At 42.9% G+C, this 56,132-nt stretch overlaps 2 protein-coding genes across 3 annotated transcripts; both read left to right on the forward strand.

Annotated features, from left to right (window-relative positions):
- The first annotated feature begins 175 nt into the window (after positions 1-175).
- LOC306795291 (zinc finger protein 281-like) lies at positions 176-8,659 on the forward strand. 2 transcript variants are annotated; one of them, XM_079293759.1, is made up of 7 exons: positions 176-297; positions 1,985-2,522; positions 2,673-2,786; positions 2,926-3,049; positions 4,102-4,185; positions 4,270-4,388; positions 4,592-8,659. In XM_079293759.1, exons 2-7 carry the CDS (start codon positions 2,058-2,060, stop codon positions 6,185-6,187), a joined length of 2,502 nt encoding a protein of 833 aa, XP_079149885.1. In that variant the 5' UTR covers positions 176-297; positions 1,985-2,057; the 3' UTR covers positions 6,188-8,659. The 2 variants fall into 2 exon arrangements, with proteins under 2 accessions (XP_079149885.1, XP_079149884.1); XM_079293758.1 differs by having other exon boundaries at positions 4,102-4,388.
- A 12,417-nt stretch (positions 8,660-21,076) lies between these two features.
- Positions 21,077-55,692, forward strand: lrp2b (low density lipoprotein receptor-related protein 2b; the record flags this gene model as incomplete). Its single annotated transcript, XM_079292832.1, has 80 exons — positions 21,077-21,143; positions 21,984-22,094; positions 22,265-22,387; positions 22,912-23,028; positions 23,228-23,338; positions 24,119-24,235; positions 24,593-24,709; positions 24,891-25,034; positions 25,812-25,928; positions 26,043-26,171; positions 26,357-26,526; positions 26,780-27,003; positions 27,225-27,431; positions 27,576-27,778; positions 27,956-28,096; positions 28,348-28,557; positions 28,723-28,915; positions 29,087-29,212; positions 29,320-29,450; positions 29,700-29,837; positions 30,003-30,281; positions 30,388-30,627; positions 30,711-30,833; positions 31,023-31,139; positions 31,321-31,698; positions 32,048-32,296; positions 32,676-32,884; positions 33,030-33,214; positions 33,381-33,609; positions 33,774-33,951; positions 34,333-34,461; positions 34,567-34,733; positions 34,961-35,104; positions 35,405-35,514; positions 36,057-36,234; positions 36,447-36,660; positions 37,239-37,475; positions 37,580-37,771; positions 38,000-38,472; positions 38,740-39,187; positions 39,371-39,536; positions 39,653-39,811; positions 39,903-40,192; positions 40,646-40,849; positions 41,188-41,430; positions 41,530-41,655; positions 41,818-41,937; positions 42,255-42,386; positions 42,632-42,833; positions 42,943-43,238; positions 43,342-43,858; positions 44,119-44,274; positions 44,405-44,575; positions 44,708-44,931; positions 45,033-45,210; positions 45,580-45,776; positions 45,928-46,173; positions 46,804-46,932; positions 47,358-47,477; positions 47,782-47,898; positions 47,984-48,100; positions 48,246-48,383; positions 48,682-48,804; positions 49,885-50,013; positions 50,639-50,770; positions 50,969-51,094; positions 51,269-51,412; positions 51,515-51,680; positions 51,872-52,000; positions 52,262-52,482; positions 52,685-52,867; positions 53,040-53,159; positions 53,369-53,456; positions 53,642-53,706; positions 53,824-53,968; positions 54,125-54,188; positions 54,645-54,776; positions 55,000-55,089; positions 55,340-55,423; positions 55,621-55,692. 80 exons carry the CDS (start codon positions 21,077-21,079, stop codon positions 55,690-55,692), a joined length of 13,836 nt encoding a protein of 4,611 aa, XP_079148958.1.
- Positions 55,693-56,132: the final 440 nt, after the last annotated feature.

Consider the following 56,132-nt stretch of genomic DNA (forward strand, 5'->3'; position numbering starts at 1 on the left):
CAAAGAGTTGCACGACGCCATGTCTTCTCTTAATCACAGTATCTGTTCCCGTTAACGTGTCGTTACTGCAGCGCACAGGACTACTTGCGGTGTCCCGTGAAGCTCTCTCAAAACCCTCAGCAGCCTTCGCCTGTCTCCTCTCACGACCCGTCCGCTACACCCACAATTCCCCGCGCCAGGACAAGATGGACGAAAGCAGCGAACGCCGGAGAACAATGTTTTGGCAATAAACCCCCAAAAGCTGCGAATAGGGAGAGAATACAGGCACGTTTAAAACCCAACTGCGGTCATGTGTAGGTGAGTGGGAAACTAAATGGACTTTTATTCGTGGCAAAATGCTTTGGCTTTTGTCGAGATCTAGCTACGCGACGGAATTGTCTGGCTCAGATGCACTGAGACCCAGCATCATTGTTTCTGTTGCATGGGCCGTAATGCGGTTTTTGAGACGGAGCAGCTAGCAGCTAACTAGCTAGCTCGTGGCAGCTTGATTGTTATAAACACAGTTGCTTCAAAGCGTACCGTTTTATTTAACCGGGTCACTGGATATGTAGTCCACGTGTACCGCAGTTACAGATTTATGTTTTGCTAGCTAAATGTACCGGTGAGCGTTATCCGGTTGTGATTTCAGCTGAAGTTAGCCAACAATAAATAGAGCGCCAGCGTTGCTCGCAGCCAGACAGATTTGATTTCACGAGCGTCATCAAAGCTTTGGAATTGGAGAATGAGCAATTTATGCCGTTGACCTGACCCTTAAGCTAACTAGCTGTTTCATTTCACTTTATCTATAGTTATACTGATGGATTCTCGCTGTTGGGTTTCAGGGTGCTTCCTCTTATAGATCTGTCTTTGAAATAGCAAATAAATGCGTCAAAAGCATGAAATCATGGATCCTGTTTTAGCGTAAGTTAGCTTTATAGCAACACTAAGGTAACAAGCTAAACGATATGTTGCTTTAGTCATGCCGGTTAAAAATACACATTTATTTACTACATATGCTGCTTATTTGAGACCACATACGTTTGAGTGCTTGTGTTACTTCATTTTAATGACTAATATTGGCTTTCATGGCGTCTTAGCCTATTGTTTTGATTCAGGACGTAAAGGTGCGTTGATTGTGTCTCATTGTGGCTAACCAACCAACTAGCCGGCTATGCTAACTAGCTTGCTAACTACTATGCATCACAAAAGCTCGTCCGTCACGTCGCCAAATGGTCTGCTGGTCTAGACTAAACGATAAATCCTCACTCCTGTCTTAGTAGTTCCAATACACGGACCACTCGGTCACCCGACTACGCCTTCCCAATTTGACTGAAACGTCTGGCTGTGTTTGACCTAAATATCGTTTGTTTTAGCCAAGTGTAATGGACCGATTCATTTGCCAATATTGCAACCAATGCCTCCAGCTTTTTCCTTTCATGTTGGCTTATTGGCTAAAGACGGCAAGCGGTGTCGTCCAGCATGCATCAACGTGCTAAACAATAGGGACGTCTTTCTAAAAGCTATCAAGCTGCTGCACATCTTTTTTTTAGTTTGGCTGAAGTCCAAGACGCATGTGGTGCTAAATGCCATTAGCAGAACAATACAAGATGGGATTGAATATTTCAGAAGGAGTGTTGAACTGGGCTATATGTTTCAATATGCTCTGCTGTATTTCATAAAGTTGTTCAAAGCAAAGTGTTTATTTTAATTGTAAGGTTTCTCATGGCTATTTATTTAAGTATTGATTAAAGTTTCCATTTACTGTAAGCAGTGCTTCCATTATGTAAGCCTAATAAATCCAATTAAGTAATTAATGGGTGCCAGAGAACATTGTACACAGCATGTAGCAGTGACTAAATTTACTTCACTGGTACGACTTATAAGAGAGGTCTTATAATACAAATGTGCAACAAAATGTGACAATTGCTTTGGATTGTGTACTTATTCATGTCTGAAATCATCAATACTTAACATGAGTCTTTATTTCAAATCTGCCCTCTTTCAGGACATTCTTCTCCTGCATTCTTCTTTAGATTTATTGCCCTCCTTCTTCCCCCACACAAAGCAAAACCACCACTATGAGTATTATCCAAGACAAATTAGGCAATGAGTTTTTGCGAAACGGTGGCATGGATCCCAATTTTGCACCAGGTATGCTTATGTTCAGCCACCTGCCGCCTGTCACCAGCTTTACGCGGCTGGCCTCCCAGTCGGTCATGGGCGAGCTTCCTCAGGAGATGATCCTGAAGAAAGAACGCGACTCGCCACCAGAGCACCAGGGCGCCGCTGCTGTGAATACGGGGGGCTTCCTCCACAGCATGGGCATCAAGCAGGAGCGGCTAAGTGAGCTGGATTACCGCATGCCGCTCTATGGTGGGGGCGGAGGAGTCGGGGTGAGCTGTGCTGGAGGGGGCGCGGGGAAGAGCGGTACTGACATGCCGGACATGTCTTTCGGCAACCATCACCACCACCACCACCAAAATCACCAGAACATGCTCCTGCATGACCTCAGCCTCAGCAACGTCCGGTCCCTCGGCGAACAGGTGAGACGGGATTGTGGTTCTCAATATTGTTTCAGGTGACATGTTTTTAATATGTAGTTTAACTGTTATTTGTAGATGCTTGGTTCCTCTTGTAGTAGTGTTTATATGTCCTTATTTGTCATCTATAGACATTAACATGTTTGTTATTAGATGCCTGGAAGAACAGGTAAAGAGCCAAAAGAGTCCTCGGGGAGAAGAGGGCGGAGGAGCAATGGGGATGGGCAGGGAGGCAAAGCACGAAGGAAACGCAACGATGCCACAAAGGTTATATCTGTTTTACTCATTTCCTTCACTGCTGATCTTCGCCTTTTAAATTGGTTTGACTTTTACACATCTGCGCTTACGTGATGTGTAAAAGTCAACAGTATCTTACTTGTACTCATGTATTTTTATCCCCTTGTAGTCCATGATGTTGGATGCAGATGGAGCCTGCATGTCCCCCAACTCAAAACCACATATCTGTGAGCACTGTAATGCGGCCTTCCGCAGCTCCTACCACTTGCGCAGACATGTGCTCATACACACAGGTGAGAGACTTTCGCTGCTTGTCAGTGCTTTACTTTTTCCTTCAGGCTGTCTGTCTGTATTTTCCTAGAATTAATACGTTTAAAGCTACTTCCGCTACTCTTTTCACCAAATGCAGCGTTGCTGACTTTGCTGATTAGATCTCATATGGTGATAAAAGTGATGTAAAATGCACACCGGATATGTTAGGGCAGAACAGATACAGCTACAGAAGGCAGTGTCTGTTCTCTCTGCTACATTGGAACACAAGAAGAGTTTGTCCGACTGCAATGTAGCTGAAAACTCTGTTTTAATCAAGTGTTGAAGCTCCCTGTTGTAACTTTGATTAGATATACAGCCCCAGATCCATTTGCATGGAATCTGGTATAATGCTATGATACCAAAGTTGTACAAAAAACCCCAATTTCCCATCACTGAACATGTCACTTTCAGAAGATTCAGACATTAAATTACACTCTTCTCCGCCCTCCACACTTACAAATTTCCCCGTCACCACGAGTGCCCGGGGCCTTACTTGAAACCAGACGATCGCTAAAGCCACAGATGACTCGGTGATTACTCATGTATTTCTGGGTGTCTTAGTCATTCTCTTTGCCGGGAATTCTTCACGTGGCTCTTTGAGTGTGTGCTCATGAATGATTTAAAGGAAAACTCGACTCTTTTTACAGCATTAGTTTATTTTAAACCATTTCCCTTCTTTGTTTTGCTGTTATTTCTTTCAGTGCAACATCATCTGACGAAAGGTGTCTGCAGACTAGAGTATTGATATAATCACAATGTAGACATTCAAAATATAGTGTTCTCATTTTATTTATTTTTTTATCTGTAAAGGGCTTCTGTTTCATTGTAAACACACATTGTATACGTCTACATTTTAGTGGCGTTGGACTGATTATCGCGCGAGTCTCAAGCATCTTATTTTGATGAGCATTCAGGCTCCAGGTGTTTGATACAATGCCACAGGTTCATGGCGGCCATACGGTAAACATAGTTACGCGACAGGCTGGGAGTTAATTAATGTGGTGAGCGGATTGTTGTACTCTTGATCGCACAGGTGAGAGGCCTTTCCGGTGCAGTCAGTGTAACATGAGCTTCATCCAGAAGTATCTGCTCCAGCGGCACGAGAAGATCCACAGCGGTGAGTTCGGAGGCCGTCGCTCGTCACCGGTATCGGTTTATACAAACGTCTGTTGTGACGCAGGCCTTCACCTGTCTTTTGCAGGAGAGAAGCCTTTCAGCTGTGACCAGTGCAACATGCGATTTATCCAGAAGTACCATATGGAGCGACACAAAAGGACGCACAGTGGCGAGAAGCCATATCGCTGCGATACCTGCCAACAAGTAGGTTATATGCAATGTTTGCTAAGTAGCCCAGCACCGTTTTGTCTTTGAATATGAGTTTTGCTAGTTTGCTTCGTATGGATCCTTTATTGAATACTGTGTGTGAGTAACATGCATTGCAATAAACTGCTTCTGTCCATCCAGTGAAAACTAAGCTCATAGTTCTCCCTTTTCCTTTCCCTCTTCCTTCTGTCCACTTTCAGTTTTTCTCAAGAACAGACCGGTTACTGAAGCACAAACGGACTTGTGGAGAAGCCATAAAGAAGGGCCTGGACCCGAGCATGCTGGAGCTCAGCGACGCGGAGCTAGGCCAGGGCAGCTATTCACTCACTCAGGGAAACTCTACCACCTCCGGACGCAAGAGGGCCAAGTCCAAAAACGGCGAGGGTAAGAGGAAGAAGAATGCCTCGGCATCAGCGGCGGCGTCGTCCTCTGGGGGGATGGGCCTGCAGGACTTCGACATGGAGCACCCCTCAGGCTCTGGCCCCGCCATGCAGGGACGCAGCCCTAAGTTGGTCTTTAAAAAAGCTGGCCGCAAGGCCCTCGACAAGGGCCTGCTCTCTCTGCAAGACGGTGCCGATGGACAAAAACAGCTGTGCCAGAAGCCCGACTCCATGGATCATGTGGAGGTTTCTGGCCTCGATAACATGGGTCTCCTCCAGGGAGGCGGGGGCAACAAGCAGGGGCCCACCACCAGCAGCAACTACGATGATGCAATGCAGTTTGTGAAAAAGCGGCGCTACCTCCACGCAGTTAACAACGACTATGGAGCTGGCTCACTGCACATGGCGTCTCAGGGCAGCAATGTCATCCAGGGCTCCCTGGGGCCCGAGCCCACGCTGGCCATGCTGGACTCCTCGCCTTTGGAGCTCAAGCACGACAAGTCGGGCATTCCAGACGAGGTGCTGCAAAGCCTGCTGGAGCATTATAGCCATAAGCCGGAGGGGGGGCACCACCACGACGTGACTTTCGACCTGTCGGACCACCCGCATCACGTAGACCTCCAGCCCGCCGCCCCCGTTACCCCTGAGCTGGAGGACGACTCTCCCAACGGTGGCGACAAGACGGCCGTGATGAGCGAGTACTCAAAGTTCCTCCTGCAGGCCCTGGAGCGAACCAGCCATAGTGGGCCCTTCCCCAGCCTCGGCCCGACGGGGCCTTTCCCACTCCTGTCCAGCAGCTCCAGTCCCACGGGGCCCCTGTTCTCAGACAAACACGTGTACAGCACGTCCCCGCTGGATTGCGGCTACCCACCCGCCGTCTCCTCCCCGCTGCCCATCGTCGCCCCTTCATCAAACTCCTCCTCCAAGTCCCACTACGGCATGCTCGTCGGCTCCCCCTCCCAGGCGGGCTACCACCTCAGCTTGGAACCCACTAGCCACCAGCAGCTGACTCCATCTCAGGAGCTGACCGAGCAGTTGGAGAAGCAGCACTCCCCCGGCACCTTCAACCTACCTCCCCAGGACCTGACCGCCTCGGCAGAGGGCCCCAAGGGGCAGCAGCCCAAGGCCGGAGGAAGCGGCGCACCCACCAACGGTTCCAGTTACCCAGACCTGTCCACTCTGAACCCCCCTAAAGAAACCACATACCAGATCGAGAACTTCGCCCAGGCCTTCGGCTCCCAGTTCAAGTCTGGCCGGGTGACCCCTCTGAGCTACGGCAGCGATCCTGGGTCAGAGGTCGACCACCGAATAAGGACTCCAGTGTCAGAATTCTCAGGGTATACCAGTTTGTTAGCTGATGTCGGTGAGCCAGTGAGTACAGGATCAAAAACCCAGACAAGCCAAAGTTTCAGATAAGGGTCAAACGAGGTGAATCCAGCAGGGGGCTGTTCTGTTACTGTCCACACAGTCCCATCCTGATTTTGTTCTTGTAGCAAAGTTTGTTTTTAAACACTGCCATTAAATGTTAATACAAAAATGACCAGGGAGGGTCTTTCATGGCCTCAAATGCAATTTTTTTTTTTTTTTATATTCTCATTTTTATTATGTATTTAGTCGCTTCATTTTTGTTTAAGAGTAGTGATTTTGATATGAACGTACCGTAGGTTTAAATGTAATTTAAAACATTTAGAGGGTAGCTGTAAACTTGCTTGGTTTTTTTTTTTTTTTTTTTCTGAACCCTTGTGTTTTATCAATCACCAAACCATTGTAAAGTAATAATGAACAATGTTGATCATTTCAATAATAACATTTGTGGCAGGGAAAAGGCCCAGAATTCAAATTGCAAAAAAAGTATATATTGTCTGTTACAAGAAACATGAACTCAGGAAAATAGGCAAAATTGTGTAATAAGACTTTGTATTATGAGATGCAATTAGCACAGTTTTTACAGGTGTACTTTGAGACTACAAAGCTTTGATTTTTGTTTTTGTGTATTATTATTTTTTTTATATAACTCGTCACAGCAACAAATTACAACACATGATCATGTTTGGTTTCTACTGCATGTACTTTTGTTGAGATTATGGTACTGTTGTGTCAATGTGATTTCTTTTGAGAGCCACATGTACACGAGGTAGTGTAAGTTCAGCACGCAGCGTGTCCTGAAGTGAAGAGGATGTGTCGTTGCTGAAGAAGCCTGTCTAAACCATGCACTCCTCTGGTTGTGCCCAGAAGTAAAGACGCGGCGTAGACAATATTCAACCCATTGCTGTTACGGCTGTCTCAGAAAGCAATGAACGTCCATCTCTGATCTTCTTATCGTGATGTTTGCTGAAGGGATTTCTTTTTCTTTTTTTTAAACAAGTCACCACTTTTCTACTCTACTCCTTCCTGTTCCTTTTCTTTTGTGTCAATGGAATCAAACAAGCACTTTTTGTAAACAAATCATCATTGGAAGCAACAACAACCCATTCAATTTGCATATGTGATACGTGATTATTATGCTGATGCTTATTATTATTTTAAGAGGAGAAAACTGTGAACTGGGCTTGGGAGGGAAGGTGGGAGGGAGGATTATTGTCTGGTGGGGTTTGATAGGGGTTGACTAGGCATGACCACGGGCATCTAAATGTATTTTGTTGCTTTTTAAGGGTAGACGAGAGGGGCGGGGGGATTTTCATTTCTTACGGTTTGTCGGGTGATGTTGTAAAAAAAATGATTTGCCATAATTTTGTTATACAATATTTTGAGAGTACCGCTTTGTATTTAAGTGTTTTGAGAGACGGGCTGACATGCTGGAACCCTTGTACCGTTGAACCCCCGGGTCCGGGTGTGTTGGATGCACACCCAAACCCTTTCTATTTATTCTCTACGAGCCACAACAGAACTCGGGAGCAGATATTTTTGGCAAGTAATCACCGGACCTGCACCCCTACTCTTCTCCCCCCCCCCCCCCCCCCCCTCTTTTTATTTTATGATTTTCTTTAACCTCACTGTTGTAGTAATTGCAAGAAACGGCTTCAATAATACAGTTAAGAAACGGGAAAGTTAAGTTATACCCCACCCCCTCGCCCCAAAATGCAGCCCTGCACTCACAAGAATACACAATGGCCTTCTTTGTCTTCTGTGGCTGAAGCCATTCTTTGAGTTGAGTTCCTCTGACCCCCCCCTTTCCCACTCCTACGTCTGTGAGCTCCACAGCCGAGAGACTTTGAAGCTGCTCAGATCACGGGGAACAAAGACTGACCGACCGGCCACCTCACTCGAAACACACACTATGCTTTTAAAGGAGAGGAAACGAGTGGCTGAGAGACGGAGAGAAGGAAAACAAAAAAGACAATAAGATTGACCTAAATATACCTCATATCACTAAAGCGTAAGAAAGCAGGGACACGCGTTTCATGTATGTATGTAGTGGAAATATTTGTAGTATAGGTTTCGACATATTGTATAATCATGTAACACTGCCTGTGTTTACAGTTAGAGAGAAAATAACTCGTCAAAATGCAAATGTATTTTATTTTTTTCTGTTAAAGCATCCACGCCAAGCAGTGTTGCATTCTAGATGCCTCATAGAACATTCATCTTTCTCAATTATATCCCTTATTTTTGTTACTTGCCATAATGTGTTTTAATATGATCTCTAGAAGGATATTGTTTACAAAAATGTACAAAAAACACTAAAAATGTGTGTTCTCAATTTTTCTTTGAGTTTTTCTCCAGTATGCATGATAAAGACATTTTTGTATGGCTTATTTTTTTTTCTGACTGTCACCTCAATACCAAATTTTGTAGCAGAGGCCTCCCCATCCCTTTGTCTTATTTGTTCTAGACCCGTTGTGATATGATTTCCCAGGCTGTACCTGTTATTGAGATGAACGGATTAGAGAAGCCAATAAAATCTTTTTGTTACAAAAAAAAGTATGCGGCGTGTGTGATTGTTGTCTCTCAACAGCACTGATTCCTCAAGAACCCCAAGACATGGCAAGAAAACAGTTGCCAAAGTTGTGAATATAAATGTGTAAGTGGCTGACACTGAAATTAGAAACAGCTTAAAAGCACAGATTCCTGTTGAACATAACTCTGTCTGGAAAAACATCTTCAAAATTATGTTGTAGGTTATTCTCCATATGCCTGAGTACGCGCCAGAGATGAAGTGGGCAACCCAGAAAGAAGGACCTCTATGTAGTTGTGCTGCATGTGCCTATACCGCCGGTGCCTCGGGTAAGATAAAGAACTACATTTCCCTCAATGTAGTGGAGTAGAAGTATAAAGTACAGCATGAAATGTCTCAAGTTAATAAGTACATCAAAATTGTACGTAAGTGGGCCACAGTACTTGAGTACATTGACAGTTAGATATCAACTTTAAGTACACTTAAAGAGTTTATTGCAATATACTTCCTCCAAAATACATAAATTAAGGGTTTTAAAACTGCATTTGAAGCTTGAGCTTTAACGGACAGAAGCCACCGGATAACACTGACTTGCATTCGTATGCACGCACCTTGCTCCTACTTTGCAGTTCACAGTATGTCATGTGATCCCTGCGGGGATAAAAGGTTTTTAATGCGATGCTGAGTCATCTTATCGTTTTGGACACGAGGGCCTGCAGCCTGAGGATGGAGCTGTTTTCCACCACTTAGGATCTCCAGACATAAAGTAGAGGACGTCGACCTTAGTTTTGCCGTAACCACGATCTCGCCCCAATCTAAACCACAGTGCAAGTATAAAAACATTGACATTCAATGTAAAAAGTAACTAAGTACATTTACACAATTACTGGATCGAAGTAGACTTTTGAGAAACATGTATTTTGATTTTATGCTACTTTATATTTTTACTCCACTGCATTTCAATATTGTAATTTTTACTCCATTTGATAACTTAAGTTACTTTGCATGCTAGGATGAATAATAGAAAATATAATAAATAAATCACAATGTAATATATACACACACCTCTAAAGTGATTTAATATTTATGCATCCATAATTGTAAAGTAATAATATAATATACATTCGTCTGAAATGGGCCATTCTGTACAACAAGTATTTAGACATTTGGTACCAATACCTTTGTATGTTGACGTTTACTTTAAGAGTATTACTGCTTGTACGTCTGTGCAAGATCTGAGTACAAAGGTGAGTATCAACGTCACACTTAATGCTGCTCATCCTTTTATGTGTCACCCTTTTTTTTTTATAAATGAACCCTGACGCTTCAGTGCAATTGGTTTGAAAAGCCATTCGTCTTCTGCCCTTGTTTACTTTGTGTATTCTCTTCTTGCAGAAGTCTGGAGTTCAGAGTCAAGGGTCTCCATGGGGAATGAGTGGCACTGCTACTTTTCGTCCGAGCTGGTATCGGTCTCCCTCCCTCCCTCCGTCCCTCCCTCCCCATCATGAACATTATCTTCAATATTGAATAACAACCGTCATTGCCAGGAACAGCAGGTTGGGTGCGGTTGAGGAGGGCCATAACTGTAAGTGACTTTGGACTTACAGTTCGCAAGAGGACACAGAGGCAGTTATTGCGCTGCGATTGCATCTATGTTGACTCACGACAACATATTCATAAAACCTGCCGGCGAAAGATGTAGCTGAGCATGTATCTGCTCTGAAACAAACTGCTTAAAAATATGTGATAATAAACTGAACCCAAGTTACAAGTTATTTAAAATTCCCCTTTTGAATAAATTGACGATTATTATTGAAGGATTGTGAGGAAAATTGTGATTGCTGTAAAGGAATATAATTGGAAATGACAGAATCTAATATTCCATAATGGCCTTGATGAGGTATTTACATTTAACTGTATGATTTCTATTTACATTATGTAATTAATTACAGACATACAGATTAAAAATAAGTTTTGTGTATTTCCCGGTTAGTTTAGGCCTATTTCTACTGATTTAACTGACGTTAAACGAAGCAAAGAGTGAGAGGAGATTCCAATCCAGACATTTGTCAAAAGATTCTAAAATGATGACAAGTATTGTTATTTTACATTGGTGTGGAAGCCCCAAATTGTGTAAAGAGATATGTTTCTGTTAAACTATAAACCCAATTAGTTGTTTTGGCCTTAATTAATCAACACCCATGGAAGCCAGTGCTTGCATTATTTCCCCTTTAGTTACAACATACCTGTTTTTATCTTTGGTCCACTGACGCATTGGAAGTTGAACTTTAAAATCGTTTTTAAAACATCACTTCACACTTGCAATCTTAAGGTGTTTTATTTTCCAAATGTTCCAACTGTCACGTTGAGGTCTTGTCAACCTTATTTTTTAGCTGTTAAACTTTTTAACACCGATATCTTATCTTATCGCATGTCTTAGACGTCTTTATATCAAAGGTCCTGTTCTCATTTGTCCCTCCCAGTTTTATTGGCCACCTAGTTTCCGAAAAGTGGGTTGAATCACTTTCTGTCATAAAGTCATAAAATGAAGGAATGTAATCTTTGTCCCTCCATTCATTACGCCCTCCATAAGGAACGTATGAAGTCAGAGTCCAAGATGTACCAAAAAAAAAGTACCATATGCTCTAAGAAAGAAGCTTACAATAGATTTTAGTTTTTTAATTACTGTGAGGTAGTATTTTTGTTTATTGTTCTGTTTGTTTTACATGTTTTCAGCTATGGAGACAAGTTCAGCCAGGAGAGATGGACGCAGTGTTGGATAATTTCATGCTCCACTTCCCAAAGATCATTTGTTACACAAACAGCATGGCCAGCACTTCTTTGGATTGGTAATTGTCAGCAGGTTGTGTTTATGATAGCTACAGTCACCTCACCCCCCTGGCTTAGCCCGGCCCGGTCTTTATGTCGCTCTTATATCTGATACACTTCCTGGACATTAACAAACTAACTGAGACAGATCTATGTCATGGAAGATTGATAAATAGATAAATGGCTTGTTAGAAAGTAGGCCCACCGAGTCTTCTTTTCTGGGCGGGGAATGTACTTTAGCAGACAGTGCCGCCCTCGGAGGAGTGGCTAATGATTAAAACACCTGAGCCCTAAAGCCCCCGTCCAGTCATAGCCTTCTCTGGCTTTCTTGCTTGTGGTGAAGTTTTGTCAGTAAGTTATTTTCCAATGGCTCGAGAATTCAAACTGCTCTTTGTCCTTTGGCTAGTTGTGCCCTGTTTTGGTAAGTCGCCTGATTTTTTAAAAAATATTTACTTTATTTGAGGAAAATATTGCTCTCTTTTAGTCCGTTTTTATAAATTTGTATTGAGTTTTAGGTTTAAATAAGTCGCTACCCAAAGCAGAGATGTTTTCATCCCACAGCCTCTGTTTGAATTTGCTTTTATTAGATAGTAATAGATATAAAAAAAGATGTATGGTAGTGTATGGTTTATTAAATCTAAATCCAGTGATACCCGTGCAAGTGAAAAATGGAAAGTGATAATGCAAACTGAGGGCTGAACATTGTTACTAATGCCAATGTATCTATTCTCTCAACAGCCCGTTGTTTTCATATTTAATGTCTTTTATCTCAGTTTTGTTTCAAATTTAAAATCCAGACATCCATCTATTCAGAAATCAATAGTTCAAATGAAGGAACATTTGCATAATTGCTTCAACCTTGGCCTAACGACCATTTATGTTTTGACCTCAGGATTTGTTCTGTGTGCACATCAAATGTTAATATTTAACTTTTGTGCTGATGCAGATAATCTGACCTATCATGACACGGTTGTTACCTTACCATCCTTTAAGAGTCGACTCCAATAAGGAAGTCTCTTTGTTTCCCTTAAACCCTCAAGTCTGGTTCATGCTTTTTATGTTTAAAGCCTAAATGAGCTTTATGATGGTCTGCATCATAACAGGAACAGATCATTTTAGTTTTTGGGACACATAAGAATGGACCTAAATAGTGTGATAAGCCATTTCCTTACATCCTCAGTATAAATGTGACTCATTCGCCCTTAGTTTGGATGTTATTTGGAGTCGACCCACACTAATAAACTGCTTCTAAATGTGTCATTGAACTGACACTTTTGGATCTGAGAGCCCTAATTTCTTCTAAATCCCTGTTCATCACACGGTGCAAATTTAAGGATTTTATTTTTAGACAATATGTCAATTACACGAATTCACTGTCTCAGCGTCAATGTATGCAGCATTGGACTGTGACACCAGTTACTATTGAAGCCACTAACCGAATGATCCAATTCTATTAACTTTAAAAACAATGGAACCACAATGCTCAACCTTTCACATGGTGAACATCTGGACCTTTAAGCTGTAATTCTCTTTGCTGTGATTAGGTAAAGAAAAAAACAGAGCCTGTAAACCTAGTGCCTGAACTGGACCAAAAAGTATGCCTGAGAAAAACATCCCACTTCAAATGTATTTTTGTGTGTATTTTATGACAGATATTAAACCTATGTTCAACACTTCTACAGTTTGTACATAATAAGTAAACTTTTCATGGAGATGTTGATACAAATCAAGTTATACACAAAGATGATATGGCTTTTATAGGCTACAATAAAACCCACTTAAAATATGATTAAAATTGACAATGACTACGAATAACAAAGGCATTTTGAGGGCTGTTTTCTCAGCATTCAGCTTTGTGTTTACACAGAGACGCAGGTACACGGGTGTTTGAGGGTGAGCACCTAGACTTACCAGGTGGCAATATTTATTTTCTCTAGGATGGCGAAGGCATGATCCAATCTACTTTGACTCTGATTGGCTTACCTTGATATTCTTTTTTTTAACTGTAACCAATCCTCATGCCTAAACCTAACCAACACAACAAAGAAAAAAGATTTGGCCAACAGGAGGTGGCAGTAAGGCAAGATAGGCAGTAAATAGTAAAGGCTGGTGAGTACCGGGCCATTGCAGGCACTGTGTTGACCCCTAATTCATGCTGCTGTATTGTTAAGATGTGTGTTTCTTCAAATTACTCATGACGATAGGCTGGCTGGCATTAGCTGTTGCTACTAATTTGATGGAGATAAGCATACACATTTATTATGAAGCAGGGTCGCATTTGACAGTCACTCTCTCTCTCTCTCTCTCTCTCTCTCTCTCTCTCAACTGATAAACAACAGGTAGAACAGGTAGAACTGTAGGTCTTGCAGGTTCTACAGTTGCGCCTACTACAACTGCAGGACCTACAACAACAGGTGCGCCTACTACAACTGCAGGACCTACAACAACAGGTGCGCCTACTACAACTGCAGGACCTACAACAACAGGTGAGCCTACTACAACTGCAGGACCTACAACAACAGGTGCGCCTACTACAACTGCAGGACCTACAACAACAGGTGCGCCTACTACAACTGCAGGACCTACAACAACAGGTGGGCCTACTACAACTGCAGGACCTACAACAACAGGTGGGCCTACTACAACTGCAGGACCTACAACAACAGGTGCGCCTACTACAACTGCAGGACCTACAACAACAGGTGGGCCTACTACAACTGCAGGACCTACAACAACAGGTGCGCCTACTACAACTGCAGGACCTACAACAACAGGTGGGCCTACTACAACTGCAGGACCTACAACAACAGGTGCGCCTCCTACAACTGCAGGACCTACAACAACAGGTGGGCCTACTACAACTGCAGGACCTACAACAACAGGTGGGCCTACTACAACTGCAGGACCTACAACAACAGGTGGGCCTACTACAACTGCAGGACCTACAACAACAGGTGCGCCGACTACAACTGCAGGACCTACAACAACAGGTGCGCCGACTACAACTGCAGGACCTACAACAACAGGTGTGACGACTACAACTGTAACACAGGAAACAACGGTTGGTCCATCCACAGCACCAGCTCCTACGACCACAAAGCTTCCAGGTAATTCCATCTGTTAAAATTGTTATTTCCTCTGTTTCCATGATGTCATTGTTTTTTAGATGCTCACACAATCTTGTAAACGCTTATATTGTTGTGTGCGTTTTTTGTTCTTTTGACTTGAAAGGGCCTTGTGATGGAAACCCATGCTATGATGGGAGCACCTGTAAGGATGGTAGCAATCAAACCTTTCAATGCTTGTGTTTCGCTGGTGATGACTATGATTATGAACGGAAAAGTTGTGTGAGTGGTAAGTATTTTTTGTGTACCACCATGAGATTGTTACTCCACGAGAAAGCGATTTAAGGACTTATCATATAGTGTAGGCCTGTATGTATCTGTGGGATTCAGATTAACCTTGTTACACAAGAGTAGTGTTACTGCTGTCGATTATTTGTAATTATCTTCGATTCATTGAAGTGTAACTGCCAGCTAGTTGGGACTATATCTTGGACCGGAACAGTGACATCCTGAAGTCCTGTCGATACTGTGCAGTTGCCAGGCAAGCAAAGAGGATGTCTTTCGAGCTGTCTTAAGTAGTGTGGCCTTTATTTATTGGACAGATATGAGAGTGGGTTTGTCTTCTGATTTAATTATCAGCAAGAAAGGGAATTTCCCAAATTGTTGAACTATTCTTTTAAATTAAATGTTTTTTTGGAGTGTTTACAATACCCTAAGATGATATTTTCCTATTTAAGCCAAGGTTTTCCCTGGACAACTAGACCTGCCTAACTTACCATTCAATGAAAAAATGACTGTGAAGACATCACCAGAATTTCTAAATGCTTCGACTCAAATTCAAGAAGCGGTAAGCAATAAGTTCTCTCCTCTTTTTATGTGGCTTAAATCAAGACTTTTTCAGATGATGCACAGCCATTGCTTCTATGTTTTTGTATTCTCTTCATCTTCTTTACCAGAAGTGATACATATATTTAATAATACTGTATTTTATTTGTATAGTGCATTAAAAGGTATTCAAAGGCACTTAACATGGTAAAAGAAACAGTTAAAGCAATAACAGCACAAACGCAACAACAACGACAATGCAAAAGGACAAAAAGAGAGGGGGGGGGGGTCACAAAGTGAAAGCAGACTTAAACAGGGTTTGATTGTCCTTTTGAAAGAGGGGAGTGAGGGAGAATGTCTGAGGGGTTTCGGCACATATTTAATTACCAGGTGTATCATGGTGGAATTAACAATTGATTCTTAATTTTTCTCCTTTAAATACATTTGATATTTTTGATGCAAAAATACCCTGAAAAAAACTGCCTGTGGAGTTCACTGACAACAGAAGTTAATTTAACTCGCGTGTGCTACATTAAGATATGCGAAATTGATCCAAAGTGGCTGTGCATTCCCAATCATGTGATGTCCTAAACAAAATTGTATTCCCCCCCCCCCCCCCCCCTAAAACACAGCTGTCTGCTATTTTCACGGACGATAGTTTCTCTCGATCTACAGTGCTGGAACTCAAGTAAGTCACAATGTTTTTTACCATCTGCCTGTCAATATAGAACCTACAGCACACTTACAGCATATTGTACTTAATAACTGCAGAATACAATCATGATTAAGTGTGATTTTTGTCGATAGGTCCGGTACCGGCAGTAAAGTTATGTCAATGCGAGAGACTGGGGTCAATGCAACTGTCGAGATCATCTTCAATGTAAATGCTGTCATCACAACAGCAGAAATTGGAAATACGTTGAAAAATTTCAAATGTACTGAACCCGACACATGTCTACTGAGCGATGCAGTATTTGAAGGTAAGTTTATCTGTCAAGTATATACGTCAGTTCTTTATCTTGTTTGAAGGATGAATTGTATCGATAACACTCAAACAAGAGCTCTGCTTCAAAATGCTGCACGCTATATCTGCAGCGCAGTCTAAAATCAATTCATTGATTATTCTGTCAAATGTAAAATAATTAGTTGTAAAAACGAAATAAAAATAAAAAGTATCCTTATGCAAATGTTTTTTTTTTATCCTATCAAACATTTTGTTCATAAATATCACTGTTAGGGCTTTGAAATGCAGAACATCTACTGCTGTGGTGTTTTAAGAACTACGCCCACTTTGTTGGATGGCATCAAATTGTTCTTTGTGTTTCTATTCGATGTTCACATAGTGGTGTTGAGTGTTTTTATTTGTAATACAATTCTTCTGTAATGTTGAATAAATTGCAGACAATTAGCGTTTTTACAAAACCTGTTTCAGAAATTCCAAATGTATCTTTTGTATAACGGTGTGGATTCATGATTTTTTATTTTGTACCTCTGTACTTGTTTGAGTTGGGTGTGCTGACTCTGTCTTCTTTTTTTACTCAATCTTAAGACACAGACCTGTGTCTTAAGGATCCCTGTGATAAGGCTACTACATCATGCTCATCGGGAAATGGATCTTACAGCTGTTCCTGTTTGCAACACTTCATTGAGATGGACTTGAGTAGCAGAATATGCGTTGGTAAGGGAATTTAGTTTGTGCGAAAGAGATAAAGTGTGTGTGTGTGTGTGTGTGTGTGTGTGTGTGTGTGCGTGTGCGTGTGCGTGTGTGATAACATGTTTATCTAAAGTTTAACTATCTCAACCTTTTCTACTTTTGCAGGTTGTCCTCATGGTCAACAATTTGACGACTCAAAAACATGTGTCGAGTGAGTGTTTCAATTTCATATCATGTTCTGGAAACATAAAAATGAGTGTCTATCTAATTATCTATCTTATTACATTTTGACAACACTTCATGCAGATAACCGCGAGAGGCACTGTAGATATGACCTGTGTCTATAGAAAGCGTGGTTATAAATAAAATCATAAAATGAATCATTCTTCCTGTCTTTCAGGTGTTCCTTTGGTTATTCTGGTTTTGACTGCCAAGAATGTGAGTATACATTATACATGTTTTTGAAAGTAAAGGCAATAAATGCCAAAAGAAAAATATCAAAATGATACATCAAATGAGTATTTGATAAAATGGATACAAAGTTGTTGACATTACAGATAAAACAAGCTTGTTTTACTACTTTATGAGGGATGGTATGTAATGTAACCATTCAATTCATACAAATCTCCTCCAATAGAGTAACATTCCTTCCCTAAATCATGTTCATATGCAGCTCCTGGCCCGTGCAAATATACTGTATGTACTGGGGAAACATAATGGCTGCAATACAATATTTCAACACATTAGACGTAAGAAAATGTACATCGGCATGTCCAGTGGTGTTTGCATATATTCTTCTCTATGACAACTGTATTTGCTGTTACATCATTACTGCTAACAGAAGGCAAGGAATTTGTTTGCAAGCCTAAATTGAAATCACTTCAGGCAATTTATCTGATTTCACACCGCTCCCTCCACGAAAGTCTTTACAGCTTTCACATGAGAAGTTGGTTGGCTTTTATTGTGAAACACTTTATGAATTGAGTTTGAAAAGACGGATTTTTAATAGCGTAGCCTTGTTGTTGATGTCCTTGCCGTTGTGTTTCGTTAGCATGGAAGCTGAATTTGGTCATCGTCAGCTCCGTGCTTGGGACACTGCTGCTCATCGCACTCATTCTTCTGCCTATATTGGCAAGCAAGTGAGTTTCTCATCTATTCACTCACCAATTCATTATTGCCTTTCTCACGCTACACATTCACTTTTTTTTAATTGCAACAAGGTTGCCTGGTGTTTTTAACCTGCCATTTTATTTTAGATACACACACACATTTTAGCAAATAATGTCGTAGACAAGATTAGAATGCAGAAATACAGATGCAGTAACAGTAACAGTCGAGAGTAATGTGTACTGTTGTATTATCTTGTTAGATCCTCAAAGAAGAGCTCCAAGAAGGACACAAATGCAGACATGGGGAAGCCTTACGTCAGCCACACTCCTGCCAAGCAACCATTCGTTAACAGCAACCTAGCTCAAAGCAAGGCTGCCCCGTGGGCAGCCCGTGGGCCAGCCAACGGGCTGTCATCCTTTGCCAATGGGGTGCCTAGGATCCCAAGGGCCACAACCACAAACAGCTGGGACAGCAGAAGCAACCTGGAGATGACTCCGAGCAACAGTCGACACAACCTGATCCCTGTGGGGAAGAACACGGTGAGTAGAAGCAACTGTTGAGATGAAAAACGTACGTTTCTAAAAGGGGACAGAAAGTCGAATGCTGAAAATAAAAAGAAATTTAAATAATCAGCAGGGTAGGAGAAGAGAAAATCTGGTATGCTTGGTATTGCAATTCTTTGCTGACGAAATTCTCTTTTCATTGTAGCGGCTCTACAACGACCAAGATGACATGAACCCTTATGCTCAGGTTCGGCCCAAGAGCAACCTCTATTCTCAGGCTCGCCCTCTGAACAACCCCTATGCCCAGAGTCCACCTCAAACCAACCAGAGCCAAGGCCAAAGCAACCCTTACTACATGCACGACAATGGAAGTCGGTTGAATTAATAGGAAAGCACAACGGTTTATCCTTCAGTGACATTTGCCCAGATGTTGGAAACACTTCAGAATTCTTCTTTTTCATCATGCTCAGATAAATGAAAACCATTAATACAACAAAGTCAGAGTTTTATAAACGGAAGCTGTGCAATGGCTGAAGAAATGTGCTGTAGTGTGAACTATATTCAACCAATTATAAGAGTTAAATTTAAGAACATGTTATACACTGTAAGTCTTTTCCAAGGTTTCGATTCGATATTTTCTTTGTTGATCAATTTAAATATTACTCTCTGAAGAATGTCTAATTGTTAAATGGCATTGAAACCCTGAAATGATGTGTTGTTAGATATCATTCTCTTGCCCAGATTATGTCTCACTCATTTATGAATTTACAGGTAATCATTTTGTATGTAATATGTGTTGTGTTTATGATGAGTCACAGTTTTCTTTTGATGAGTTATTCCTCCAAATTAGGGTGTTAGATCCCTCTATATATTTTAGTATCATCTGTGTAAAATGTTTACAATAAAACTGAGAGTATATTTTGTTTATTTTTAACCACTTTCATGTCCAAATGATACCAAACTGTTATTCGACAGGAATGAAATAAAACTGTAATATTTAGAAATGAGTTATATATACCACTTATTGTATTGTATTAGTTTGTCCTTGTCACTCATATCTATATGATTTTAAGCATAAAACGTTTAAAAACCAGTGATGGATTCTGTCAAATATTTTCTTCTTCTTTTTGGGTGGGTCTGAGAGCGCCATCTAGTGGGCCACAGATGATGAAATGAAATTTAAAATATATATTTTTTACCGCTGACAGTGGCATAACACATATTTACAGCCCACTATATTTTTTCTGTGCTGTGTTTTTTAAAATCACTGAATTGTCCTCAATGTCTACTATTTAAATAAACTGTTTTTGGTGTGTAAAATGTTGTGGGTTACATTTATCTCAAGAACCAAATGAATCTACAGTAATCATCTTGAGTTGAAAGCATATCAAGAGTGCCAGTTTTGAATGCATTGTAACAAATTATTTGTCAGTAACATGCAACAACAGATAAATAGAGACTACATGCACAGTCAGAAAAACACCCGATTTTAAGGCAGCACCAATGTGTTTTGTTGAATTGCTGATATACCCCTCGCCGGAGCAGACAGTCCAAATGTTATTGAGCTTTAACTGTAGCTCATCACAAGGTCACACATCGTAAAATGCAATGAAGAAGCCAGTAGAGGCTGCTAATATTCAGTTTGTTTGATAACTGTATATGATAATGTCTAAATAATGTGGCATTGATTTAAACAGGGTGGAATACATATGGACCATGACTATATGCATCTGCATTAAATGAATGAACTAATTAGAAAGAGATAACATGTGGTTGCTCAAAAAAAGTTTTCTACGTTGCATTTAAAAAAATATAAAAGTACCTACAACTCATGACTGAAGCACTACTACGGTCCACAAACGCCTTCCCATATTATAAATGTTCCATCAATAGTACGATCAATTTGTTGCAGGAATATTGCATTTGGTTTTAATTCTTTAAACATGTGCCCATCATTCCACATTTCTTTTCCACACTACACTATATTTACCTGTGTGTACACCAGGCTTGCAACGTTAATACGTTCATATTTAAATTGTGTTTTTAACGGCCCTTTATTGGATGTACAGACCTGACGAAAGGCTGGTGAAAAACACTCATTATCACTGTTCTCAGGAACTATATTGTCTGTATTAACAGTGGTTGCAGTGTTAACTTCCTGCCGCAGTGTTACGCAAAAATTAGTAGTTCCATTTTCTTGCTGATGTAGACAATATACCAACAGGTAAAAGTTAATCTTAGATGAAGTTTATGTAAAGGAGCCAGCCATAAAAAGCTGTATTCCTCCATGTCACATTATTGGTCTGCTGGTTGCTCCGGGTTATACATCTCCGTCCCAAAGGCAGTATCTTACCCAGTGTCATTTACAGAGCCAGATTTAGCATGAGTGTACACACTTTGTCAAACGAACACCAAAGTTAAATTATGGGCCTGAAAGGTCTTCATCTTCTGTCACTTCTGCTGCTGTCCCAAGGAATTCAACTTGCTCAAGGTATGTGTATACTCTTGATTTTACAACAATATGTTTTCTAGTCACAAATATGTTAAAGCTAAGTACTGAGAGAAGAATACAAATGATTGGCAATGGTCAGTTGTGGGATTTTTGCATCATCAGAGTGTTATTTTCACCAACATATTGCATTTTAAGGGAGTTCATCTTTCACAATTATGGTCATTTATGAGTTGCACCAAAATGCAAAGAGATTTATGCTTTTATGGAATTTGAGTAGTTTGACATCCCAAGAAATCATTACATGAATAAATCATGATACTACTGTTTTCGAATTATTAAAACTTAAACAATTGATACAATAAATATAAATGTTGTGATAATAATAACATGTTTACCTTTAAAGTATATAAATAATCGTATTATTTCCTTTGCAAGGTTTTCAGCAGTTATATATTTACAATACACGTTGCAGATTTTGTATTGTGCTTCATTCAAAATTACACTTTATAAAATACTGAAAAGTTATGAATGCACAAATGATCCAAAGTACACGTCTCTCTGCTGTTTCAGACTTCAATCATATATCTAAAATGATTGTTTGTATACTTCAAGGTCATAAGAATGTTCTGTTCAATCATGGGGAAGAATTAACTGTCCTTTGACAGCCGAATCACATGTTAGAAGGTTCAAATGTTGCAGGCAGAGTGTGTTTACAGCTGTCATAAACATGGTAACTCATTTGTAAGAATACAGTAAAAATCACTTTTTCATTTAACATGGACATCTGACATTGCATCTTAAAATAATAAACGTGTGTCAACATGAAACAATGTATGATGACAGATGTGTGTGTGTGTGTGTGTGTGTGTGTGTGTGCAGGAAGTTGTGGCAGTGGGGAGTTTCAGTGCACAAGTGGACAATGCATAAACGTAGCTTGGAGATGTGATGGGACTAAAGACTGCACAGATGACTCAGATGAGCTGAACTGTCGTGAGTATTACGTCCAATCCCTGGGAACACAGATCTGTTAACTGGGAAATAAAGTTTGCCAGGAAAAAAAAGCAACAAAGAGAAGAGTCTTACAGAAACATAAATCCATGCCTCAACACAGCCCTGTTATGTATGTGTTAACTCTTCAATTGTTTTGTTCTTTGTGACAGCAACTCCATCATGCACCTCGCAGGAATTTAAGTGTGTGACGAGCGGTGAATGCATCTCTCTGGGATTTGTCTGTGATGGAGAGGACGACTGCGTCGATGGTTCGGATGAAAAAAGAACCTGTGGTATGCAAAGTGGACTGTTTATTGGCTGTTGCTAACAATGAAAGACTGACAAAAACTCATAAGTCATGAAAATTGGCTCAAAGTAGTGAACGTAAACAGCTGAAGGAACCTCCCAGAAAACAAAAAGCTGCACGCTTGTGCGGCAATGAAGAGTAAAACCACTCGATGGCCACATCAACTCACTCTAAAATGTGAACCCTTCAATGTATTTCTCTAATGTAAACAAAAGCATACTTGAGATAGGAAACCAATTATCAAACTTCATGGGACATTTACTTTTGGTGGTTTGGTAATAAACAGATTCATGTAGGTCAGGGTTTTACTGCATTTCTTTTTTCCTATATTGTTTATTCATGGCTTTCCATGTCAGAGTGAGAGAAATAGTCTCGACAAACAGATTTGACTCATAATACCAAACTGCCCTTTAAGAACTTTGTAATTTTACATTCCAAATTGTGAGTCTAATTTCCCTTTTATCATTGCATTTTGAAACAAAACTCCCCTGCATGCTCTTGGTTCTTCAGGTGGACGGACCTGCAGCCCAGACCAGTTCACCTGCCAGGAGGGCCAGTGTATCCCCGGAAACTACAGATGTGACCATGTAAAGGACTGCGTGGACAACTCTGACGAGAACAACTGCAGTAAGACTTTTACATCTACAGTGAACCTAAGGCTCTGTAGGCTACTTTGATGGCAGTCAAAAATTCACAATACGTGTATTATGTGGATGTATGTCAGATTTTTTTGTTTACCCATTTTTGGTTACCCTCCTTATTTATAATAAGTGGTTTTGAAGGAAATGTATCGTCCTTTCAATAAAAGAATACACTTTTTTTGCAGACTATCCACGTTGCACTGAGAAGACGTGTGCCAATGGGGCCTGTTACAACCACTCTCAGCACTGCAACGGACTGCAGGACTGCCGAGATGGCTCCGATGAATTCAACTGCAGTGAGTAGAACCCACCATAGTTGGGATGGTTTTGCAGATACTTAAGAATAACCTATATATGTTCTCTTCTCTAACACTGAGAAAAAATGGTTATATAATATAATGTATATAATTAAAAAAAATAGTTGCTTATGACATAGGAATAAAGCTGTGATGTAATGAAATGGTTTTAATGGGATGAAGAATCCTTCCAGCTGCAAAATAAATGTCACTTCCGGCCGCCATCTTTGTTTGATTAAAGTTCCTTTGCTAAATCGCAACTAAAATAAGTGTAAGAAAATCTTCATTATTGAGCAGCAGAGTGAATAATTTTCATTCCAGCTGGATATAAGAGTGGTGCAAGAATCTGGGAATCTATTTAAAGCAGCCGTACGTGTTGTCAAGCAATCTTATTTTGTTGGCTTTTATTTTAATGAACTGTTTCGTCTATCTTTTGACAGCTAGCGTAGCATTAATTTGAATGTATCGTCAGCTAGCTAGCTAACGTCAACAAACTAGCGTTATAATCGCCATATCATGTCTTTATTTGTTCAATGCGTACCTTATGCGTTTTTATTTTCACATACATTTATGGTAACAAGAATATTGTAACCTTAACGTTAGCTAACGTCACAGGTGAGTTACCGTTAAAGCTCAACTATAACATTACTTAACATTACATAACGTGACCCTGACTCTACAGTCATTTCAACATAAGCTGCCCATAGTTTCGTTAGAGGTTGTTCCAAGTGTGCCTCGGTTGTTGACCTCTTCTAAATTCTGTCTGTGTTTTATTTACAGCTACACAGCACTGTCCCAGCCACCAGTATCAGTGTGCCAATGGCTACTGCATCCCACATTCCTTTGTGTGTGACCACTGGAATGACTGTGGGGACAACAGTGATGAGCAAGGCTGTGGTAAGGCTGAAGTGACTCAACTACATTAATAGAGGTGTCTCATTTCAAGAGGACAGAGTTGATTGTGGTTCCTCCTTAAAAGATATTTATAAATTGATTGACATATTTCTTGAAAGTTAGACAACAATCCAAAAATCCTTTTATACCTTTCTGCTGTTGGAAATGTTGCAAGTGCAATTGTTGTGCAGCAAACAAGACTTATGTATTGATGTAAGTTAACTTATTTATTGTTAACAGGAGTGGGCTTTTTATGGCCAATTTGAAAATATCATATTTTGGAAAACGTGTTGAGATTTAAAAATGTCAAATTTGGTGTAAAATCAACTAAAATGTGAGTCCTATCTCTTTATTCTTAAGAATACCAGAGCTGTAGTGGCGGTGAGTTCACGTGTTCCAGTGGCCGTTGTATTCCTCAGCGCTGGGTGTGTGACCACTTCAATGACTGTGGGGACTACAGTGACGAGAGAGGATGTGGTGAGAAAACGTTTGAACGGGAAATTCAGTATAAACATTGAGAGTTACAGAACATTGCACAAGATGTAGTCAAAATAAGTTCAACTCCAGATCTATCAAAATAGAAAACTGCTTTTCGCATAACTTAAAGAAAAGCATGTGGAACTATTTCTAGTTCATAATATAATCGTGTGTTTTTTAGATAGTAACTCTCGAGACTGCTACCCTGGTGAGTGGGGCTGCCCCGGCTCGACAGTATGTATACCAGTGGGCAAAGTGTGTGATGAAACACCTGACTGTCCCGGAGGAACAGATGAGACCAACTCCACAGCACAGAAAACCTGCAGTAAGTCACACAGATGTTGATGTTTCACAGGGTTTGAGAAATCTACATGTGAGTCACGCTAAACCACAGAAGACTTGCTTTGTATGCCTATTCAAACATGTCTTTAGTGCAGTGCATGTTTGTGGCGCGCCGCCCCGTGAAGAAGAGTTTGGGTGTAACGTTAAAGTAGACAGCGGTCAATGAGCGTTGACCTGTAGAGCCCCGCTGCAGACGACATGCTCAGGTCCACAGAGCCCTGAAGCCACACCCCCGCTGCTGCACAGCAATACTTCTTCTAAGTGTGAAGTCAATCAGATTTCTTGAGATATGTGAAGGACAGACAGGCAGACAGACAGGCAGAGATCCCATGCTTTATAATTAGAAGTCTACAAGGAAGATAGCTTGATCACAGAAACACCCACTGAATTCCTGTTTCCTCAAGGTGAGAGCCATCTGGTCACATGTAGAGCATCCCACATATGCAGCACTTTCATAGGGCTATAAATGTAAGTGCACGGGTTTTAGACATTAACGTGTACTGTACTCATAAATGTTTTCTCAGAAGTCAGCTGTTGAGACTGCTATGTGATACTTACGCCTTCCTTATCACTGCCTTCACACATACCTGGTTTAAGATTAACTTTTATCAGGTCATTTTCTCAGCTGATGATAGCTATAATGCTGGGTCACCATACTGTTAATGATGTTTAAAGCTGTGTAGATGATAATCCCAAATAAAGACTTAAATTGCATCTGAGATGCGATCACGGTGTTGATTTGCATGCTTTTCCTTCACAGGCCTGGAGCAGTGCTCCGCCTTGAGTTGCGAGTTCCTCTGCCACCCGTCTCCTCAGGGAGGCGCCTGCTACTGCCCTGATGGTTTCACTGTCGCCAATGACAGCCGTTCCTGTGTAGGTGAGTGCCATATATCATATTTGTTTTTGTGAAAAACTCTGGTTGCAAATTATTGGCATAGATCTTTACGCTAATGCCTATACCATAAAAAAATGTCTGTCTCTTGTTGCCTAGACTATAATGACTGTCAAATCTGGGGGATCTGTGACCAGCTGTGTGAAGACCGTCCTGGGACTCACCACTGTAGCTGTGCTGATGGATACTTCTTGGAGCAGGGTCATGTCTGCAAAGCCAATGTGTCAGGTAACAGGGAGTCACTCATCACACGGTAGCTTCATACGATGTGTATCCACTGCTCCATAACGTGTGGGTTTGTTTTAATGATCAATATGAAATAGATAAGGAGACAATACTTTAAAGTGGCAATGCAATCTCTGGTGTGTTGCTCAGAAAGATAAGAGCCACTATAACATTTTTGTATTTTCCAGCTGGATTGCCACAGCTCATTTTCACCAACGGTGGTGATGTGATGATGGCTGATATACACGGACGCTTTGTCAGAACTCTGGTGCCATCGCAGGGCAAAGGATATGCTGTCGGGGTGGCATATCACTGGCACAGTGACACCGTCTTCTGGAGCGATACATATACCAAAAAGGTCAGCCTGGATCATTGTGTCCTTTTGTGATGACGGTATTCATTCCCCTCATTGCTTCTTTTTTACGTGATCGCAAAACACCAGCTCCTTGTGTATCAAAACTGCTCCACTATAGTTGAGCAGCAATCATTATCTGTTGGTCACTGAGAAGCTGTGTTTGAGCAGCTTGTACGCTGTTCTCAAAGGCACCGAGGCAGTAGTTTAGCTGGAAAGAAACACCCACTCGCCCTAAACCCTTTCCTTCTTTTGCCAGGTGTACTCTGCCAACTACAATGGGGGAAACATAAAGGAGGTTCTGACTGCTGCAGTCCAGAGTGTCCAGAACCTCGCTGTTGATTGGATCAACTTCAAACTCTACGTCTTAGAGGCGTCGGTGGAGCGGATCGACATGTGCGACTTTGATGGGGAGAATCGGGTCACGCTGGTGGCTGAAAACCTGCAAACTCCTCATGGCCTCGCCCTGGACCCCACAGTGGGGTGGGTTTATATGCCAAAGATGAAGTGTTGACTTGTTGTCATTATTATTATTATTATTTATCAGTTAAAGGTTATTTCTGGTAAACTCCAAAGTAAATCAATCCCAATTCTACAAGATTTCAAAGAATCCTGTTGAAGAGCTCCGTAATTCTATTATAACAATGGTTTTTATATCTGCTATACAGCATCTCTCTAAGTCTCTATTCCTTGTTTGTTTGCAGCTACATGTTCTTCACAGACATGGGGGTTGCTAGTGAGCACATGAAGCTGGAACGTGCCTTCATGGACGGCAGTAATCGCGTGGAGCTGGTGAAGAGCAGACTCGGCTCTCCAACAGGAATCACCCTGGATATTGTCACCAAGAGGGTTTACTGGTCCGACAGCCACTTTGACACGGTGGAGACCGTCACCTACAGTGGTTTGGACAGGTACAGGTTGCACTGAAAATGTTGTCAGTCATTAAAGATGTCTCCTTACTTGTCGAATAACTTTAAGCTAGAAAGGGCAGCAGTGACTCATCCATGTATTGCTGTCCTCGATGGCCATTCTGAGGTGTTGTTGTTGTTTCCCAGGAAAATAGTCCTTAATGGTGGAACCCAGGCTCCGTATCCGTTTGGAATTGCTGTGTTTGAAAACCATGTGTTCTTCACTGACTGGACCAAGATGGGTGTGGTGAGAGCCAACCGGTTCAACGGCAGCAATCCAGCACTCCTCTATCGCACCACCAAGCGACCGGGTCATGTTGTGGTCTCACATGCTGCCCTGCAACCTGTTGGTAAGGAGACGCACTTCCAACCTGTAACAGGTTAGATTAGAGTGGTCCAAGATGTCCTGGTGTTTTCTCCTGCTAGCATAGATTAAGGAATTTATTCCTCCTTAACTTTTGTTTGGCTTATACACCAATATGAACAACATTATGTCATAAAATGAGCACATGTCTTATGTCTTTCAGTGATGAGCCCTTGCGGCAGACACAACGGTGGCTGTCAGCAGATTTGTGCATTGAGTCACCGCTCCGACAATGGCGGTCTGGGCTTCCGCTGCAAGTGTCGTCACGGTTATGACCTGCACGCTGACCGTCGAAGTTGCTTTAGTGAGTTTGATTTGAGTTGATTGAGGGCAAAATGTTCTGCTGTTAGATCACGAAACTAGCAATGAAATTTACAATATTGTTCAAATATTTTAAAATTGAAAATAACTTATCCATACAATGTGATGACCAAAATGATTATTTTATTAATATATATGTATATAGCATGACACTGCTAACAGCTAACTTTAAGAATATCCCCATTGTTTTGACAGTAGATTAGTAATCACAGCGACTTACCTCTTTTTGAACAGAGGTGAAGGACTACTTGTTGTTGGCCACCTTTCTCGGGGTGCGGGGAATCCCCCTGAATTTATCCCTGCAGGAGGACATCACCCTGCCCCTCTCAGGGCTCGGGACGTCTTTCTATGGCTCTGCTGTGGAGTTCGACGGCAAAGAGGAAACTCTTTTCTACAACGACCGGTCCAGAGGCCTCGTCTATAAGTCCAACCTCAATGGCACTGGTGAGTTTTTATTACATTTGTTTTATAAGACACCATTACAATCACAATCACATGTAAAATAGTTGTCATATGTGTAGTCCTAGTATTACAACTTGTCTTTCAAGGCTCCATTCTAACTCCTGTGTGTCACACATCACCGTATTGATTGACAGTATGCATTCTCAGTCCAGCAGATTTTGACAGGCTACAGAGTGGGAACGGTTGACGCCATGGCTTACGATTGGACCTCCAAAGTCTTGTTTTGGACCACAAGCACCTACAAGGCGGTGGTGGCCTTAAGAGTCACAGACAAGTCCAGACGAGACATTGTGACGGGATTAAGGAACCCAAAAGGAATTGCAGTGCATCCCAGTGCCGGGTGAGTGCTCTGATTTATAAGGTCTAAGTACTGGAGAGTGACTGGTTTGCTCTGAGGAGATTTCAGGTTGTAGGGACAGCAAGGGAATTAACACTTATATATATACTTCATTATATTGTATTTTTGATTGACACTTAACAGATCTGTCCTCTTCTAAACGTTAATCCACAGCTTCTTGTTTTGGTCTGACTGGTACCGTCCAGCGGTCATAATGAGAGGCTTCACTGATGGCAGCAATGCTGTTCCTCTGGTCAACACAACACTGGGATGGCCGTATGGACTTTCTGTTGACTTTGTGTAAGCACGGCGATGACCCAAAAAGAACAATTCTCAGGCTTTTTCAAGGAATGGAAGAATGTCTGTTTATATTCACTGGTTGATTCCTTGTGATTGGTCTACGACAGGATGGACAGGCTGTATTGGGTGGACTCCCAATTGGACCAGATTGGTCACATTAGCATCCAAGGAGATGACAGACAGACGTTTACCCAGATTGGCCAGATCACTCAACCCTACTCTCTAACCGTTTATTCAGGTGGGTCTCTTGGTCTCTCCTCATTACTCACACTTATTCTAGTAAACCTATATTATACATGCACAATATCATTCCAATTGTATATGATATTATTCAGGTTTATCTTCAGCTTTGACACAAAAAAACAAACTTTTTCATAAACCTCTAAAATTGGCATTCAGTACATCCCTAAAATGTTGTGAATATGGATTTATTTTTATTACCGTTGCAAGTCTTTGTTAAAATGCTAAACCATCTATTTTTTTGCAGACTACCTGTATGTGTCGGATACAAGGACCAGAGCAGTATTCGAGATGAGGAAGAGGGATGGAGGAGGAAACATTATGATCAGACAAGGAATCACGGGCATCATGAACGTCAAGGCCTACACAGCTGACCTCCACAGCAGTAAGTTCACACACAGCATTGGAGTCTGCAAAATTCTGACAGTTTAGACAACGGTGCGTACCAGATATAATCAATGACTTTAATACCAGGGCAATAGTTGTGTGAGTCAGCCAGACATGATAATCCAGAAACCCGCCGACCGCTTCTTCATCATCCTTCTAACAGTGTTCACCAGCCGCTGCAATATGGTGTTCAACGGGCGCTGCAGCCACTTCTGTTTCCCGACTCCCTCCTTCAGTCGAGTGTGTGGCTGTCCGTATGGCATGAAGCTTCAGGCCAATCAGAGGGACTGTATGAAGGACGACTCTGTTCCCCCACCGGACAACAACTGTGGCGACTTTGCTTTTGAGTGTGACGAGGGACGCTGTCGACCCAACTCTTACCGCTGTGATGGAATTGCTGATTGCATAGATAAGACGGATGAGGCCAACTGCACTGATACAGGTAAATGTATCGAATGAAAAAATGTTGTGTTTGAGGAGTAGTGGAAGGAAGATATTGAGCAAACCACTTTATTAATCCATCTGCCTGCCTCGTGTGTCTTTACCAGGAGCGACCTGCTCTCCACGAGCGTTCACCTGCAACAACAAGCACTGCATCCGGTCCAGTTGGCGCTGTGATGGCATGGACGACTGCGGCGACGGTTCTGATGAATCTAACTGTCCCACTCGTCTCCCTACCACCTGTGCCGCCAGCTACTTTACCTGTGATAACAATAGGTGTATCTCTAAAATATGGGTGTGTGACGGGGACAACGACTGTGGCGATGGCTCCGACGAACACAACTGCAGTAAGTGTGTGTGGGGACAGATCTTAATTTGTCAAGGTAATGTAACAAAATTCCGATGAATGAGCTGTATCTGTGATTGACAGATTCAACCATCACTACCTGCCCTCCTACCTACTTCCTGTGTCCCGACCACCGCTGCATCCACAACTCGTACGTGTGTGATGGAGACCAGGACTGTCTGGATGGCTCTGATGAGAAAGACTGTGGTAGGAATCACTATAACGTCAATATGTGTTGTGTACTGTTTTACTAATGTGATTCTTTTATGTAAGACGGAACAACTTATTGATCCACAGATTCATTTTCGGGGTCTGAAATACCATTTTTTTCTTTTTGTGTTTTGATATTTCAGTTGAATTATCTTTTGCTTCTTAATTTCTCCTTTCCACCTTAAGAGTTTGACTGTGCCTCCTATGAGTTTGCCTGTGCCAGTGGGGACCAGTGCGTCAGTTCGAGATATCGGTGTGATGGAGTGTTTGACTGCAGGGACCATTCTGATGAAGGAGACTGTCGTAAGCTAGCAACCCTGACTGACGATGTAACAAATATAATAATTGTGTTTACTAGTATACTTGAAATTCTGTCAGCATTCTGACAGTTTTCTGTTGGTGACTGGTAACTGAAATTTCTCAGAGAAAGCATTTTTATTTTAAAAAGTCATTTTTAAATATTTGTTGCTCCTCCATCCTCTAGCCACTCGAGGTCCAGGCCTCTGCCACGATAAGGAGTTCCAGTGCCAGGCAGACGGTTTCTGCCTACCAGGTGAATGGGAGTGTGACGGCCATCCAGACTGTGAGGATGGATCAGACGAACACAACTCCTGCCCACCTGTCACCTGCAGACCCAACTATTTCCAGTGTACCAACCAGGCATGCATCCCGACAGGCTGGTTGTGTGACGGCGACAACGACTGCCGGGACATGAGCGATGAACAGAACTGCCCCACCCCTCCTTTTAGTTGCCCCTCCGGACAGTGGCTGTGCCCCACCGACCAGCTGTGCATTGACCTGGACAAGGTGTGCAATGGCCAGAGGGACTGCCCCAATGGAGCCGATGAGTCGCCTATCTGCAGTGAGTTTCTAAAATATCATGCATTATATATACACCATAATTAAGCCTCTGCAAAGCGGTATTCCTACAAAAACAGAATCAACCGAGTGGTGCTGTTGTGTCGTATGTAAGAGAGATATGAATAATCAAAAAGTAATACAACATATCAAATAATCTTAGACCACTGTTAAAGTAGAAATGTAGAGGACTGTAGGATACTCGCACAAACGCAACACAATTTATTGAGAATAAATGTGAACATGAAGACAAACCCATCGAAATAACAGAAATCAAAAATCAGCAACAACAAATACACCGTGATGCCTGATGAATGCAGAATACTAACTCACTGGCATGTCATTTCATGCAGACCAAGACGACTGTGTACTGAACAACGGGGGCTGCAGCAGCGGCTGTGTCCAAGGACCATTTGGGGCTCAGTGCACCTGTCCACCAGGATTTCAGCTCCTCAACGACTCCAAGACATGCGAGGACATCGACGAGTGTCTGATCCCGGGTTTCTGCAGCCAGCAGTGCTACAACGAGAGAGGAAGCTTCAGGTGCTCCTGCTCACATGGTTACCTGCTGGAGCCTGATGCACGCACCTGCAAGGCTGCAGGTAAGCAACAAACATTACAGTACAAAAACAATGCAATTCAACAATGCCGAATTGATGTAATACCGAGATTGTTTTTTTAAAATGAATTCTGGGTTTATGTTACTAGATGCTATCCGTCTATTAAATGCTCAGTGCTGCAAAACAAATGAACAAAGTACTTTAAAGTACAAACTAAATGCAGCATTTACAGGCATTTAAAGCAACTAACAATGTTATTACATCCATCCAAACAAAGCAGAATACTATTCATTTACACTTTTATTTGTGTGTAGTATTGATATTTAAAATTCTTCTCTATGAGGAGCATGGAACAGTATCCACAAAAGATGCACCTTCGATGAGATGCTGGTAGGGAACAAGATATTCTTTCTGCCCTTAGACCCACTAGCAGCTGTTCTTCTGGTCGCCAAGCGAAGCCAGATCATCGCCAACCGGATCAACATCAGACCCCCCCAGATGCGACCAGTGATCAGCGGTTCAGGCATCGTGACCGTGGACTTCGATCGCGTAACTTCCAGAATCTACTGGGCCGATGCCTCGCAGAAGAAGATATGGAGTGCCTTCCAGAACGGCACAGACAGACGGGAGGTAAGAGAAATGATTGCGCGGATGCGTTAAGAGAGTTCAACCACTGGTACCAAAGTTCAAACATGGCTGCTGCACAGCGACACAAAGACCTACACAACTAAATCGAACGGGGCAATATTCTCCGTTCAATGTGTCATTGTTCTAGGTGTTCTCCTCTGGCCTGATGGTACCAGAGACTATAGCTGTGGACTGGGTGGGTCGGAACCTTTATTGGACCGACTCTGTCATGGAAAACATCGAGGTCTCCACTCTGGACGGACGCTTTCGGAAAGTCCTCCTCACCAAGAATGTCACCAGCCCCCGCGGACTAGCTTTAGACCCCCGTAACTAGTAAGTAGAGACCCTTTGGGAGAAACTGACATGTTTTTTAATTTGATATTACATTGCTATCTTTTAGATTTTAGGTTTAGCTTCAAACTTCACCCTTGTGCCCCTTAAACAGCAAATCCCAAGACATTGATATCACATGTACTTATCACACTGTCATTCCTCCCAGCACCTACTTGATGTTCTGGTCAGACTGGGGTCAGAACCCCAGGATCGAGCGGGCAGACATGGACGGAGCCATGCGACGAGTCATTGTCAGCACTAAGCTCTACTGGCCAAACGGCCTGGCCCTGGACTACACCACCCGCAGGGTTTATTTTGCTGATGCCTACCTCAAGTATATTGACTACTGTGACTACGACGGCAATAACCGCCATCAGGTCATGGCAAGTGACATGGTAGGTTTAGTTTAATTCAGCTCTTTTGGGAATTGTTTTTGTCACTCATGGCGCCAAATCATTGATCAAACCAGACAAGACGACAACAAAAGCGCTGCCTTCTTTTAGCAGGGAGTCCTTAATGAATAAATAACAAAACATCATCCCTGTGCACCTCACACCAGGTTCTCCAGCACCCGCACGGAATGACCATCTTTGAGGACAGCATCTACTGGTCGGAGCGCTACACCAGCAAAGTGATGAGGACGAACAAGTTCCATGGCGGCAACATCACCACGTTGATGAACAACGTCTACCAGCCCATGGGCATCGTTATGGACCATCCCATCAAACAGCCCATAGGTATAACCTCCCGTTAAACGGTTAATCTTACAAGCATACTTTAAGGCTTCTGAAGTGTAATGAAATGATGCAGTGTAGGATGTTAGCAGCTTGTCTAATTTTGAATCAGTGAGCATAGATTGAGCTCTCAGGAATTGTTCGCAGCCAACTTTCTATCTTTTTGAAAGGAAGCTCCTAAAGTTATGCTAACCACATGTTAATATCTTTAAGGAATGCAAGTGCACCGACAGCATAAACAGCAGTGTAGTGCATCTAAAAACTCCACCACTCCTCCCTGCAGCAAGTGATCATTTTACCAGGACAAATTGGATCGTACGTTGAAAAAGTATGTCAAATGTCATTTTAAGTCAGGTTGAAGGTGACGCTGGTTTTGTTTTTTAGCCATCGACCAATGCAGAGAACACATGTGCACTCAACTGTGCCTGCTGTCAGGCATCAGACCCAGGTACTACACCTGCCACTGTCAGTCTGGCTGGAAGCTTAATGCTGACAGACGCACGTGTGTCAAAGGTAGGTTTTATTTTTTATGGTGCTCTCTGCAGAAGTGTTTTAAAAAAAAAATTGAACCATGTTGAAATCTGTGTTCCTCTCGCCATGTGCACTGTTCTGTTCTAGATGAGACTCCCTTCTTGATGGTGGTGAGAGATTCTGTGATTTTTGGCATTCCTCTGGACCCCACTGACCCTTCCAGCAATGCAATGGCCCCCGTGTCAGGCATCAGCAAGGGGCAGGACATCGACTTCGATGACCAGGAGCAGTTCATCTATTGGGTGCAGGGCACTGTGAGTGGAGGTTGACTTGAACCTTGTATAGATCTTTCATGATATATAATGTATTGGTGTAGTACTTGAATAGTATCCCTGTAGAAGAGAAATGAAAGGTCAGGCTTTGAATGCCTTGCATGAGTTGATTATTTCCACAATCTAATAGAAATGTATTAGTTAATGATATTGATATTGATTGATATCTCCCTCTGTTTTTTGGTTATTTTTAAATTTTCTTTTATAAGGGTTCTATATGGCAAGTGAAAACCAGCGGTACCAACAGGTCTGAGTTTGCTCCAGCTGCTTTCATTGGCTCGCCGTCTGGTTTGGCTTTTGATTGGATAAGCCGAATAATGTATTACACCAATCCTACTCTTAAGGCCATAGAGGTAAGCACCGTTTGAGACAAAAATGATAAGTGTTGATTGTTGATAACTGAGAGTATAATGGGAAATGGAGCCTATCATTGCAAAAACTAGCCTCAGATGACGAGGATTGACATCATGTTCATGGAAGACATTGGAATTATACAGCGTATACTGTGTTGAGCATAATCCCTCCCTGGTTTCTTATCGCACTTTCAAATTGTGTTCTCTTAAATGTTTTGGTATTTTTTAGTGTATCACTTAATTTGAGTTTTTGCGACGTCATTGTGCAAGTAAATAAACAAAGGTTTGCACTTCACCAAGGTTATCCGTGTGGATGGAGACCAGCACTATAGGAAGACCCTCATCATCTCCACCGGTAAACCGGAGGGAACAGGAGAGCCCTTTGGAATAGCCCTGGATCCAGCTCGAGGGTAAAACCTCAGTTTAATGAAGCGTTTGCTCGATCACTTTTATTCAGTGGCATGGGGGGAAAACAATGAAAAGAAGAAATCATAAAGTGTCTGTGGTTAAAATGGCCCAACATATTTAAATTACGTCTGTTTCCAAAGGCGAGCACTGGAAAGACAGAACCAATAGACCAGGACCTGATTAATGGGACTGCATTAATTAAGCAGACAACAGCAGGCTGACAAGGACAAAGTGGTGGAATTGTTGGAAAGATCATCAACTAATTGGAAATTAAGAGGATTTATTTCTCCATCAACAACATATCCATCTCAATCATGTTCCCTGCCATATGAACAACCCATCCAAAGCTATAAACAGTAATATGTCATTTGTGGTTGTCTCTTAACATGTTTGTACAACATGTAAAAAAAGAATCACTCTCTGTATGAATATTCAGAATTAATTTTACAAAAAACTCGATTTAAAAACCTTTTGATACAAACAGCATGAGCACGGACGCATTGTTTGACTCTTTGTTTCTCACATTCACATATTCCCTTCACAGGAAAATGTTTTGGACAGACAAGGGGTCGGACAATGGAGTTCCTCCAAAGGTCGGCAGTGCTGACATGGACGGAGGAAACCTCAAAACCCTCTACACGGGCAACCTGGCAAACATAGGATTGATCGCCGCTGACATCTCTACCATGAAACTGTACTGGGGTGTGGCGGGCTCGGGGGTGGTATGTACACTATACTATACCTGGTTATCTCTTTAATACTTAATGGAAATATACAACAGGTCATTTCCACCGCAATAAACCTTTTTTATTTTTTATTCTCATGTTACCTCTTCTGCTATTCTTGTACTCGTAGTTTCAACTTCATACTGGTGCTGATTTAACTCCTTTCAGTAACCATGTTCCTCTTTGCTCTCCGTCCTTATTTTGCCCAGATTGAGTGTGGCACCATGGACGGAGTAACCCGGGTGATTGTGGTGAGTGGCCTGTCCCACCCATGGGGGCTGACGGTCTACCAGAGCCACCTGTACTACACCGACCTGGACTACGAGGTCATTGAGAGGGTGGACAAAGACAGCGGTGCTAATATGTTGGTGATGAGGAGCGGCATGTCTGGCCTGCGCGCCCTCAAAGTGCACGCCAGAGACGGTATGTGCACTCGCATGTTTTTTTATTTAAACCAGAGATGTCTGTCCTTGAGTTTTTATGATGTTTTCTTCTGGACTTGTCGTATTACGCAACAGATAAGTCGTGTCCTCCTCAAGGACGCCATCATAAGTATTTCATCTTTTGAGTGTAGCTTTTGTGTTGATAAGGACTTTTACCATTAAAATCGGCATTGCTCTTCAGTGTTTTTTTTTTTTTCTCTTTCACCCAGTGATAAATGGAGGAATTAGTATGTTTGAAATGCTCTATTAATTACAACTGTAGTGGATAGTAGCAAGTCAGACATGTTTTTCAGAATATTCATAGTGCACCATGTATTTTTATACATGAAGATCCAATCTTGCTCAGTTTAGATCAAAATAAAAGATTTTCTTTTACATACCGTTGAAATTGTAAATCGGATATTCCGCACAGCACAAAAACATTTGTTGTTGGAGAAAGACTGCAGCCTCGTTGCCTTCTTCAGATGTTCGTTAAATGTCGAGTGCATTACAGCACCAAGGGGTCATATGACCCAGTAATGCTCACTTCCACCAATATCGTTCTCTCTCCCACTTCAGACTCAGTAGGGACCACCAACGCCTGCAGCTCCAACAACGGCGGCTGTCCCCACCTCTGTCTACCCAAACCAGACAATCAGAAAACCTGTGCCTGCACCACGGGCTTCAACCCGTCTCAAGATGCCTCACGCTGCGAACAGTATGAATCTTTCGCAGTTGTCTCCACTACCAAGTACATCCGTGGCTTCCACATAAACAGCTCCGACCACTCTGAGGCTATGGTGCCTGTCGGTGGAAGTATGTCGGCTTAAGTGTTGTTCTGCATTACAGTGTTGTGAATTGTTCGCTATAAATACAAAATGATCAGTTGATACAAGTCGCATTTTTTATTTTTTTTGCAGCTTCCTACTCCATTAAGGGCAAGTTGGACCTCCATATTGAATCTGGCTTTGTATACTGGACTGACAACAGCACCTCCACCTCCTACAAGGGCATCTTCAGGGCCAAAACAGATGGGGGGCAATACAGCACGGTCCTCAACTCGGGCGTTGGAAAAGGAGGCATCCAGGGCCTTGCTGTAGACTGGGTTGCGGGTATGAAGCCTCAACCTTCCCGTCTTTCATCCATTATCTTTACAAATACAGGCTCAAGGGGCAAAGATATTAACTAAAACTTGTATAAATAAATTCATGCATAATATTTCACTCAAGTGTATTCATTTCATGCACAATTCAAACCGTATGTTACTGTGTCGGGCACTATAGTTGTGTGTCTGTCTGCTTGCAGTAATCTTATCCTCGTCTCTGCATTAACTTTCTCAGGCAACTTATACTTCACCAATGCCTTTGAGAGCGAGACCTTCCTGGAGGTCCTTGCCATCAACACCACCTACCGAATGATTCTCCTCAAGTCCTCCCAGGACAAGCCCCGTGACGTGGCTGTCAGCCCCAAGCTTCGCTACCTCTTCTGGACCGACGGTGGCCAAACGCCCAAGATTGAGCGGGCCCTGCTCGATGGCACCAACCGCACGGTGTTGGCATCAGAAAGCCTCGCGTCGCCTCGTGGCCTTACCGTTGATTACACCAATGATTTCCTCTACTGGACAGATGACGTTCTTGACATGATCTCCCGGATGGCTACAGATGGCACACAGAGGCAGATCATCCGGTATGGGAGCCGGTATCCATCGCCAGCAGGGATGGCTATATTCGGAAACTACATGCTGTGGGTGGATAAGAAGCTTGGGAAGCTCTTACAGGCCAGTAAGGACCCAGCCAATACCGACCAGCCGGAGGTGAGAGTTAAATCTGCTTGATTTAATACAGTTTCAGCTTTCACGATGACGCTGTTTTACATCTCATAATGAAGAAACTAAACGATGTGTTTAATTTACTCAGTTTGTTGGGGAAACGCATATGTGGTCTCAAATATTAGAATCATATCAATAGAACAACAACCGTAATGATAGCAGATGTTAGTTGATAAATGAGTGAACCCGCTGTGAATGTGCTGTGCCCAAGCCACTAAATAACAAAGCATTTTGAACCCTAAATGGTACCAGGTCATTCGAGACAGTCTTGAGGGGCTGATGGATGTCACTGTCTTTGACGCTCATGTCCAGCCTACATCTGCCAACCAGGTGGGCTTTAACCCATGTCAAGAAGATAACGGACGTTGCCAGCAGCTCTGCTTTGCCGTGCCGGGCCAGGAGCATCCAAAATGCGGTTGTGCACATGGGTCGCTGCTTAGTAACGGAGTAACATGTGGTTACGGACAAGAGGAGTTTTTAGTTTTCACCACAGATTACACGCTGAACAGCCTGAGGTTAGATCCTCTGGATCACAGCACCCCCTATCCAGTGGTGACATTGGGCTACAACGTGATGGCTTTGGATTATGACTTCAAGGAGAACAGGATTTTCTTCATCCAGTATCTGGGAATTGGTCGGAGCAGAATTGGCTACGTCACCACTACATCCATCACCAACCCGCCTGTCTTCATAGCTACAAGTGAGTTGAGCATTAACTGTTGCTATGATCCCTTTGTTAGGAATCCATCTTGTCATATATTTTTCTTCCTGTTTTATATTTCACTCTCTTCTCTTACCCCGTTTCATTTTTTGAATTTGTTTTATAATCATTGTGTTATTCACTGTTTCTTCGATACCCTCTCGTCTCTGTTACACTGCTCAGATTTGGATGACCCAGAGGGATTGGCGTACGATTGGGTCAACAAGCGTCTCTACTTCACCGACTACTATCGCCGCAATGTCCAGTCCATGGGGGCGGATGGGATGAACCGCTCAATCGTCGCCCATGCAAACCGTCCCAGAGGCATCATTGTTGACCCCTGCTATGGGTAAAAGCAACAGCCCATTATTTTCACAAACCAGTGTCTACAAATTGGACATAGATGATTTATGTACTCACTATGGAGCGCCTCTCCTCCCTTCTTACTCCGCTTTCTCTTCCCAGTTACCTTTACTGGACTGACTGGGGCTCTCCAGCTAAGATTGAGAGGGCCACACTGAGTGGAAACTTCCGGACCACGATCATTACCGGCAGCCTGACGACACCCAATGGCCTGTCTCTGGATTATGAAGAAAGGATGCTTTACTGGGCTGACGCCTCATTGTATGTCCAGTTTTTGATAGATACTGTGTTGCAACAGATCCCATACTGCTCACATTTTTTGACAACTCTTCTCCCCTGCTGCTTCCCTCAGAGATAAGATTGAAAGGGCCACGCTCACTGGTGCCAACCGACAAGTGATCTTGCAGGGGGTCCAGTACCCGTATGCCATGACTGTCTTCCAACAGGACATCTTCTGGACTGACTGGACTGAGAGAGCCGTCTTTAGGGCGGGGAAGGACGATGGCTCTGGCCTCGCAGTGCTGGTCCAGGACCTGAAGTACCGACCAAACGACATCCACGTTTACGCCGCATCTAAGCAGGAGAGCTGCTCCAGCTCCTGTCAGCAGTTCAACGGAGGCTGCAGTAATGTCTGTGTTCCTGGTAAGAATACTTCCTTGTGGGTGCTACTATGCAAGGCACCGAATCCCCTCAAATACTCCGTTTGAGTGACACATCAACCGACAGTGATTATTCAGATTATTTCCTCTTAAAATCTAAAATTGTGAATACAGCTTTCTCCAGACAAATCGTGTAATTTGCTTCTGTTCAAGGCTTATTTTACACACTTGACTCATAATGTTTTGGTGCCTGAAAAAAATCGAAACCAGAAAGTCTTCCATACAACTTCTTGAAGCTTAAACCATGATAAGGACAATACAGGTAACTGTTTTGTATTTCAAATGAGTGCTTTTGCTCACTCAGACGAGCACGTAGAGAAAGTTCTGAACGTCCTAAACGACTCAAAGAGACACACAGTGCTACTAATTATTAAGACTCATTCTTTAAAGACTCTACCTTCTTAATTTCCCTCACCTCTCATTATCTCCCATGCAGGTCCGTTGGGCCCAGAGTGCCAGTGTCCTCATCAGGGGAAGTGGTACCTGGCCAACGGTGGCAAAGACTGTATCACAGACGCAGGGAAACGCTGTCAGCCAGAGCAGTTCACCTGTCTCAGTGGTGACTGCATCACAGCGAGCTGGAAGTGTGACGGCTACAACGACTGCCAGGATAAATCGGATGAGCTGGAGAGAGTGTGTGGTGAGCGATGGGGTTTAATCTGACTTTAGACAGTAGATGGTTACCATTTTGAGTGGTTATTTTGACAGACAAACCAAGTAAGCCAGCAGATTGTTTGCAGGTAATGTCCATAAACACTGATGATTTTTGGCATTTTAATCCCCCATTAGATATCAATTGTGCCACGCAATGCCAACTTGGGAAAGGGACACACGTATTTTGTTATCTGTTTTGACTGGTAAAATTATAATGTCTGTTCATTTTTGGATTGCAGCCCTTACTTGTTTTAAAAAAAAGAGAATAAACAGAAAGTCTTAAGACATAAGTATCACAGCGCTCTGTTTGTTATTCCTGCTCAGCCTTCCACACCTGCTCAGCCACGGACTTTACCTGTGACAACGGGCGCTGCGTGCTGCTCGGCTACACCTGTGACTACACAGACGACTGTGGAGACAACAGTGACGAGCGAGGCTGCCCCTTCCCCACATGTAACCCGGCGACCGAGTTCACCTGCGCCAGCGGACGCTGCATCAGTGCAGCCTTTGTCTGTGACGGCCACAACGACTGCCGAGACAACGCCACCTCTGACGAAATCAACTGCCGTGAGTGATGAAAAAGCTGATCAACAACAAGTGTGTGTCCTGTGTTTTTTTTATTCGATGGTTGATGTTTTGATCTTTGCCCTCCTCTCTCCTCTCCAGCTGACAGGTTGTGTCCTGCAGGCCAGGTCAAGTGTGAGCGCAACAACATCTGCATCTACCCTGAAAACCTGTGTGATGGCTACAACAACTGTGGAGACAACAGCGATGAGAATCCTCTCTTCTGCGGTAAGTCGAACACTCAGCATTTAGTCCTGCTGCTGACTGAGAGAGCGTAAGAAAGAGAGACACGCTGGGAAGAAGTGTATCACTTTCAGAGTTTTTGTTTCACCTGCTAAGTAGATTAAGTAGAACTGGATGTATGGAAGAGTTTGTGTTACTGTGTTACAGCGGGTCGTACATGTTCTCCGGATCAGTTCCGCTGCGACGAAGGGAAGTGTATCCCCGACTCCTGGGAGTGTGACTCCGTCCAAGACTGCATTGACGGGACAGATGAACCTCTTTCCTGTAGTGAGTTGTCGCGAGAATGTTGATATCTTCGTCGATTTCGTCTTTGTAGTGACAAACCTTTCTTTTAGTGTTCCTAACAGGATTTCTTGTTGGTTTAATGAGTTTTTATTTAGTTGTGCATTTTACTTTAAATCCAGCAGTCAGTGTGTCCGAACAGATGCCGTGTATTTCCAAATGAGTCAGTGATTACCATGTGATATTCTCTTTGACTTTCAAATCAAAATGTTCAGCTGTTTGTTGCTGATTAGCGGTCTGCGATTAGAGTAGATCTCTGAAGGCATCTGTAAAAACAATTCTCTTTCTTTGTTCCTGTGCAGAGGATCAAATCAAAACGTGCAGTCCCAGCCAGTTCACGTGTACAAATGGAAACTGCATCCCCCAGTCAATGGTCTGTGATGGTAACAATGACTGCTGGGACACCAGTGACGAGGCTCCTGAACTACAGTGTGGTGAGATAGCACCTAGACATGTATTACACTGTATGACAGGACTACTGGTATCTATTTATTGTATAAGATGTGTGAGAAGATCGAAACATACACTATATTTGAGCTAATTTCTTTTTTTCCTCAGCTTCATCCCACATTTGCCTCCTCGTACACTTTCATCACGTGTGCTCTTAAAATCGTTACAGCTAAATGTGTAATTTTCCACCTCCAGTCGACCCTGCTCATCTTCTCTCCGTCTCCTTCAGGCCAACGTACCTGCAGTTCCAACCAGTTCACCTGTCCAACCTGGTTTCCCAGCTACCCGCGCTGTGTGCCCTTAAGCTTCGTGTGCGATGGAGACAAAGACTGCGTCAATGCGGCGGATGAGCTCCAGAACTGCCCCAACCGCACCTGCCATATGAATGAGTTTGCCTGTTCCAACAAGCTTTGCATCCTCCTCCCCTACCAGTAAGTATGAAGAGTGTGTGAGTGAACAAAAGTAGACATTGTTTTTCCAGTCCAGAAACTAATTATCTTGTTACTTAAGAGAGTCTAATGACTTTGTCCTCCTCCCCAGCTGTGACCGTGTGAATGACTGCGGGGACGGCAGCGATGAGTTGGGCTGCACCTATGACACATGCAGCAGCAACCAGTTCACCTGCAGTAACGGAGCCTGCATCTCCGCCTCCTTCACCTGCGATGGGCAGAGCGACTGTATGGACGGCTCAGATGAAGCGGAGAGCTTGTGCATCACGCCCCAGCCCACCTGCGCTCCTCAGCAGTACATGTGCAAGTCGGGCGGGTGCATCGACATCAGTAAGGTGTGCAACGGACAAAAGGACTGTCAGGACAACAGCGACGAGAAAGGCTGCGGTGAGAGATTCGGAAATATGACATGATGTCAAAATATTGATGTGAATTGTCATTTATCTGTATCACCTTTCTTTCTTCCACTTCACCTTCTTGTTCTGTTTAGGAGTCAATGAGTGCCGCAACCCATCAGTCCACAAGTGTGCCCAGCTCTGCACCGACACCCTCACTGGTTACTACTGTTCCTGCCAGCCTGGCTACCGACTCATGCCGGATGGCAAAGCCTGTGAGGACCTCGACGAGTGTTTCAGCACACCCGCCGTCTGCAGCCAGATCTGCGAGAACACCGTTGGCTCGTACCACTGCAAATGCGCCCCCGGGTACATCCGTGAGCCGGATGGACGCACCTGTCGTCAGAACAGTGGCATTGCCCCATACCTGCTGTACAGTAATCGCTACTACATCCGCAATTTGACCACTGACGGGTCACATCTGAGTTTAGTCCTGCAGGGGCTGGCCAATGTGGTGGCGTTAGATTTTGACGACTATGAGAAGAGGCTTTACTGGCTGGATGCCGGGGCTGGAAAGATTGAGCGGATGCGTTTCGACGGGACTGACAGGGAGACGCTGGCAGAGGACGATATATTAGGAGCTGAAGGCCTGGCACTGGACTGGGTGGGCAGGTGTGTTGTGAATAATTTATTGTACAATAAATGACTTGTATGTGTTCACAATTACCTCCTAAGTGAAGCTGATTCTGATTCTGATAATTACTCTTGTACAAAACGGATACAAAAAAAACTATTTTTAAATCTGCAGGAGAACTTTGCTCCGTTAACTTATATCACTTTTTTTTGTAAATACCGTTATGAGCATGGAATCAGTCTGACTGACCGAAACATGGCTGCAGGGATCTCAGTGAAAACGTTTGCGTCTGTTGCAGGAAGTTGTACTGGGTGGACAGTTATTACGGCTCAGTCCATGTGATGGAGCTGGATGGACGCTACCAGAAGCGACTGCTGTCTGGAGAGTTCACTGATGGAAACTCCACTTATCTCATCAGCCGGCCTCGTGCTGTGGCAGTTAACCCCAAATATGGGTACAGAAACACACACACACGCACACACAATATTAGATATTTCTACTGGAGCTATTTGATAGATTTAAATGCTAATTATCCACGACAATATACTCTTTAATCATTTTGTCTTTCCTCTTCTCTTTCCCAGATGGCTTTACTGGACTGACTGGGGTGACACAGCATACATCGGCAGAGTTGGCATGGACGGAAAAAATGTCAGTGCCATTATAACGACCAAGCTGCAGTGGCCCAGCGCTCTGACCATAGACTACACCACCAACAAGATCTTCTTTGCGGATTCTCACCTCAACTTTCTGGAGTGAGTTCAGAGAGTCAGACATTTGTCCATTTTGAGTTGCCATCAAGTTTCGCTTCAACAGGTGTTCCTGTATAATAGTACCAGTGAAGTCCCTTCAACGTGTATTAACCCCTTCACTCTATCAACCTCCAGCTTTGCAGACCTGAACGGCCAGAACCGACACCGGGCCATCGCTGGTACACTTCCCCACGTCTTTGCTGTGTCCCTGTTCGAGGACTGGGTTTACTGGACGGACTGGAACACACATACAGTAGAGAAGGCTCACAAGTACACCGGCGAACAGCGCACAATCATGGGCAACAACACACATCGACCATATGACGTTCGCGTGTACCACCCCTACAGGCAGCCCCGCAGTACGTACAGTTGACATGTAGCAGCTTATGTTCTTATTGTATCAATTGACGACAGCTCAGAATTTTCCAATGTGTCGTTTTTTAATCAACTTATCTCCCAGGTGAAAACCCCTGCTCCTCCCATCACCTGACCTGCAGTCACTTGTGTCTGATTGCCCCTGGTGGGCAACAAGCTACCTGCCAGTGCCCAGATCACTTCATCGGCCTCATGGTGGGCTTTAAGATCCAGTGTGTGGCCGACTGCTCCAGCACCCAGTTCCGCTGTGGAGACAATGAGAAGTCAGTCAGATAGAAAATCACATCTGTTCCAATTTCACAGTCCTCACAACTCCATTCATCTCGCCAGTCTCACTGTCCTTTCACAGGGAACTTTATCCAAGTCACTGAAAAATGATGAACTTGAATGGGATTATTGTGTTATAACATTTCCAATATTTTACACGCAGGCTATACAAATTAGGGCTGAACAACATAGGAAAAAAACTAGAAAACGGAATCATATTAACAAACAAAAAACAAAAAAAGCAGACAAGATAAAAAAGTACGAAAGGCCGAACTATAGGATAGATTATAAAAAATATCTTGCAGAATAAAACGTCACATTTGTATTCTCTAAGCTAACCTGTTTGTGTCCTGTCTTGTCCATAGGTGTGTTTCTATATGGTGGAAGTGCGACGGCCAGTCAGATTGCGGTGACGGCTCAGATGAACCTCAGACCTGCCCGCCCCGTTATTGCCCCATCGGCCAGTTCCAGTGTCAAGATGGCAACTGTACCTACCCTGGCTTCATCTGCGACGGCCACTCAGACTGCCCCGACAGTTCAGACGAGGATGCAGCTCTCTGCAGTATAAAAAAATTCACATTTACTCAAATTAACTCCAACAGGGTAGAAAAGGCCTCTGCCGGGCCTTTGTCTCATGAGAAGCCCTCACACTTAGGAATTAGCTCAGACAGATGTTTTCAAACACAACTCAAGCTGCAGTCTTCACCCCTTAGGTGACCACCGATGCCAAGAAAACCAGTTCCAATGTAAAAACAAGAACTGCATCCCCGTGTCCTGGCACTGCGACGGAAGGAACGACTGCTCTGATGGCAGCGACGAGGACGCAGAGACTTGTTCGCAGAAGACGTGCCGACCGGGACAGTTCCAGTGTGCCAACGGGCGCTGTCTGCCCTCCAACTACGTGTGTGACGCTCAGGACGACTGTGGGGATGGATCTGATGAGCCTTATGAAACCTGCAGTAAGTGGTTTATTATGAAATGGCAGTTTTAATGAATCAAATAATAAAATGACACAATACACTACCTAAACCAATGATCTAATCACACATATGTATATATACACTGCAAAATAAGCCGTTAATGCCATGGCTTAGCCTTTCTGCATTGTTTTTATTACAGTCTCAGAAAACACAGAGTCACACAGCCAGGGTTTCATACGTCACATATGTGAGAATCAATCCCGGCAACTTGTGGGTGGGGCTTGAACGAGGGACATAGCTCGCCTAGAAGCCAGGTGTAGCTGCATATCTCGATTTTACAAGCTTAGTTTCTCTATTTTCAAACTGGTGGCAGAGACGTTTGGTCACTGTGGCAAAACAGAGCTGACAGTTTAATCAAGCATAGATTTATGTTTTTCAGTTTTGTATATAATCAACCTCGACTCATCCATGTCTCAAGAGAATTAATGATGTATTGTTTTTCAAAATTTAAGAGGCACAATCTATTGATGTTTTCCCCCCTCATCCTCCATACTCACCGTCTCATTTCTTGTCTTTATGTTCTTGTCACCTTGTAACATTTCACTGTCTCTCACTCACCATCCTCACTTCTGTGCCATGTCTCGTGTCTCTCTTTCTTTATCTGTCCAGTGGGTCCAGGCTACAAGTGTGATGAGGACACTGAGTTCTCCTGCAAGACAAATTACCGCTGTATTCCTCAGTGGGCCCGCTGTGACGGCACCAATGACTGCATCGACAACAGTGACGAGCAAGGCTGTGGTCAGTACTGTACTGTGCTGTGCTGTGCTGTGCTATGCTATGTGAAGGCAGAGTTTTAACAATGACTGCACTCGATGAGGAGGATCTACTTTAGTAATAAATACGGTGTATTACTGTATATGTTTTATGCTTTAAAAATGTTAAGGAGCTTCTTCGGGATAAAAAGAGAACTGTACTGTTCGAAACAACAAATTATAAATAGCAGTATGACTTTTCCACAGTTACATACCATTAACACAGTATTACTCACCATTTTTAAATAGGCAGGAAAACATTCAATATCTGATAAAGACAATGCACAGAACGTTGTATGTATGTATTTGTTGTCTGAGCTTATCTGGGGTTTTGAATATGGGGTCTTATTGACCGTACTGTATGTTGAATCATCTTTTTATCTGTGCATTTCTGACTTTGTCTTCCAACAGAGGAGGTGACCTGTGATCCTCTGGGAGATTTCCGATGTGACAACCACCGCTGTGTCCCCATCCGCTGGCAGTGTGATGGCACCGACGACTGTGGCGACAGCTCAGATGAAAGAAATTGCCGTGAGCGTCGTACTCCATATTTTGTTACAGCAAATCAAGCAAGAGTCATGTGTCCACCAGGGTTAAACAATTTAATTATTTCTTTTCCTTCAGTTTAGTCTTATATTTGGGTTATGTTTCAATGCTGGTTGACACTATATATTATTATTATACACTATCCCACACTGTAGACTCAAATCATCTTTAAAAAAACAGCTTCTTTATATATTTTGAGCCTGTGTGGTGTATGCACGACGAGTAAGACCGTACTCTGATTTCATACTGAAGTTATGCGTCTCTTTCTTCTGATGATTGTGGTCGATAGAGCCAAGGCCTTGCTCTGAAAGTGAGTTTCGATGTGACAGCGCACAGTGCATCCCTGGAAACTGGGTGTGTGACCACGACAACGACTGCGGGGATAACTCAGACGAACGAGACTGCGGTGAGCGGGCGGTGCATCACCAACTCGTTCCCTTGAAATGTTTTCTGTCATAAACAACACTCGTTACCACCTGGCTCTCTTCCAGAGCTGCAGACGTGTCGTCCAGGTTATTTCCAGTGTGACTCGGGTCACTGTGTCCCTGCTGCCCTGCAGTGTGATGGCCGGCCGGACTGTCTGGACCTGTCAGATGAGACCAGCTGTCGTAAGTAAACGGCATGAAAACGAATGGCTAAGTGCCCGGCCCCTACAGCGTTTTAGTGCACTTGTATTTTGTTTCTGTGTGTCTTTGGTCAAAAATCGACCAACAATTGACATCAGCGATTAACTATTTTTTCATACCCCAACAGCTACTCGTTACCCAGGAGGCCGTTGGTGCCCTCAAAACCAGTTTGAGTGTGCGAACCATCTGTGCGTGAGCCAGGGCTTTGTGTGTGATGGAGTGAATGACTGTGGGGACCGCTCTGACGAACAGCTCAGTTTATGCTGTGAGAAACATTTTGTGTATTGTATAAGACAAAGTCCTGTGAAAAGTATTTTCTCTGTAATTCTGTGATTGAGATCATCATTCATCCCTTAAAGCACGTTACAATTCTTACCCCAAATCTATCGGGAATTAATCTAAGAGCTCTACAACAGTCTTTCCCGTTGATTCTGCCTCATAATTAAGTCAACAAAGATGTAGAGACGAGACAGTTAAATACATGTTTGAAAGTAGCTGTGTGTTCTTAATACTGTATTCTCGCAGAGGTTTGTCTGAACTGAGATTTGTGTGTGTTTGATCAGTGAGTATCACCTGTGAGATGCCGTCCAGGTTCCGCTGTGCAAACAGCTACTGCATCTACTCCGGCCTGCTGTGCAACCAGAAGGACGACTGTGGAGACGGCAGTGACGAGAAGGAAGAACTCTGTAAGACTCACGCACACGCCTCAATCTGTTTCGTTAACCCGGGCTATTTTGTATATAAATATTGCTCGTGCTATGTGGCAGAAGGAAAGCATTTTCAAGCAGTGTTTCAAAGCAAAGGGGCCAAAGACTGTATCAACCGAGGCCTTTAAAAAGTCACGGCCATTGTTGAGGATTATAATTGTGACCAATTAGCTCTCAGTAAACTTGAAGACCGTGCAGAGGACAAATATGCAGACGCTGAGACAAAGCCAAACAAAGATATCAAGCGAAACAAATAAGCAAACTTAACCCAAGGAAACTGTACTGTAGCTTTATTTACAGGCAAGAGCTGAACAACAAGCTATAAGACGTCAGATTGTTGCTATATTATCAAAAGAATTGTAAAGAAATAATAAAAAAAATGACGTTGGTAAAAATAGTTAAAAGTAGTCAAACTGTTTTTGTGAGGCATAAAAATGTTAATATACAAAAACAGCATAATAATTGTGTGCGCACAATAAATTAGGCTTTGTGAACAATTCGATACAGTTGTTTCTTTATATTAAAGAATGTTGTGCTTTTTTTCCTCTTCTTTCTAAACATAGCTGGAACCAGATTTGTAATAAATTCAGGTTCAGAAAATGTAACGCTCATCAGTTTCTGGCGTCCCCGAGGATTAGTCGGAACATCACCAATGCCTCCTGAAATGTCCCCTCTGAGGCCACTGAAATGGGAAATCCCCAAATGACATTAGGGCGTCTGCAAAGCACACAAAGCCTGAAACATACAAGGGATAAGGAACTAGTCTGTTTTCTAGAATTGTTACACAATCAGCTGAAACATCAATCACGGCAAATTATTTTGAGAGCAGATCAAATATTTTGGTTTGGAGAAGAGGTGGATATCGGCTACCTCATCTAATGCCATTTGTTGTCTGTGAGTAAAGACATACGGGGGGGGATATGTGGAGAGGCCTTGAATTGCATAAGTCATTTAGTGAACATAGTCCATTGACTGGAGAGAAAGCTCCGAATTCAACGTTCGACCAGACGGTGTACTTACATGTATGTTGATGACTCATTCTAACTGTGTCCCTCTCAGGCCGCACGCCCACGCTGCCGCCCTGCACACTGGAAGAGTTCAAATGCACCAACGGACACTGTGTGGCCCTGCCGTACGTGTGTGACCACAATGACAACTGTGGGGACCGCACGGACGAATTAGGCTGCAGTGAGTATCACGACTACAAAAACACTCACTTCACTGGAGGTGTCCTCTTTTAATGTCAGTTTAAATTCAGTTATAAAATGTTGCTGTTTAATGTGACCTTGCAGTTATCCCCTGAAGGGTTAAAAATCACAGACAACTGCATCTTCACAATTTTAAAGTAGAGATTTAAGATGTTTTGGTTCAGTATTGAACATGATTATTGCTGCGTTATGTGCACAGATAATAGCAGATCAAATTACAGACGACAGCAGTGCTTTCCATTCACCAACAGCCCCAAAAGGATTGTAAAATAACAAGAAAAAGATCTCATATTTATGACGTACATGTTGCATAATTCTGAAAATGGAATGTGGTCTTGTACGAAAGCACATTGCATTCTCCAATTAAAAAGAAAATGGAGATGTTTACGCCATTATTATAGCTATTACATAGGTGGACATAAATATCCTGTTGGCCGAGTTATTCATCGACACATGGAGGTCCGGTCATAAAGGTGACTCGGAATATCGTCAATTGTTGAATTATTCTGCCCATGTAAACAAAACCATTGTTGCATTTCATGGAGCAGCTCTTACATTGTTTGTTACATTGTGTCCTAAATGAGCTCTGTGCTGTCTGGCTCCAGATTTTGGCCATGAACGCAACTGTGAAGAGAAGCTGTGCCAGCACGAGTGCACCAACCTGAACGGCACCGGCTTCATCTGCTCCTGCAGGCCCGGATACAGCGTGGACCCAGACAGCACCTACACCTGCCTGGGTACGTGTACACACACACACACACACACACACACACACACACGGTGCCCTTGATAGTATTCTTGAAGCACGTTTTTAGAATTCTACGAAAAGTACTCAAAAATATCATAATGAAGTGTCATCATTCCAGTTAAAGATCTGATGGGTGCAACTGTAGAAAAGCTGAACTCTTTCTCACAATCTCTTCTTCCTTCCACAGACATCAATGAGTGTGAGGTGTACGGCACCTGTCCTCAGGTCTGCAAGAACACAAAGGGCGGCTATGACTGCGAGTGTGCCCCCGGCTACCGGAGAGTGGGCAACGGCAACATGTGCGAGGCTGAGGGTGAGAACAAACGTTCAATGAGTTTACGTTTAGGCTCGAGCGACATCCTTTTGTTTCTACTTCACTGAGATATAATTAAGAGTCGTAAGTCACAAATGAGTTTGATCTGTTCAATCGATATTTTTTAAGAATGGCAAAAACAGTTTTAAGTGTAAATGTCTCTGTCTCCCTCAGGAGCGACTCCCTTGCTGCTCCTACCAGAGAACATTCGTATCCGGAGGTTCAACCTACAGACGGAGACCTACTACGACTTCCTACAAGAAGAGGACCGCATCATGGCTCTGGACTACGACTGGGACCACAACAACACTGGCCTCAGTAGGTCACACACAGATCAATACTAGATACGAATAGACACAAAATACATTAAAGACACATCTTCGATGTGAATAAACGTATGTGGTGATGCTCTTTTCTCAGGTATGGTGTATTTCACTGTGGCCAGTAAGGACTCGGTAGCAGGTGCCATTAAGAGAGCATACATACCTTCAGTGGATGACGGCAGCAACAACATCGGTGCTGCTGTTGACCTCGGCATCAAATACATCACCAGCCCAGACGGCATCGCGGTGGACTGGGTTGGCAGGTGCGTCTGAACTTACCCTGATGCCTTCAACCTGATGATTCGTTTTTTACTTTTTTTTTTATTTACATGAATGTGATGCAAAATAAAAAAGCCTTAATCCGTAAAAGTGCTGATTGATAAAGAATCTTTATTTTCTTATTGATGTGTCAAAACATATTTTGTGTTTAGTTTTGTCATTCTTTTGCCCGTAGGAACCTTTACTGGGCAGACTCCAGATTAAAGAGGTTAGAAGTGGCCATGTTGGACGGACGCTACAGGAAGCAACTGGTCAAGACTGAGCTAGGCAACCCGTCTGCCGTGGCCGTCAACCCACGACTGGGGTAAGACAGACAGGCCTACCACACCTGACTTTAAGGAACCAGTAAATATAGTTTACACCTGGTTTTATTTGCTAGTAGGACTGTGTTTCACTTGAAATAGTTGTGGAACGTTTTTTTAACGAAAACTTGGTAACACGTGGCAGACAGTTTTGTATTTTTCAACTCTTATGGACATTCTCATGTTGGAGAATTTCACATTGTGATGGAGGCACATTAACACAACATGTCAGAGCCCAGAACTCCAATCTGTCGTTTGTACAGGATGTTGTACTGGGCAGACCGTGGGGACGCAGCCAAGATCGAGCACTCTTGGCTGGACGGTCAAGAGAGGAAGGTCCTGGTGGCCGATGGCCTGGGTTGGCCCACCGGTCTGTCAATCGACTTCACCAACGACGACAGAATCTACTGGTCCGACTCCAAGGAAAGCCGCATAGAGTCTGTTCTGCCTTCAGGAGACGGCCGCAGAACTGCCGTCTACATTGGTGAGGATTAGGAAGGACGGTCGTCAAAGAGTAGAAATGTGAAGTGTGAGACTGAATTATTAGGTATATTTCATATGTGATATTAGTTTTAAGGAATTCCAGTAATCCTCAAGAGCTCTCATCATCCATCCATATTCCATACATTTAGTATCTCTCTCCATCATTTGGGGCTCTGTTAACATGTTCACATTTCATTGCCTAGACGTGAGAAACCCCTTCAGTGTGAGTGTGTTCGAGGACCACGTTTACTGGAGTACTCAGGAGAAAGGCGAGGTGTTCCGGCAGGACAAGTTTGGCCGCGGACCCAAAACCAAGCTGTTGACCGCCGGGCCGTGGCTGACCCAGGTCTCTGTGTACCAGCAGCAGAGATACGACTCCATAGCTAGTAAGCTGCACGCACAGTCACACATACAGTGCTGCATTAAGCACAGAGTCGAGAGTGCATGGGGTCTTTGTTTACAGTATATATCACCATAATACAATCATGTTTGCCTTTTGTTTTTCTGTGGATTCTTTTTCATTTACTGATTGAAATGAAGTAATCGATGTCTCTGCAGTGAGGAATCCGTGTAAGGACACTTGCAGCCACCTGTGTTTGCTCCGGCCGGGAGGTTACACCTGCGCCTGCCCCCAGGGCACCAGCTTCATCCCCGGCAGTAACACCGAATGTGATGCTGGTGAGAAAGCAACTATTTATTTCCCTCAGAAGTAGTCTTTTAATTACAGCGGACAGAGAGGAACTTTTATAGAGTCGTGAATCTGTAGTACAGTATACATGATCGGCAGTTACATACCTGTTGATGTCCCAGTGGTATCATTTATATTGCCCTGAGGCAGAGAAGTTCCTTTCAATGTTCTGATTGTTGTTCCTATAAATTGATTTCAGGGTTTGATCCGCCGCCCACCATGCCCCCACCGTGTCAGTGTCAAAATGGAGGAACCTGCTACTTTGATGACAACGAGGCTCTTTGCATGTAAGAAATGTTTTCGTTTTTACAACCATAAATTGAAAATACGTATAGAAAAATATATTCATACACAAGATAATACAAATACAACAAACTGAGTAGTTAGTTTGTTTGTGCATCAATATTTATTAGTCGACACATTTTGTAAATTTGAAATGTTACAACTCTAATGTTTGTATTTTGTTTCACAGATGTCCTCCAGACTGGATTGGAGAGACCTGCCAGACAAACATATACAACGTGGTCGCATCCTCGAGTATATTTGATTTCATAGCATAATAACATTCCAGCATTCAAACTTTAAGCTTTATCTCTTATTAACTATGCTATTAACAAGCTGCCTTTCGCTCCCTCCTCCGTGCTTCCATCTCAGTTGGAATAGCGATCGGGGTGACGGCGGTGATTGTGTTTCTGCTGGCTGCTCTGGTCTACGCTGCCAGGGGGAAGTCCAACCTGCTGGAGAGAGTACGGAGCAACTGGCCCAGCATGCCATCCATGCCCAACCTCCCAAGCTTCAGGTGATATTCTGTCAGAAAATTGATTTTCGAAATATTTATTTTCTTAGTTTTCTTCTTCCACCACAGAATTCAAATGAATGTGATCGTTGTACGTTGGTATGCTATGAACAGCATCGTGTTACAGCTGAATTATCTTTGTTTCTTGTTCATTTCTAGAAATGGTTCGTCTCCAAACGCATCAACAGCAGAGGAGAGTGACACGAGGCTGAATTTTGAAGCGGTAGGTTGCAAAGCAAAACAGCCATTCATGACCAGGGATGGGTATCGTCAGTATTTTATATAAACTAGTACTATCATTGATGCTACTCATTCGTGTGGTTCTTTATTGATACTCTTATTGGTTCTTCTATATTGCCAAAACATTTTCTTCATCCTCTCTCTTACTGCTAATGGAGGTGGATTGGGAGCGAGGGGGGCATCCCTATTATGACAGAAGCAAATGTTTCATACCAAACATTTCTCTAGCTATGTTTCCAGTTCCGTATTATTATGTGCATTTTTAAGTTTTGAGCATTGCAAGGCATTTGAAGCCTCCGCGGGGCTTGTGACATTACAAAAGTTTGCTTAAAATGAGTTTGACGGTTGAATAGAAACATGGCTGATGGCTAACCAATCGGATAAAGAAGGAGCTATCGTGGTTGTCAACCCGTTGCGTCTACTTGTCGTCTGATGTCAGGTTCCCTGCATGTCTGTGTCCATGGCGGAAACGGAGGGGAAGAGTTTTGAGAACCCAGCGTATGAAGCTGGAGAACAACCTGCGGCCACGAGGACGGCGGACGCAACCTTCGCTCCTGATGAATCAAACCAGGTCCATAAACAGAAAGCACTGCTCGCCTGTAGAGATTAACATGATGATGGCTGCATATATATATGACATGCTCCATGGCAACACTTTTAAATTATACGCCACAGGGTAGTACCAAGAAATGTGGAAGCATAATGCAGCACATCACCTCTATAGTGTTAGATGATAAGCTTCAGATGTTGCTGTATTTTGATTGGCTGGTCTTGTCCTGTGTTTCCTTGCTCAGGAGAACATAGATAACCCTTTGTATGTGGAAGAAGTTAAAGTTGCGGACGAGCCCACAAGAAGTGCCGACAAACCTGCCACTGTCAACGAGGTCAGTTTCACATTCGTCACCGATTTTAATGTCCCAGAAAAATTATGTATCTATCTTATAACTCCAAGGCTTCATTCTGAAATACCACACCACACTACAGAAATAGGGAGGGAGAAATATCGATTATTACGTAATAAATCACATTGTTTTTGTCAGTCGTTGAATCAAGAGTAGATGTCAGGTCTTCAGTTCGTACTGACTGATATTCCTTTAAGCCAGTTTGAATTTGTCCACCTTGTGGCCATTTTAGGAGCCTTTTGAGAACCCGGCATACGGCTCGGACGTAGGAGACGTTGACGTCGCTTCTACACCACCAGCTGCTTCGAGCACACAGGTAGCCATGACACCGTGTTTATTGCTCAATATCTGAAAACATAGTTCATTACATGATGTGAATGTTTTATTATGAGCAGCTAAATGTCTGATATGGAATATCTAACTGTGATGTGAAGTCTTTGTATGTGCATGTGTGAACACGTGTGCTTGTTTTTGTCCTTAATTATTGAGGCATTTCATTTCTCCTCTTTCCAGCAGTTTGAACCCATTGAGGACGACAGTTTTGCGTCTTTCAAAAACCCCACATACATGGTGAGTTCAGAGTGATAGTAAGCTCAGATTTAATGTTTCAGGGTTAAAACGGGTCTCAAAACACGATATATCGCTGTGGATTCATTAGGACTGTATAGATTGTATTGCGACATGCAGAGCTGTTAAAGTTTTGCAAATTATGGCCATTAAATGTTATATAATTTTTACTTTAATTTGACGACTTTGTAGCGACAGTATTAAAGGCAAATCACAGCTTGCGTTGTCCTTTTTGTAAATGATGTAACCTGGTTTTATTGAGTCTGAGACTTAACCTGCTTATTTACATAATTGTTGAACAAGATGATTTTGTTTTATGTCTGACTATTGTATATGGCATGTGACATTAACCGGAAACACAACATCTCATTGCTGGCATTTTTAGTAATTGTGATCTTCCAACAGGAGCACCCACCAGATTATGACGTTTGATGTTGTGACCTCTACATCCAGAGATT

This window comes from Melanostigma gelatinosum (assembly GCF_949748355.1).
Source record: "Melanostigma gelatinosum genome assembly, chromosome: 21".
NCBI lineage: Eukaryota > Metazoa > Chordata > Actinopteri > Perciformes > Zoarcidae > Melanostigma > Melanostigma gelatinosum.

Coding starts and splice junctions, on each gene's coding strand:
- LOC306795291 (XM_079293758.1), top strand. CDS start 2,058: ATGAGTATTATCCAAGACAAATTAGGCAATGAGTTTTTGCGAAACGGT. Junction 2,523..2,672: donor TCCGGTCCCTCGGCGAACAG/GTGAGACGGGAT, acceptor GTTTGTTATTAG/ATGCCTGGAAGAACAGGTAA. Junction 4,389..4,591: donor GCTGCGATACCTGCCAACAA/GTAGGTTATATG, acceptor GTCCACTTTCAG/TTTTTCTCAAGAACAGACCG.